At 46.6% G+C, this 60644-nt stretch overlaps 3 protein-coding genes and 2 long non-coding RNA genes across 9 annotated transcripts; 3 read left to right on the top strand and 2 right to left on the bottom strand.

Moving 5' to 3' along the window:
* Window positions 1-6402: 6402 nt before the first annotated feature.
* CFAP53 (cilia and flagella associated protein 53) lies at window positions 6403-18282 on the bottom strand. Of its 2 annotated transcripts, none has more exons than XM_040541389.1 (8): window positions 18156-18282; window positions 16918-17147; window positions 15753-15926; window positions 12491-12794; window positions 10194-10412; window positions 8882-9098; window positions 8323-8425; window positions 6403-6973 (listed from the first exon to the last, which is right to left on the bottom strand). In XM_040541389.1, exons 1-8 carry the CDS (start codon window positions 18249-18251, stop codon window positions 6724-6726), a joined length of 1593 nt encoding a protein of 530 aa, XP_040397323.1. In that variant the 5' UTR covers window positions 18252-18282; the 3' UTR covers window positions 6403-6723. The 2 variants fall into 2 exon arrangements, with proteins under 2 accessions (XP_040397323.1, XP_040397325.1); XM_040541391.1 differs by having other exon boundaries at window positions 8882-9095.
* On the top strand, window positions 18156-21835 carry LOC121061920. The gene is made up of 2 exons (XR_005815332.1): window positions 18156-18550; window positions 20508-21835. It is a non-coding gene; the product is annotated as an uncharacterized LOC121061920 (long non-coding RNA).
* A 6116-nt stretch (window positions 21836-27951) lies between these two features.
* Window positions 27952-36958, top strand: LOC121061718 (tetraspanin-36-like). Of its 2 annotated transcripts, none has more exons than XM_040540990.1 (7): window positions 27952-28168; window positions 32874-33065; window positions 33450-33524; window positions 33696-33791; window positions 33975-34127; window positions 34315-34398; window positions 35376-36958. In XM_040540990.1, exons 1-7 carry the CDS (start codon window positions 28109-28111, stop codon window positions 35460-35462), a joined length of 747 nt encoding a protein of 248 aa, XP_040396924.1. In that variant the 5' UTR covers window positions 27952-28108; the 3' UTR covers window positions 35463-36958. The 2 variants fall into 2 exon arrangements, with proteins under 2 accessions (XP_040396924.1, XP_040396925.1); XM_040540991.1 differs by lacking the exon at window positions 27952-28168 and adding an exon at window positions 30984-31461.
* On the bottom strand, window positions 29222-31179 carry LOC121061719. Its single transcript, XR_005815228.1, has 2 exons — window positions 31139-31179; window positions 29222-31001 (listed from the first exon to the last, which is right to left on the bottom strand). It is a non-coding gene; the product is annotated as an uncharacterized LOC121061719 (long non-coding RNA).
* A 711-nt stretch (window positions 36959-37669) lies between the features above and the next one.
* Window positions 37670-53332, top strand: SKA1 (spindle and kinetochore associated complex subunit 1). 3 transcript variants are annotated; one of them, XR_005815227.1, is made up of 8 exons: window positions 37671-37789; window positions 38062-38166; window positions 38810-38934; window positions 40389-40480; window positions 42023-42160; window positions 45821-45990; window positions 48581-49092; window positions 53320-53332. XR_005815227.1 is itself a non-coding variant. In XM_040540987.1 (7 exons), exons 2-7 carry the CDS (start codon window positions 38079-38081, stop codon window positions 48727-48729), a joined length of 762 nt encoding a protein of 253 aa, XP_040396921.1. In that variant the 5' UTR covers window positions 37671-37789; window positions 38062-38078; the 3' UTR covers window positions 48730-49910. The 3 variants fall into 3 exon arrangements, 2 of the variants coding, with proteins under 2 accessions (XP_040396922.1, XP_040396921.1); XM_040540987.1 differs by lacking the exon at window positions 53320-53332 and having other exon boundaries at window positions 48581-49910; XM_040540988.1 differs by lacking the exons at window positions 42023-42160; window positions 53320-53332 and having other exon boundaries at window positions 37670-37789; window positions 48581-49910.
* The last annotated feature ends 7312 nt before the right edge of the window (window positions 53333-60644 follow it).

Below are 60644 nucleotides of genomic sequence, written 5' to 3'. Positions count from 1 at the left end.
CATCCCCCTTTACTTCCATCCCCTTTTACTTCCATCCCCCCTTTACTTCCATCCCCCTTTACTTCCATCCCCTTTTACTTCCATCCCCCTTTTACTTCCATCCCCCCTTTACTTCCATCCCCCTTTACTTCCATCCCCTTTTACTTCCATCCCCTTTTACTTCCATCCCCCTTTTACTTCCATCCCCCTTTACTTCCATCCCCCTTTACTTCCACCCCCTTTACTTCCATCCCCGTTTACTTCCATCCCCTTTTACTTCCATCCCCTTTTACTTCCATCCCCCTTTTACTTCCATCCCCCTTTACTTCCACCCCCTTTACTTCCACCCCCTTTACTTCCATCCCCCTTTACTTCCATCCCCCTTTTACTTCCATCCCCCTTTACTTCCATCCCCTTTTACTTCCATCCCCCTTTTACTTCCATCCCCCTTTACTTCCATCCCCCTTTACTTCCATCCCCCTTTACTTCCATCCCCCTTTTACTTCATCCCCCTTTTACTTCCATCCCCCTTTACTTCCATCCCCCTTTACTTCCATCCCCCTTTACTTCCATCCCCCTTTACTTCCATCCCCCTTTTACTTCCATCCCCCCTTTACTTCCATCCCCCTTACTTCCATCCCCCCTTACTTCCATCCCCCCTTTACTTCCATCCCCCTTTACTTCCATCCCCCTTTTACTTCCATCCCCTTTTACTTCCATCCCCCCTTTACTTCCATCCCCCTTTTACTTCCATCCCCCTTTTACTTCCATCCCCCCTTTACTTCCATCCCCCCTTTACTTCCATCCCCCCTTTACTTCCATCCCCCTTTTACTTCCATCCCCCTTTACTTCCATCCCCCTTTACTTCCATCCCCCTTTACTTCCATCCCCTTTTACTTCCATCCCCCTTTTACTTCCATCCCCCTTTACTTCCATCCCCCCTTTACTTCCATCCCCCTTTTACTTCCATCCCCCTTTTACTTCCATCCCCCTTTTACTTCCATCCCCCTTTACTTCCATCCCCTTTACTTCCATCCCCTTTACTTCCATCCCCCTTTACTTCCATCCCCCTTTACTTCCATCCCCCTTTACTTCCATCCCCCCTTTACTTCCATCCCCTTTACTTCCATCCCCCTTTACTTCCATCCCCCTTTACTTCCATCCCCCTTTACTTCCATCCCCCTTTACCTTCCATCCCCCTTTACTTCCATCCCCTTTACTTCCATCCCCCTTTACTTCCATCCCCCTTTACTTCCATCCCCTTTACTTCCATCCCTTTACTTCCATCCCCTTTTACTTCCATCCCCCTTTTACTTCCATCCCCCTTTACTTCCATCCCCCTTTACTTCCATCCCCCTTTTACTTCCATCCCCCTTTTACTTCCATCCCCTTTACTTCCATCCCCTTTTACTTCCATCCCCTTTTACTTCCATCCCCCTTTACTTCCATCCCCCTTTAACTTCCATCCCCTTTACTTCCATCCCCCTTTACTTCCATCCCCCTTTACTTCCATCCCCCTTTACTTCCATCCCCTTTACTTCCATCCCCCTTTTACTTCCATCCCCCTTTTACTTCCATCCCCCTTTTACTTCCATCCCCCTTTACTTCCATCCCCCTTTACTTCCATCCCCCTTTTACTTCCATCCCCCCTTTACTTCCATCCCCCCTTTACTTCCATCCCCCTTTACTTCCATCCCCCCTTTACTTCCATCCCCTTTTACTTCCATCCCCCCTTTACTTCCATCCCCCCTTTACTTCCATCCCCCTTTTACTTCCATCCCCCCTTTACTTCCATCCCCCCTTTACTTCCATCCCCCCTTTACTTCCATCCCCCCTTTACTTCCATCCCCTTTTACTTCCATCCCCCCTTTACTTCCATCCCCCCTTTACTTCCATCCCCCTTTTACTTCCATCGCCCCTTTACTTCCATCCCCCCTTTACTCCATCCCCCTTTACTTCCATCCCCCTTTACTTCCATCCCCCTTTACTTCCATCCCCCTTTACTTCCATCCCCCTTTACTTCCATCCCCCTTTACTTCCATCCCCCTTACTTCCATCCCCCTTACTTCCATCCCCCTTTACTTCCATCCCCCTTTACTTCCATCCCCCTTTACTTCCATCCCCCTTTACTTCCATCCCCTTTACTTCCATCCCCCTTTACTTCCATCCCCTTTACTTCCATCCCCTTTACTTCCATCCCCTTTTACTTCCATCCCCCTTTACTTCCATCCCCTTTACTTCCATCCCCCTTTACTTCCATCCCCCTTTACTTCCATCCCCCTTTACTTCCATCCCCCTTTACTTCCATCCCCCTTTACTTCCATCCCCCTTTACTTCCATCCCCCTTTACTTCCATCCCCTTTACTTCCATCCCCTTTTACTTCCATCCCCTTTTACTTCCATCCCCTTTTACTTCCATCCCCCTTTTACTTCCATCCCCCTTTACTTCCATCCCCCCTTTCCTTTCCATCCCCCTTTACTTCCATCCCCCTTTTACTTCCATCCCCCTTTACTTCCATCCCCCCTTTACTTCCATCCCCCTTTACTTCCATCCCCCCTTTACTTCCATCCCCTTTTACTTCCATCCCCCTTTACTTCCATCCCCCCTTTACTTCCATCCCCCTTTACTTCCATCCCCCCTTTACTTCCATCCCCCCTTTACTTCCATCCCCCCTTTACTTCCATCCCCCCTTTACTTCCATCCCCTTTTACTTCCATCCCCCCTTTACTTCCATCCCCCCTTTACTTCCATCCCCCTTTACTTCCATCGCCCCTTTACTTCCATCCCCCCTTTACTTCCATCCCCCTTACTTCCATCCCCCTTTACTTCCATCCCCTTTACTTCCATCCCCCTTTACTTCCATCCCCCTTTACTTCCATCCCCCTTTACTTCCATCCCCCTTTACTTCCATCCCCCTTTACTTCCATCCCCCCTTTACTTCCATCCCCCTTTACTTCCATCCCCCTTTACTTCCATCCCCCCTTTACTTCCATCCCCTTTTACTTCCATCCCCCCTTTACTTCCATCCCCTTTTACTTCCATCCCCTTTTACTTCCATCCCCTTTTACTTCCATCCCCCTTTACTTCCATCCCCCTTTACTTCCATCCCCCTTTACTTCCATCCCCCTTTACTTCCATCCCCCTTTACTTCCATCCCCCTTTACTTCCATCCCCCCTTTACTTCCATCCCCCTTTACTTCCATCCCCCTTTACTTCCATCCCCTTTTACTTCCATCCCCTTTTACTTCCATCCCCTTTTACTTCCATCCCCTTTTACTTCCATCCCCTTTTACTTCCATCCCCTTTTACTTCCATCCCCTTTTACTTCCATCCCCTTTTACTTCCATCCCCTTTTACTTCCATCCCCCTTTACTTCCATCCCCCTTTACTTCCATCCCCCTTTACTTCCATCCCCCTTTACTTCCATCCCCCTTTTACTTCCATCCCCCTTTTACCATTCCCAAGCTTTTTTCCCCCCAGGCTTGCACTCCATGCGAAAGGGGCTGCGCCTCCTTCCCCCCCCCATTTCTGCCCCAAAAGCCCTTCCTACAGGAGCAGAGCGGTGCCCAGGTGGGGCCCCAGGCTCCCCATCACTGCTGGGGACCCCACAGATTTTGGGGGGCGCTGAATGGCTTTATTAGGGTGCCTGGGACAAACCTGTGCCTGGGGTGAGCAACCGTAAGCAACCACAGGGATCCCTCCCCCGGTGGTTTCGGGGGCTGGTCCCTTGGGGAAGAAGCCACCCGCCCGCCCTTGGCTCCGTTTCCTCCGAAACTTCAAACTTGGATTAAAGAGAGAAAATAAGAACACCAAAACAACTACGAAACCCCCGAGGTGCTGAGCTGCTGGAGGTTGTCTCCTCAGGAGACAGAAACTTCTTGCGCTGATCCTAATATTTCAGAAGTGACCCTAAAATTGCATTTGATGGTACCACCTCTCCCATTCACATCAAAGGTGCTCGGAGGTGAAAATGAGCCAGATATCCCTATTTTTCCCCTCAAAACAGAGCCAGCAGCTTCCTTGGAAGCACAGGCAGGTGTTGGAGATGTGTGTCCTCCCCGGGACGGCACAGAGCAGCTCATCCTCCCTCACCCCAGAGCCAGAGTCCGCTTCTTTGCCATTATTAGGGGACGTTAAAGGCAGAGCTGGGGGTGAACACGCGCGATTTCCAGTTAATATTACCCCCCTGTATTCCTGGGAGGTGTGGGAAGGCTTTTACCCTCGTTGCATGCTTTCGAGATGAATTTCTGCCTACGGGCACCTGAAAAACGGGAGCCCTAACTCAGATCTACCCTTTGAAATCCCGGGAAAACTAGAGGAAGCAAGAAGAAAAATCCTTTTCTTTTCATCTCGTCACCCCTACACATGCACGCCGCCTTTCCGAAGGCACCTGCTGGGGTATTTGGCCCCAAAACTCTGCGGCAGGAGAGCACGTAGCGAGGTAAAATAGAACCCCGTGTTTTATAAGTACGGTGCCCGCGCATCACCAGCAGCCCTGGAGCGGGGAGAGGTCACCTGGCACGCGCCGGGTGGCTTCGCCGATCCGCGGCGTCCCCGCGGTTAATCAACGGTTTGGCTCCAGGCTTCCTCAGCTGCTCGGGGGAAATACCACGCGCATGAGTAGCAGTCAGTGCTCGTGAGGCCCTCGAGCCCTGCGAGCCCCAATTTGGGGGCTGGTTTGCCAGCTCCTGTTTGCCCGGTCCACTACAAGGACATCAAAGGAACCGGAGCAGGACGGATATCGGTAGAATTAAGGAAATGCTTCGGTCTTGACGCACGAAATCGTTCTTGCTGCATTGCTCACCTGACTGTTGGGGGGCATCGAGAGGCTGCTTTGAAGGCAGCCCGCTGGCCAGCCAGCTGCTCAGCACGCGGTGCTGGTCCTTACCTGTTCTTCCAGACCCACGTGAAGTCTACGAAGCGCTCAGCCCCAGCGACACGTTCGTTGACCACAAGTTTTCCCTCGGAAGAGTCAAAAGAGTTACAGGCACTCGACCCCATTACCCAGCGGGAATTCAGTTCTGCTGCAGGCAAAGCCGCTCCCGGCCTCATCTTTTATTCCTGTGCAGGCTTCGCGTTCGTGGCAGAGTGGAGTTTTGCCTCCGGGAGCAGGAGCTCTGACACTCTATAAATGCTCGATAGCTCTGACCACCTCTTCGGAGCTCTTATTTTACGGAAAAAAAAAAAAAAAAAAAAAAGGATTTATTAGCGTTCTGGACGGCTCCAATTCACCGAGCTCACAAGTGTGGTATTCTGTGTCTCTCACGCACTGCGTGTGCCCCACGACAGCCTTTAATAACGTACTTTAATTAATCCTGGAATCGCAAATGTGCTATTATGTGCCTTTTTTTTTTTTTTTTTTACCCCCAAACACGGGTCAGGGGAGTAAATAAAATCCACGTTGCTTATGCAGGGCCGTACCAGGAGTCTGTGGCAGTCCAGGAAATTAATCTCTTAATCATCCTGCCAATTTTATCTAGCGGCGAGAGCAGAGACCTGTGGCTGCCTGGGCTCTCTGGACTGATGAACCTACCTCAGCAGGGGAGCTGGGATACCTGTGCTCTAATCCCAGCAAATTATCAGCTCCTCCATTCACATTCCCACACAAGGAGCACCCAGGTGTCCTGGTAGTCGACCAAAAAGGAGCTAAATACTGACAAGAGAAGGTGAGGAGGAGGAAGAAGGTGGAAGAAACACTTAGGGAGGGACGGAAGTTGAAGAAAGGGGTGAAAAAGACAGGAGCTGGAGGAGAGATAGCAGAAGGTGAAAGGGAGGAGAAACATCCGCAGATAAGCGGCAACAAAGGCTCAAACAGAAAAATGTGAGAAAGCAGATAAAACATTTCTGAATCACAGAGCCCACGAGCAAGAAAGGGCACGAGGATATAAACGGATTCTTCCCTCCTCTTAAAAGCAAAGAGGAGAAAATAATGAAATGCAGACCGGAGAGCTGGCTCAGAGGAATGTCATGGGGCTGGCTTACTCCCACCTGGCCTCCTTGCATCACCCACTGCTCCTCCTGCATAAAAAACAACCTGGCCATTAATCCGGGGCTGCTTTGTCTGAAAATATTACTGGTGCTCTGGTCCCCCACTCTGTATGTTCAGACTACGGCACCGGAGGCAATCCAAGACAGTCCAAAGAGGCGGAGTTGCCACCAAAAGGATAACTAATAACCTTTTTTGTTTTTCCTCCAAGGATGACTTCAGACCTGCACAATTAAATCTGTGCAAGAAGAGGTCTCATGGACTAGCTTTGGGACCCTGATATTCCACAAGTCATCCAACAGCTGTCAGAATATACACAAGGCAGTATTAACTCTTTACTCTCTAGCCAGAGGAAAATAGATTCATAGATTTAACAGGGAAATCACCGAGCACCTTTTGTCTAAACACACACACAAAAAAAAAGGTTTTGCAAATATTTGCAGCTTGAAAGGTGTTTTAATAAAAGTTTGCCGAAACTCTTCTACAAAGTTTGTTTTTTTCTGACTTTAAATAACGCCTGCACATCGTTCACGGCATCATAATAATTATACTGCAGAGAACAGAGAGTAGTTTTGTATTAAAACGTCAGACACTCTGATTTAGATCTTGTCAAAGAAAGCAGAGCGGGGAAAAAAAAATTTAAAAATAGATTTCTTGTATTCAGTTAAATATTTTGAGTGTCACAGGGGAGAAGGGTCAAACGCAAATCAGTTACAAACACGCCTGGAAAAGGCTTTTAAAGGCAATCTAGAGTGAGCTAAAATGGCATAGTTAAGCGATCTTCTTGGGGGTTAGACATCAGTTTTCTTCTCAAAGGGTGAATTTTTGCTAGTTTCTCGTAAGGCCTTGACAGAACGTCCTGTACCCTTTCTTGATAGGCTCGCTCTTCTGCTAGACCCAATTCGTATTCTTGCTTCTTCTCTTCTTCCTCAGCATCACGGGCCTGTTGCTGATAGGCAATTTGAGCCCTGAGTCGCCCTTGGTATTCTTTCGCTTCCTTCGCTTTTCTGGAAACGACACGTAAATAGCTCGTTTATGAAGCGTGGGTTAAAAAAAAAAAAAAAAGTGTAACTTTTTTAATCTGTCATCATTCAACCTCACACCAAAGGAAGGTTCAAAACTCTTCTTAGGAGTTGAGAGTGACTTGTGCTACTACAAGCAAACCATACGTTGTTCAGAGCACCAATTCTGCTGCATATTACAGAGCAGACCACAAAATCAGTGCTTACCAAAAAAATACAAGCGCCAAGAACCACCCCCTGCCATCAGCACGCCTCCTCTGCCCCTCGCAGTGGCAGCAAGAGGCCGGAGAATGCGTCGGGTTTCAGTCCTCCCCTAGCTCTGGCTCACTGCTGAGGCAGCCTTACGCCCAGTTTCCACTCCCTCGTTGCGAAGGTAACAACGGTTACTGCCAACAGGCAAGGCAGGGCGCAGGCTCTTGTCCAGCTGTTGCGCTAACGCTGTGGGAAACGGCTGAAGAAATCGTTGTTCCACCCTACCTTGAGATTCACACGTTACTTTCACTGTCCTCCGGAGCAGCACTGGAAGCCTACCTACCTGCTCGGGAGTCACGCAGACTCGCTCGGGCTCTTGAAAAACCGACAGTTTAATCAAAATACGTGCGACACAGCGGAAGCACGCAGCGCTTACCGACCCACCGAATGCCCTCTTTGCTAAGCCAAGCGGATTCGAAGTGAAGTCCAGAACGTTTACTTGCAGAGGGTGAGATGTCTGCCACATCCAGGAGATGGTTGTCAATAAATTTAGCAGGGAACGCAAGCGATACTAGCTCCGGAAGGAGTTACTCGGTCACGTCCCATGAACGGGTGTGGAGAAAGGGCAGAAGTACAAAAGGGAAACGGAATGAGAGAAATAAGGCCCCTCGTCCTGGGTTTCGCATGACACCCAGAGGAACGTTTCGGCTACTGCGATTAAAAATATTCTCACCCCGAGGAACTGCAAGGTAAGGGGGAACCCCGTGCAGCTGGGTTATGGGGTCCGGTGTTTTGGTGGCTGACGCCGCGATTGTTCAAGGGAGGTGCGTGGGTGGCGTTTAGCAATAACTTGAAGACGCTCGTTCTCCTCGGTAAGTAACGACCTAACCTTTCATTAAGCCTTCCTCCTCGCACCTCAGCCACTCCTAACGACAGCTCGGGAATACGAGGGGATGTGTTTGATAAACACAATTAATAACGCAGTTTGGAACCGACAGGCTGCACCATGGCAGAGCCTCTGTGAAGGGAAAAAAGCCTACCCGGTGCTCCTACAAAGCTACTTAAAAATGAGGATTATCCAGCTCGCAAACTTAAAAAGGTTGATCTGCAATGCAATGAACCAACGGCATAAAGAAAAATACCTTGCACATTTTTCTTCCTCTACGTGTTTGAGTTCTGCGATGGCTTCAGCTAGTAACTTCTTCTCTTGAGCAAGTTCTTCCTGCTCCTTTGCGTTTCTCTGCACTGGAAAAACACAAAAATACTTTTAGAAGATAATGGCACTGCTGAGCTCGAGGGGAAAAGGAGACTGCATGCAAGCCAAGCAGCCTAAATAGCAAGCCTGAGCTTTGTTGTTTCTGAGGAGGCACCCAAACAATGGGAAGTGTATTCTCAGCTTATTTGCTTTTGTCTTGATAGCGAAGATTTAACACAACTTCAAGATAATAATATAATTAGTAATAAGAATTGCTTCCTCACGCAATCCTTGCTTTGTTCTGGTGACAGCAACGGGAAACGAGTGTAAGGACTGCCTGTAGGAGGAAAGTTTCAGAAGGAGATTCAGCGACAGCAGCGTTGCTGTCCACTCATCCATACAGCCCGTGCATACTGGGCCAGACGGTCTTCCCAAAAGCAGCGTGCCTTTGCCAAGCCTCACGTTCACGCAGTAAGTTTGGTGCACAGACAGCTATTATTACTTACTCTTCTCCTCAATCTGTAGCTGTCTCGTATCCAAGACCTCTTTCAGTAGCTGCTCTCTAGCCTCCTTTTCTAACCGCATTTGCTCGGCCTTCTTGGCCCAAACCTTCGCCCTCTCTTCCTCGAGGAACTCGTCCGCTTCTTTTTCTCGCTGTTTTTCCTCCTCCAGCTGTTGAGCCAGGTGTGCCCGGTAAGCCTGTTGCTCCTTGAACAGCTCCTGCTGCAAGCGCACAAACATTTGCAGGTTTGAGTAAAAGGGTTCAAAGGTGTATTTCAAAAAAGTCAAGAGAAGTGGTGGTTTGTGGCCAGTGTGGGAAGCAGGGGCCTCGAGCCGCGTTCCAAGCCCTGTCACCAGACGAGCTGCGCAGAACGCGTTTCCCAGGCAATCAACAAAGCCCGGACAAGAGCGTAAGGGAAGAACAAAAACAGAGCGATCCCTCTTAACAGCTCAGCTGCCTGCACCACAGAAATTTTGCAAATATTTTCCACGGCTGACACTCACCTCCATTAGAAGCCACGTAAACGCAATAACGAGTAAACACCGTCTCTTCTAATTTTGTGCCAAGGTCTAACTGGCTGAAGATTACAGAGAAAGTCTATAAAACTTTCCTAACCCACACGATCTTCCAAATACCTTGAGCAGAGTGAAGAACACAGCTCCCTGCTCTGTTATCAAGTTACCTTGAGATCCGTTTTCACCTTGAAGTTGGACAATCTACTTGTTCTAAATTCAAAAATTGACAGGTACATCCACGGTTTCATAGCCTCCCCGAGATATTCCACGGGAAACTTTGCACCTATACATCTAGCTAGTAATAAAACATTTTAAACTGTTTCTTAGTAGTCTAATAAACCAGAACACGTCAAATATTTACTTTCCTCTGCAATTCCAAATATTTAATAAATCAGGTCCGTGAGACAGACAAACAAAAAAGCTTCCCCAATCTCCATTGCATCCATGCAGTGTAAGGACTAAAAACCTCACGTGGTTTATACCGAAGGAAATCAGCGTGGAGGGGCAGGAATCCAGGATTTTCTATAAACCCCCATTTTTCATCTAGACTGGTAGCTTTGCTGATCGCAAGACGGGATTTAAAGTCCTTGCTGCGATTTTGACAGATAATGGGTTTCTTTAGAGAAGCAGAGTGCCGGCACGAAGAGAGGCACCAGGCTACGCGACAGAAGAATCGCCTTGATCACAGAAAAGGTCTTGCGTCTGATCTCATTTATACTGTGCAGCTCCACAAAGAGCAACAATATTAGTCCAGGTGAGGCGCTGTCCCAAAACTTCAAAATTAAAACCTGTAGCCCTTACTTTTCTTTTCATTTTCTCCTCAGGGTCTTCCTCAGGTTTCCAAGGAGATTTTTCTAAGGTTTTCATCTCAAGGGCAAGCTCGCCTTCTTTTTCTTCATTAAGCCGCTTCCTCTTGTCCTCTGCTGCGCGGAGCAACATATCCCTGCATTCCTTCTGCTTCTGTAATTTCTCCACTTGAAGTTTTTCATTTTCTCGTTTAAGCAGCTGCTGTTGTTCTTCCTACAAAAGGAAAAATAGCCCGCTTGCAAAATCGTTCCATAACTTCAAACAAAGCGACGGCTAGGATTAGTTTATTTGGAACACCGAAGAGCAAAGATAAATATTAAAAAACATTATTATTTCTAAAAATAGAGAATTTTGGAGTTAGTGTTATCCATTAAAGTTGTTAAAGTATCAACGTTTTACCATATCGTTCCTTAGAATTCAGGATTTTCTCTTTAATTATCACAGGAATGCCTGACATCCAGACTCCAAATACCTCAGGCAGACAGTCAGACATCCCTTCAGAGAAACCGGTATCTTGGCAGCACGTATAATCTACATCCAACTCTTTAAACATAGCCACAACCACTAACCAGTATCAGAACCCCGTGTTCCTCCCATTTCTGCATATGTTATCTGTTTACGTTCTCATAAAGCACCCACTCTGACTCTTGAAGCGTTTCGAAGCCAAAGCTACACTGCTATCTGCCCGACCAGCCCGATTTACTTTCAGAAGCCGGAAGAACAGCTTTGAAACTCAGGATATATTATTTGAGACACTGAATAAGGAACCCAACGGTGAAGCTGTAGGAAAGTAGCTAAGGATGGGACCCTCTGAAGAAAGCTTTTTGTTGTTTTCCAGAAATTAAACCGCTTCACCACAAATTTCTGTTCTTGATGGAGCTCAAAACAGCTGTCTTCAGGGGAAGCTACGAAGCCTCCTATTCTAATTTCTTTTTCTATTTCCTCTATTTTTATTTTTATTTTTTCTGAAAAGGCCAGTTAAGTAGAAGCGTTTTTATTTTGGGAGGGCTGGCAGCGCCTTAAAAATCGTTACAAGAAAAGAATTTTCTTCTGCATCGTTTTAAACGAGCGAAACATTGCAGTCTAGCTTGGAATAAGGACTCGACTTGGAATAAGACTCGACTTACAGCCAGGATTTTTAGAGCTTCGGAGTCGTTATTGCCATTATTTTTAAAAAATATTGTCATTATTTTTAAAAAGCAGTGGAATATTTGTCTTGCCCATATCAGCTTTCAGTGCCCTGCACGACCATCCAATTGCTACACATAACCAGCTGCAAAATGAAGACGAAGTCTGAACTAAATCACAAAGTCAACGCTGAACAATGCTCCACTGAAGTCAGCTCAACTCTATCAGGTCCAGAATGGGAAGAGACAAGGACACAAGAGGGTAATCACCAGAACAGTTGGACCGAGTGAGCCAAATGCCTCCCACGATGTGGCACCCCTAAATAGGAGGCAGCTCTTAGACGCTGCTTGCAAAGTCCTATCTGTTTAAGACTGGACTTTGAAAATAAAAAAAAAAAATAAAAGACGGAAGGATGGAAAGACAGAATGTAGATTCCAAAATCCAGTCAGCTGGGGAGCAAGCAGTAGGGGTGTTTCACACGCACGTCTCCTCGTGTACGTGTCAGGGCCCCGAGTGCACCACCAGGCTCTGCAACCTCCCCCTGCAGGGGTCTGGCTGCCAGTGCTCACAGCTCTGTTGGATCAGAGTGCTGGGGAGGAGCGGGGAGAAAAGGGGCTGAGAACGGTCCCTCGGGAGCTGCAGGTAGGCTCAGGCTCACTCCTGGTGCCCAATCTGCGATTTGGGCCCTTGGAAGACCCTGCTAACTGGCAGCCAGCCTGCTCCGCTCCCTGTGCTCCTGGCAGGGAGACCAGCACACCTACCCTCAGCTCCCGGCAGCCGCTCCCTCTCGCTGCTCCCTCGCAGCGTACGTACCGTGCGTTACAGCTGGGACGCTAGAATCCATCCCCCAGGAAACTGGAATTCAGAATACGTCTGGCAAAAAAATAAGCTTACCACCATTTCCATTTCCCACAAAGGCTTTTGGAAGCTTTGAATGCTAAAATCCATTACATGCTAAGTTTCAAAGGACGTTTTTCCCTCTGTAAACAGGAACGCATTTGCCACGGCCCTGGAAAAGAGGCTTAGCATAACAGGAGAGTCTCGGATACTAATGGAACCAGCGAAGACACAAACGAGGTATGGATTAATCCACACGTCTAGTAAGCCTAACATTAGAAGGGACCTTCAAAGACCACTGAATTGAGGACGATATGGAAAATTACCAGCAGTCGAGCCTCTTCTTCCTTCAGCCGCTTCGCCTCCTCTTTGTGAGCACTGAGCACTGCTACCTGGGCGCTGAGGACGTCCAGGATTTCCCGATTCTGTTCGGACAATTTCTGCGTATCCGCCGCCTCTCGCCTTTCCTTAGCCAACCTGTCTTCCTTCCAAAGCTCTGCAAACATCTGCTCCTCCTCCTCCTGCTGTCTTTTCAGTTCCTCCTTCAGAGTTAGCTGGGCCAGCCGGTCCGTACACAATTCCTTCTGATGCTTCTTCACCCACCGCACGCGGAGCTCATCGCATTGTTCTCTGAATGGCAAAAGAAAGGTTAAAAAAGGAAAAAGTGGGTCGGGGGGTTCGAAATAATAAGCAAATTTGGAGATCCATGACAGATGGAGGGCTCTAGCTCATGACTACATGGAAGACTGCAGCTCAGGATGCTGATTCCTGCACCTGGTCTGGCACTGATTCCCCCTGAGTCATAAGGAATGACTGAAAACCTGATTTCATGGAGATTTTGACATTAATGACTCGAAAAGCAGGTCCTGTATTGGCATTTGTTTAAAAAAAACCCACACATGCACAATATATATGCGTATACTCACCGTATATTCCTTTATATATACAATGCATGTGCATATATAGAGTCAGAACATGAATTATGTGGGATTTTTTATATACACACGCATATTTTTAACATATAAAACACACTTGTTCAAACACTCAGGTTGCTCTTCATTCAAATAAAGACCTAGACTAGGTTTACTAGTCGCTTAAAAGCTCAAGTCCCAATCTGAAAACAAATTAAGAGCAGAAATTTAGGTTACACTGCTAAACAAGAACCACTAGAATTTTATTAAATATGAAGTTTTGTGGCATATTTCATAGAAGTTGCAGTATTTCTTTTGTGTTCTTTTACGTTTTATTTCTTTTTAATTTTTTTTCTTTTAAAATTTATTTTCTTTTTATTTTTAAACGACCAAACAAAATCGAACCTGAACAAACGTTTTAAACCCGTTTTAAAACCAGGACGTGGACTTTCCCACGCTCAGAACGCGAAACGAGCCGAAAATGGTAGAGGTCTACAAGCAGTAAGGGTCTCTGAGCCCTAAGGGTGTGCGACAGACACACGTCCGTGCCCGTGCCGTAAAGCTGGAAGATAGCTCACGATTTCCTGCTGAATGAAACCATCTTCTGCAGATCATCGCAACGCTATTTCCGAATTCACAGCAGACATCGCAAGAAATCTGCGACTGCATCGGGAGCCGCCGCGTGACAGCGGCAGGTATCTGTGCCACGTGAAATATTATTACTTTACACAACGTTTGTCTGACAATCCCACGTCGCAAAAACATTAAACACCCCTCAGGCAACTATTTCACGGTACTATCGTTCTCAACACGAGGATAGTGATTTAATTTTCATCACTACGGTAACGAAAAAAAATCTGAATGAATTCTATTACCTAGGATATATAAAAGTCTACACGTGTGTAAAAATAAGTAAGATTTTTAAACATAAAAGCAACACTAAGCTTGCCGCCGCTAAAGTAAAACATTTAGCGGTTTGCTTTTTCATCCTCTGCAGCTCTGCTACGGATTTGTCTTTGCAAAGTCTTAATTTTTCCTGACGATTCCTCAGTCCAATAAAGCTGCTGTCTCTACTTAAGCTCACATCTGTTTTCCCTGGCCTGGGTTTTGGATATAAAGAGTAACGCTCCTCTCGATTCTGGGGCCAGATACCAGGGGTTCACACCTACACGGAGGCTCGCGCTCACAAGCTCGGAGGCTCACGGACACGCGGTTGAGGCAACTGCCAAGGTGTAATAATTACACGGGGGCTACCAGGATCTTCCAAAGCTTCGCCAATAACGCTCCCTGGTAAGCCGGCCCAATAAAAATTATTTATGGCTTATAAACTGCAAAATTCTCACTTGGCTTGATATTCAGGAGGCATTTCTGACCTTTTAACCTGGCCTAGAAGAGACAACTGTAATCTGTCAAGCCCCCCTTCACTAGCATCTGATCTCTAAAATAAAACCTCCCACAGTCAGCATTTTTCTTACGTTTTTAACCCTGGGATCGTTCTTCCGACTCCCAGGTAGACGTTAATGGTGATTACAGACTACTGGACTAATTGGTATTCATGAAAAACACGTTTCTCAAATGTTCTGAGAAAAATATACCACAATTAAGATTGGGAACCTTACGCCGTTAGAAAGACCTGCGTTACCTTAACACAACGGGTTCAAAGTTCTCCCAGCAGTGAAAGAACAAAGAATTACTTCTTCTTTTTCACGTTTATAAACTCATCTGAATTTAACCGGGCTCTCGGAGAAGAAGAGAAGTTAAATAAAAGCTTGGCACGGTTCGAATTTTAATATAAAGTCACTCTGTAATTGCTTGATTTCACCAAAATAAATTCCTTTCGAGCGGCTTGTAGAGCGACGTATAAACATCTGCTCGCCCAGATGGCTGCTTTTCTTCCTCACTTTGCTACCCTAAGCTCCTTAACGTTCAAATTGTGCCTGCATGGAGCCACTTCCCAAAGACGGAAAGTGCGTTTATTCCCCGCCCCTCCCAGTTATTTCTTCATCTTATGGCCGCCGTGCCCAGTCGCTGCGGTAACAACGTCCTCTGCGTGAATGCTCCTGATGTTACCGCAAGGAAAAGGAGGTGAGTGAGGTTTTATGCCAGTTTTAAGACGCTGCAGGTTGTTTTTTCTTAAAGATACCACTGAGTGGCAGACAAAAGACTGCTCAAGCCCCCGGTGAAACCCTCCACCCTTTCCCACTGGGTTCAGCGTTCAGTTTTGCAGAGGGAAAGGGCAGGATTACATTAATATCATTTCATCCCTCCCTCAGGAAACCAGATTTCCAAGAGCTGAACGAGTCAGATGTGATGCCAAGGCCTCGGGAGCTGAGGAGCACGTGCAAATCTTAACGGCGTTCAAAGGTCGCTGCCAAACTTGGCGTCCAGGCAAGATTTGGCAGGGGATTTCAGGTTGCGCTACAACTTCAGCTTGCTGGTGTCCTTGAAAAGGGGGCAATAAATAAAAACAGCCATCTTGGGCAATCCCAGCTTCTCAAGGACTTTCCACATATGAGCTTAATAAGCATGATTTAGGCCAAATAAACCTTCCATGATTTGGCGGGGGCGGGGGGGATGCCCACACAGGACAAGGATTTCTGCACTTCGTCATCTTCTTGTTAGGTTGCTGTTTAGTATTTACTTCCCCAAACTCTATTTTACATTGTTCTGGACCTACCTGAATTGCTGCTCCCGTTTTTCAGCCACCAGCTGCTGTCTTTCTTTCTCCCTCTCCTCTCTCAATAATCTTGCTCGCTCCCTCATTTTTGCTTGCTTCTCCAGGAGAGTCTCTTCAGACGATTCCATCTCAGCGAAGTACTTATTTTCCTCCGCCTCCAGAAGCTCGCGAAGCCTGAAATGAAGAAAACACTTCAATAAAAACCAGAACAACTCATCTGTTGAACGATTAAGTAATGAACTGCACTCTTCCCCTCACATTTATGCGTCCCTGTAAAGATGGCAAGGGGATCTTTGGCAGCTCAGCACCAAGCCTGGTGAAATTTAACACTGGGAAGGCAAAGTCCTGCACCTGGGGGGGAAGAACCCTGCGCCTGGGGACACGCTGGGGCTGACCGGTGGCGATGAACGAGCTGAACAGAAGCCAGAACACAGAGACGATGAAGGGAACGGAGTGGTTTTTGTTTGAGGGGAGGCTGAGGGAGCTGGGAGCGGTCAGCCCGGAGAGGAGAAGGCCCCAGGGGGAGCTCATCAAGTGTGTACGAGTCTCCCACAAAAAAGAGGGAGGCTCTTCGGAGTGCCCAGTGACAGGACAAGAGAGAACTGGCACAAAGCGAAACGTGAAATTCCACCTGTCCACAAAGGAACAGGTTTTTCTTGTGAGGGTGGCCACATGCAGAACAGGCTGCCCAGAAATTCTGTGGACACTCCGTGTCCGGAGATAACCAAAACCCGACAGGACACGGTGCTGAGCAGCCTGCGCTAGGTGATCTCAGAAGATCTCAGCGGGTTCCTTCCAGTTCACAGCCGCAAAGCCGCTTACTATAAAAAGAACAACTGAGAAACCGTTCGTTTTTTTTTTTTTTCCTCTAAGATCAGCACAGCTCGATTCTGCTGCGGTTTCGGTTTTTAGCTTTTCCTTGTTGTGAATTGTACTGGTAACAAGAGCCCAAAAGCTCCTCTTTGCTCTGCGTTGCTGCCTGCCTGACAAATAAGCGTGCCCACGCTTTCCATTCCAAGGAATAACGAAGGCCATGCCGTAATGCCAGGGGTAAGGCACAGAGCCGAGCTCTACTGAGTGTTTTTCCCCCCTAATCACTCCTCTAAGCACACAGTTAAGTGGAAAATAGCAGGGCAGACACTGATTTTAGCTCCTTGCTTGCTACCTCTCTCTTCTGTCATCAGTCCCTGCCCGATACTCCTGCATCGCCGCCTCAACCTTTCTCCGCACAGCTCCGTGCAGCCATTTCTGCTCGCTGCGTTGCTGCCACTCGTGGACGCTGCGGCACTGCCTGTAGAGCTTTAGGAGAGCGGCGTATTCCAGGAGCTCCTGTTCTTTCTCTCTGCGGGCCAAGGCAAAATTTGCACTTCTTCGTTCTTTAGGAGGCTTGGCTCTCTGTAACAGAAAGAATGTCTGATGAAATTACAATTATTCTTTTTTTTTAATTGAGTTGGGGACCGAGTCCATACGGGTTTATGGTAACCAGGGGTAACACAGAGCCCAAAACACAGAATCACAGAATCGTCTAGGTTGGAAGAGACCTCCAAGATCACCCAGTCCAAGCTCTGACCTAACACTAACAAGTCCTCCACTGAACCATATCACTAAGCTCTACATCTAAACGCCTTGTAAAGACCTCCAGGGATGGTGACTCAACCACTTCCCTGGGCAGCCCATTCCAATGCCTAACAACCCTTTCAGTAAAGAAGTTCTTCCTAATATCCAACCTAAACCTCCCCTGGCGCAACTTTAGCCCATTCCCCCTCGTCCTATCACTGGGCACGTGGGAGAATAGACCAACCCCCACCTCGCTACGGCCTCCTTTAAGGTACCTGTAGAGAGCAATAAGGTTGCCCCTGAGCCTCCTCTTCTCCAGGCTGAACAATCCCAGCTCCCTCAGCCGCTCCTCGTAAGACTTGCTCTCCAGACCCCTCACCAGCTTCGTTGCCCTTCCCTGGACTCGCTCGAGCACCTCCATGTCCTTCTTTTAGTGAAACGCCCAAAGCTAAACACAGTACTCGAGGTGCGGCCTCACCAGAGCCGAGTACAGGGGGACAATCACTCCCCTAGCCCTGCTGGCCGCAGTTTCTGATACAAGCCAGGATGCTGTTGGCCTTCTTGGCCACCTGAGCACACTGCTGGCTCACATTCAGCCGAAAACCGGCACAAGAGCAGCACGAAAGGCCTGGAGGAGCTACAACTTGCATGTTTATCCACCTCGTACCTCAAATCTCAACCTGTCCACCTCAGCGGGACCACCCTGACGGCCTTACCCGCCCCGACCCGGCCACACGCCCTCAGCCCGGGCTTGGCCTCGCCGCCTGCTGGCCCCGCGGCCAGCCCCACGCCAAGAGGCACCCGCTGGGGGTCCCCGGATCCCGGTGGCGGCTCCCGGCCGCTCACCAGCGCCACGGCGTGCGGGCCGGGCCCCAGCACCTCCCGCCGCCACCCCGGGCCCCTCCGCGCCGTCATGGCGGCCGCCGCCTCTGCCGTTGCCATGGCGAAGCGGAAGTGACCTCACGACGCAAGGGACGCTCAGAGCGGGCGGGAGCCCGGCCGGGCGGAGGGGGGCCGCGCATGCGCAGTGCGCCCGCGCCGCCTGAGAGGGCACAAAATGGCGGCCGGGGGTGGGGGTGTTGTCATGTCGTCACGTCGCGATGTCGCCTGTCGCCACAACGCGTCGCGGGTTGGGGTTGCTCGGCGAGAATGCGGCTCCCTGCGCCCTCCCGCGGCTCCTGAGAGGGGTTGGGGCTGGTGCGCGGCTCCCAGCAGCGCCTCAGGAGCTGCGGTTGCTTCAGGTTCGTTGCCCACAGTGAGTTCGCTTGGAAGCCGAGGGACAGAGACAGTGCCAAGAGCTTCGCTTCCCGGCAGATAATCAGGACTGGGCTGATAACGAGTTGGTAAACATGATCCGAAGGCAGAAGGGTTTAAAGCTTGTTTTTATCCTACTGAAATATGTGTGCTGTGCGTATTTCAGGTCTTAGTAACGTTAATTCTGCACTATCAAACACAGCTGTATGATAGGGAGCATTCACACACCCCATTATATGTCATACCACTGCTGCAGTGCTCAAACAACTGGAATCTTCAGGGTTTATTTTAGTAGAGTTTTACTCTGTCATCCTGTTCTGACTGACTCCTGGAGGTGTTTGGGAAAGAGAAACAACTTCAGCGAACAGCGTCTTTTTTTTCCCTGAGGTGAAAACCCCTATTTACATGCTGAGAGGGCTGAATTTCTTGGTAGACTGTAGTTTTGATAATATCTGTGGGAAAAGTTAATGGGAGATGTTGCCTTAGTCAACATTTACACCAAAACATGAGCTAATTTTATGTATAATACAGTAAAGAAATGTGCAGTGTTTCACCTGTTTAAAATTTGAATTAAACAATGGAGCTGTGGATCCTCCAATCCCGCTATTAATTCTTTCTTTAAGTCCCTCCACCACTTGTAAAAAAGATTTATTCCTAATTTTAGCATTAAGGTATGGATAGATTGTGATTTTATTCGTATTTTACATTAACATTTGATGAGAAATCAGATTGTCCTTAGTTCCCGTGCCAAAGGGGGTCTTGGTCACTGCATTCTCCAGGGTTTCCCCATGGGGAGAACATATATAGGATATATATAGCATATATTCTGTCCTTTATTTGCTGGCTTGGATCCCCGAGGGAGTGTTGTAACTGCCTGTTCCTAGGTTGTGTAAACAGTTTGGGGGTTTTTTTCTGTTCTAGCAGGAGCCACCCCCTTTTGTAATGTGACTGGCATTGTCAGTGCCTTTATCGGGTCAGGGCAGTCACTTTAATAGATTTGTCCTAACAAAATGGTAAAAATCCCTTGTAACTATCTACACAAGCCCTGAAGCAACAGGGGATGTTGTGGGGACTTTTTGGGCGGCCAAGTTCCCATTGGGCAACAATGCAGCCCAAAAAATGTTTTAAATTCTGTAAAGAGTAGATCCTGGGAGACATTCTGGCCCTTTCTATCCCCTGCCAGCTTTTAATCCAGACCCTGTAGGAAAGCACGAACTCCGTCAAAGGCACTGAAGAGGGATTCTCCTTTCTGAAACCTCTCGCTAAGGAGCAGCCCGAGAACTTTACAAGAAAAAAAAAAAAAAAACACATTTTATGCTCAGCGAGGGGCGGGTAGGGCAGCACCACGTGGCAAACTCGGCAAACGGGATTTCCTCGCGTGGATTCCGCAGCGGTTTTAACCGTTGCCTTTTTGTGCCAGGAGGGAAAACCCAGGCGAGGACAGTAGGGCCTTTTTGTTTTTTTTTTTCTCTCTTAGAGGAAGTACAAGAGGTTGATTGATATCGCCTGATGAATAATTGCCTCGTTGTACAAAAGAAACCTTTCACTTCTTTCTCCAAGAGAAAAATTAATGATTTTTAAGTCAAGCAAAGCCCTCCCCGCCCCTCATAAAAGATGAAACCTTTCTTACAGTGGTTTCTTATTCCTTTTGTGTGGTACTGTGGCAGCTGCGTGGGCCAGCACTTGAACACACCAGTTCCCTTCCTTCTACACGATCAAAAGCCCTGCAGATGCTTTGGGCTTCCCAGGCAGGGACTCGAGAAGCCCACAGTTCCTCCCCGGTTCTGAATTCCCCCGGGGTTTCCTCACTGATCACACTCCAGACCGTCTCCAGTTCCACCGGTCATGCTTCCTTTCAATCCCTCCTGCCAGAGCTTCCAGGCAATCTTCAAAATACACACTTAAGAAAATCCTAACTCCCGGCTTTTTTTATTTTTTTTTAAGGTCCATCGGGTACCTTTATTCATTTTCCTGAAGGGATTTGCTGATCGCTCACATTCACATGATCGTCTGAGTCAGAGACAGGAGACGCAACCACGCTGAGCGCGAGCAGCAGAGATCAGAACTTTTACTAGCACGTGTTTTCAGGCATGAGCTCAAAATCGAGCCTTTCCTTCACTCGTGTCCCAAACTACCAAACTTTGAAGTTTTGCTGGTAATAAGTCCTGTAGCCTAAGAGTTCCGCAGATGTTCAATCGTGCGGCTCTAAGTTAGCTCTCATCGTTCTACAGGGTTATCTTTACTAAAACACTTGTTTCTTTCACAGATCTGCCTCCCCTTGGAATCATATGGAAGGAGGATGGAAGCTAGGACAGGTTTAGGTTCTAACACTCCTGACACTGGTGCCATGAGACAAAATTCTTTACCCCTGACCCCCACATCAGAAGGTTGTGGCAAAGATCAGCTGCTGTTCCTCTCCTTTCTGTCTCTCAAGCTTTAAAGAGCAAAGAGTAACCACAGAAAGGGAACGCAGCACGAAAGAGGGGTGAATGATCCCAGCATGAAATGATTAGCACAGACATGTACAGTTTATTTTAGGGCTGCCCCAGGAGGTCATTTACAAATTTCAGTGGATCTGGCCATAAAACTGCAGCCAGTTCTGAAAAACTCCACGTCGGAACAATTTCCCTACTGTAAAAAGGAGAAAATGTGATTTTTTGTTGCTGAAAAAAATACTATTCTTTTTTTAGTACTGGGACAAGACTTGAGCCTTTAACCCAGCCGGAATATTTAAAGAGGAACTGAAAATAAATTTGAATTTTGAGACTTTTTGCTAATTCAATGATCATTCAAAGGTTCCTTCAGTGTAGCTAAAAAGCTCTCTCTACATTTTCCTTCTCGATATTTCTACATTTTCCAGGGATTGAGTTTTTTAAACGGTTTTGAGAAATAAGATCACGCGGTGGTGGAGGTGCTTTTGCGTCATCCTCACATGCCAATCGCAGGAAGCTGCCCCCAGCCGCCCACGTTGCGACGGGCAGTGTGACTTTTGCACCGCCGGTCACCAAAATGTCAGTGGTAATCTGGCGGCTGGCACGAGGAGAAGCGCTGATGAAAGGTTAGATCCAAGTGGAGAATGAGGAAAGGGCAGGTTCCACAGAGATTATTTAAGTTCATGCTTTTCCTGTGAAGTTTGATGGGCTTTGTCCTAGATGACTTCAAAACTGTTGCCAGTGGTGGCAGGGCTGTCTGTTGAGGGCTTTCGGGAGGGAGATTGGACAGAAAAGGGGCAGACAGGATCCATTTGAAGAAAAAGAAAAAAAAGGAAAGGAAGGGAAAGGAAAGGAAAAGAGAAAAAAGAAAGAAAAGAAAAAAGGAAAAGAAAAAAAGGGAAAGAAACAAGAAAAAGGAAGGAAAGAAGAGAAGAAAAAAGGAATAGAAAAGAAAAGGAGAAAAAGGGAAAAGAAGAAGAGAAGAAAAAGGAAAAGAAAAGAGAAAAGAGGAAAAAAGAAAAAAGGAAAAGAAAAGAGAAGAAAAAAGGAAAAGAGAAAAGAGGAAAAAAGGAAAAAAGAAAAGAGAAGAAAAGAAGAAAAAAGGAAAAGAAAAAAGGAAAAGAAAAGAAACGAGAAAAAGAGAAGAAAAGAAGAGAAAAAGAGAAGAGAAGAGAAAAAGAAGAGAAGAAAAGAAACAAGAAAAGAGAAAAAGAAGAGAAGAAAAGAGAAAAAGAGAAGAGAAAAAGAAGAGAAGAAAAGAAACAAGAAAAGAGAAAAAGAAGAGAAGAAAAGAGAAGAGAAAGAAGAAACGAAAAAAGAGAAGAAAAAAGGAAAAGAGAAGAGAAAAAAGAAAAGAAAAAAGGAAAAAAGAAAAAAGAGAAGAAAAAAGGAAAATAGAAGAAAAAAGAGAAGAAAAAAGGAAAATAGAAGAAAAAAGAGAAGAAAAAAGGAAAGGAGAAGAAAAAAGGAAAAGAGAAGAAAAAGGAAAAAGGAAAAGAGAGGAAAAAAGGAAAAGAAAAAAGGAAAAGAGAAGAAAAAAGGAAAAGAGAAGAAAAAAGGAAAAAGGAAAAGAAAAGAAAAAAGGAAAAGGAAAAAGGAAAAGAGAAGAAAAAAGGAAAAGAAAGGCAAAAGAAAAGAAAAAAGAAAAAAGGAAAAGAAAGGAAGAGAAGAAAAAAGGAAAAGGAAAAAGGAAAAGAGAAGAAAAAAGGAAAAGAAAGGCAAAAAGAAAAAAGGAAAAGAAAAGAAAAAATGAAAAGAGAGAAGAGAAGAAAAAAGGAAAAAGGAAAAGAGAAGAAAAAGGAAAAGAAAAGAAAAAAGAAAAAAGGAAAAGAAAGGAAGAGAAGAAAAAAGGAAAAGGAAAAAGGAAAAGAGAAGAAAAAAGGAAAAGAAAGGCAAAAAGAAAAAAGGAAAAGAGAAAGAAGAGAAGAAAAAAGGAAAAGGAAAAAGGAAAAGAGAAGAAAAAAGGAAAAAGGAAAAGAGAAGAAAAAAGGAAAAGAAAAGAAAAAAGGAAAAGAGAAAAGAGAAGAAAAAAGGAAAAAGGAAAAGAAAAGAAAAAAGGAAAAGAGAAAGAAGAGAAGAAAAAAGGAAAAAGGAAAAGAAAAGGAAAAAGGAAAAGAAAAGAAAAAAGGAAAAGAGAAAGAAGAGAAGAAAAAAGGAAAAAGGAAAAGAGAAGAGAAAAGGAAAAGAGAAGGAAAAAGGAAAAGGAAAAGAGAAGGAAAAAGGAAAAAGGAAAAGAGAAGAAAAAAGGAAAGAAAAGAAAAAATGAAAAGAAAAGAAGAAAGAGAAGAGAAGAAAAAAGGAAAAAGGAAAAGAGAAGAAAAAAGGAAAAGAGAAAGAAGAGAAGAAAAAAGGAAAAAGGAAAAGAAAAGAAAAAAGGAAAAGAGAAAGAAGAGAAGAAAAAAGGAAAAAGGAAAAGAAAAGAAAAAAGGAAAAGAGAAAGAAGAGAAGAAAAAAGGAAAAAGGAAAAGAAAAGAAAAAAGGAAAAGAGAAAGAAGAGAAGAAAAAAGGAAAAAGGAAAAGAGAAGAGAAAAGGAAAAGAAAAGAAAAAAAGGAAAAGAGAAAGAAGAGAAGAAAAAAGGAAAAAGGAAAAGAGAAGAAAAAAGGAAAAGAAAGGCAAAAAAGGAAAAAGGAAAAGAGAAGAGAAAAGGAAAAGAAAAGAAAAAAGGAAAAGAAAAGAAGAGAAGAAAAAGGGAAAAAAGGAAGAGAGAGAAAAGGAAAAGGAAAGAAAGAGAAGAAAAAAGGAAAAGAGGAAGAGAAGAGAAGAAGAAAAAGGAGAAAGGAAAAAGGAGAAGAGAAAAGGAAAAAAAGAAAAAGGAAAGAGAAGGAAAAGGAAAAGGAAAGAGAGAAAAGAAAGAAGAAAGAAAAAAAGGAAAAAGGAAAAGAGAAGAAAAAAGGAAAAGAGAAGAAAAAAGGAAAAAGGAAGAGAAGAAAAAAGGAAAAGAGAAGAAAGAAGAAAAAAGGAAAAAGGAAAAGAGAAGAAAACAGGAAAAGAGAAGAAAGAAGAAAAAAAGGGAAAAAGGAAAAGAGAAGAAAAAAGGAAAAGAGAAGAAAGAAGAGAAGAAAAAGGGAAAAAGGAAAAGAGAAGAAAAAAGGAAAAGAGAAGAAAGAAGAGAAGAAAAAAAGGAAAAAGGAAAAGAAAAGAAAAGGAAAAGAGAAGAAAAAAGGAAAAAGGAAAAGAAAAGAAAAAAGGAAAAGAGAAGAAAGAAGAGAAGAAAAAAGGAAAAAGGAAAAGAGAAGAAAAAGGGAAAAAGGAAAAGAGAAGAAAAAAGGAAAAGAGAAGAAAGAGAAGAAAAAGGGAAAAAGTAAAATAATAAAAAAGTAAAAGATAATAAATAAGAGAATAAAAAAGGAAAAAGGAAAAGAGAAGAAAAAAGGAAAAAGGAAAAGAGAAGAAAAAAGGAAAAGAGAAGAAAAAGGGAAAAAGGAAAAGAGAAGAAAAAAGGAAAAGAGAAGAAAAAAGGAAAAGAGAAGAAAAAAGGAAAAAGGAAAAGAGAAGAAAAAAGGAAAAAGGAAGAGAAGAAAAAAGGAAAAGAGAAGAAAGAAGAGAAGAAAAAGGGAAAAAGGAAAAGAGAAGAAAAAGGGAAAAAGGAAAAGAGAAGAAAAAAGGAAAAGAGAAGAAAAAGGGAAAAAGGAAAAGAGAAGAAAAAGGGAAAAAGGAAAAGAGAAGAAAAAAAGGAAAAGAGAAGAAAAAAGGAAAAAGGAAGAGAAGAAAAAAGGAAAAGAGAAGAAAGAAGAAAAAAGGAAAAAGGAAAAGAGAAGAAAACAGGAAAAAGGAAAGGAAGGAAAAAGGAAAGGAAGGAAAAGGAAGGAAAAAGGAAAGGAAGGAAAAGGAAGGAAAAAGGAAAAGAAGGAAAAGGAAGAAAAGAGAAGGAAAAAGAGAAAAGAAAAGAAGAGAAAAGGGTAAGGGCTTGAAAATTACAAGTCAATTACCTTCAGCTCCTGAAAAACAACATCAAAGAGGCCACGGAATAAGTAATCGGAAAATCATTTGTAAGCAACTAGAAGGAAATAGGGAGAGGAGTAACAGGCAACGTAGATTTGTCAAGGACAAACGGTTTCGCTCTAATCTAATTTCCTTCTGCAGTGGGTAACAGGCCCTGTGAGGAAAGAAGCAATAAATATCATCGGATAAAGCTTTTAACGCTGTCTTGTGTGACAGTCTTCGAGGTTTGCTGGGAGACAAGGCTAGCTGCAGGTACCTGTGGCAGGGAGCTTCATCCCCACTGCCCGCTGGGGGTGATCCCTGGCCCCTGGGGCTGTCACCTGCTGTCACCTGGGCTTTGGCACCAGCCTCTCGTGGGCTGGTTTCAGCCACTTCTGTAATAAAATGGATGTTAATGTTAAATCTGGAAGGGTGGCGAGGGCTAGGACTGGGGCAGCAAAGTTTCCAAATGACCGTGACAATTTGGAGGAAAGGTCTGAAAACCAGGGTGTGGTGCAGGACGGACAAGGCACAGTCCCGGAGCAGCAATAATCGGCCCTAGCGGATGGGGAGCAGCTGGCTCAGAAGTGGGTTGGCAGAAATAGATCAGGAGCGGTAGAAGATCACAAGCTGGAAGTGAGTCAACAACGCTGCAGCGCTGCAGGAGAAGCCAATGCCGCGCCAGGAGGTGGCTGAAAGGCGCCTTCCCCCTGCGACCCCGTCAAAAAAAGGGGCTCAGTGGGAGAGAGCCAGATCTGGGAAATCCGTGAGCTATCAAGTTGCTTACTCTAGTGGGAAGATAACCCCGAGGAGCTATTTGCAGGCACGTGGTCTGATGGGCAGAAGAGAATTTTTGCCTTTACATCCTTGACGGCTGGTAGACAGAGCAAAAAGCAGTGAGGTTTGTAAGGAAAATTCAAGTTAAGGAAAAGTTTCTGAGCATCGAAACACTGATGGGCAGCCATCTGGTAGCAAGCACATCGTTTAACAGTTACATATTTTAGCCTGTTTTCAATTTTTAATTGTCAGACATTTTAGTAAAGCTTATTTCTCCTTCATTCAATAATACAACCTTGTTTTCCCAACACGTTTCCTAAACCAATTTTGGACTTAAAACAAACCCAGCCTGAATGCTGGTATTTGAGGAACTGCGAGCAGCTCCGCAAATGCCGTTCACAACGGCAATGCTTACGACATCTCGGCTACCATTTACACCAGCTGTAAGGTAGCAGCTCGAAGGATATCACCAGATCTTGAAATCCTCGGAGCAGAAGAGCCAGGATTTGGCTGGGTACAGATACAGACTGAATGCCAGGGGCTGATTTACTCTGCACAAAGATGCTCTGCCTGACTACGGGGCCTTCATATGCACATCTCCATCTCTTCTGCTCTGGTTCAGGACTCAGCCTTATAAGCTATCTTTCTTTGTACTGTTAATCCTCATTAATTTTCTTTTGTTTCCATCATTTCTGGAGTTGGCTGCGAAATTTCCAGCTTACTGATTTTTTTAAATCCAACATTCAAAAGTAATCTGGTGACTTTAGGACTAATTTGGTGGAGAATGGTCCAGAATCTGTCTGAGATGGTTATCTGAGAAGGCACATCCTTGTTATGACAAATTACTTTCCAGGCCACCTTCAATATAAAATCAGCTGTGTTTGATTTTAATAACATTTTGCTCCGAAAGAAACAGCATACGTGCCATAACATTTTGATTAACACTATTTAATTTCTCATTGTCAAATTAGCTTTAGTTTAATTTTTTATTTTTTAATAAAATAGAAGACTTAACAAACAACAAAAAAGGAAGCGGTATTTTGATATTAAACAAAGGTGCTGGCTGGCTGGCTGGCGAGGTTGTTTCTTTGGTAGTTTTTTATTCCTCTGTCTTTCATTTCAAATGAATTTTGCCCTTTTCCCTCAAAATTTGCCCTTTTGTTCTAATTTGAAATATTTTCCCCAGATTACCGGTCATTACCACAGATCATTACCAAGCTAAATGTTTTCCGGGTGATTTCTTTTCTTTATTAAGACCTCAGCTGGCCACACTACAAGGACAAGAGAGGCGGATGATTTTTTTTGTTTTGTTTTTGAGGAAGAAATAATCCACACTGACAGACTCTGTTAATACTTCATGCTCTAATAGAAATTCTAATGGAAATTATCAGGGCAGAGACAGAGTCTGAGGCTTCCTGAATCAGGGTCTGACTTTTGTCTCTGCTCGGATCTCCACTCGGAAAGGAACTGTGTTTTGCAGATTGGCTTTGCCCCACTTTTTTGGAGCTGTTGTCTCTTCCGCGGATCTTGAGGCAAGGCACGGCACAGCAAGGGATCAGCTCGTGCAGGGCCGGATGGAGCATCTGCTCGCGCACCCAGCTACCTCTCGACAGTCTCAAAGGCGCATGTCACAGTAATAACACCGGCCCTCGCTGCAAGCCAACTCCTCTCCCAAGTAACAGCTTAGAAATGAATTTGGAAGCCAGGACTAAGCTGGAAGCCGTGCCCGCTCTCCGTGTGGCAGCGGTGGGTACGGCGGCACCCGTGGGGTCTGTCAGTGCCACCACAGAGCTGTGTGAGGCAGGCACGGGTCCTTCCTGCCGATGGTTTGTCTGTGTAAACTTGTGGGCTGAGAGCAGACTGTGATGCCCTGCTCAATAACCAGTCCAGCACAACCCCTATAAAATCGATATTCCCGAAGGAAAGTGGTTAATGACTGTTTTGTAGGAAAGAAGAATGACTGTTTTGCCAAGGCCAAGGAGTTTGCCACCAGTGCGTGCTGCAGTCAAGCAGTGGGTCAGCTTCAGGCTGCCACATGTCCTCTACAAAACAAACGCCTGCCTCCCCATCCTACACCTTAAACTTTTCTTTTCGAAACCACGAGGCTTGGATGATGGAAGCAGAAAGTTTTCAGCCCTCTGCAGCCACCAAACTCAAACTCGCCCCCATTTGGCTGCCCAGCCTGGCATTCCAGACACTGTTGGCTGTCCCAAGCCACACCGTGGCTGTGTCCAAACTTTTTGGGGTGCGTGACAGAAGGAAAAGCCCAGCCCCGGGACCACCCCGCCCGTCCTGTCACGGCCGGGCTCCGCCGCCTCAGCGAGCCCGGGGCGGGCTCGGGGCGGGCTCGGGGCGGGCCCGGTCCCAGAGGATCGGTGCTGCTCGGTCCCAGAGACTCCCGGCCGGTCGGCGGCATGGACTGCGGCGTGATCACCTCCAAGAGCGTGTTGCTGCTGCTCAGCCTCGCCTTCTGGGTGAGCAGGGAGGAGGCGGGAGGGCTCCGACCCCAAACTTGTGGGGGCGACCCGGGTTGGGGGCGGCGGGACGGGGCCGGAGCCCTCAGCGCTCACGCCTGGCGGTTCAGGCAGCTGGTTAGCTGCGCCCGGGAGTTTTGTTTTCAAGTTTATGAGGGGAAAAAAAGCGGTGTTGGAGTTGTGTGTTTTCTTCAGGGGGAGCAGTGTTCTCATTCGCACGTTATTTTTTTTAAAAAAGCGCACTTTAAGTTAATTTAGTGATTGCAAACGTGGAGATGTTTGTGGGGGATCATCCAGGGGCTGCTGCCAAGTGTCTGGTGAGGAAAGCTTTCCTTCGGGGAGCAAAATGACTTCATCAGGGGTTATTATAGAAAATCCCAGCGGGGAACCTGGTTACATTCACCCCTTTCCAGTCACCTCCTGTAGGACAGCCCCACCAGCCCACAGGGGAACACGCTCCCTGGCCCCATGGGTCCCGGGACACATCAGGCATCTGCCCGTGACACCCCGTCACCAGCCAGGGGTTTTCAGGCTCAGGCAGCAAGGAAGAATTACAGAGAAGATCAAGAAGTCTCACAAAGAGAGATGCTGTGTGGCAGAGGTAAAAAAAAAAAAAAAAGGGAAATGGAAACACTGAGTTAAACCCCCAAGTTCTCACCCTGGTTTGTAAATACCTCCCACCGCCACGCTGAGCCATATTTGCTGCTGTGGTGTCACGGCGCATGTTCGTCGTGTGGTGGTTTTCTGAAATACCCGCAGAGAAACACAGGGACACCTCGCTGTGTGTACGTGGAAATTCCCCAGGCTTCATCTCGTGTGGCTCACGTACACCTCGGGTTTACCTCATTGCTCGGACTCGGTGTTTTCTCATCAAACAACAGCCTTTTGTCCTTCTACAAGTGTCTCTCTACCTTTCCTTCCGCTCTAGGGGAACTCTTTGATCACGATTGAAGCCATTAGGTCATTTGGCTCTGCAGACCATCTGTAATTACTCTTCTGCCTCGTGCATGTCCACAGCCTCTGAATTTGGGGTGACCCAGGCCAGCCCTTTGCTTGTTTTTTTTCCTAGGAAGAGCAATGCAGCCCCAAAGCCTGTGGCGTTTAGACACTGCAGCAACCATTACGCGTGGTAATTACATTCCTGCAGCAGAATTGCAGAACCTGGAGTTCAGGTTTTTAAGAGGGTGGGGAAGAAGGAGGAACTGACTTCAGTGCCCTTTCAGAATGTATTTATTTGTAACAGTTGGGTCTCTGCGAGGCTCCAGGTCCTTATGAAAACACAAGATCTGCAAAGAGCATTTCGAGTTCTTCTCTTTCATGCTCAGGCGTTGCGTGCTGCAAATCTTGTCGGCCTTGGAGATGATTATGGAAAATGGTTCACCTTCTGCATATTCAGCAGTCGGTGCGGTTGTGGTGCTTTGACAAAAGTTATTGCTTAGAAATGTCCTAAAATTTGGTTAGTAGTCCCGAAGAGGGTGAGATCGGTGGGCTGTGGATGTTTAACCGCCAAAATCCGGCTACGGATTGAAGCTGTTTTAACGAAACGGTTACCAAGTGCGGTGCATCGAGCTGCCTGAGATCCGCTCCGCTCCAATTTTGCCGGCAGCAGAGAGGAGGACACAGATTAGTTATTGCTGGGTGGTTTTAGCAGGACCGGTGGATTTGAGAGAGCAGAGCTCGATCCGCTGGCAGCGCTGGGACTTCCCAAGGAGGAGAAGCAGCAGCACCATCCCCTGGTGGGGCTCGCTCTCCCTGTGAGCCCCGAGGCCCCATTTCCCCAACTAAAGCCCCCCATTTCCCCCACTAACGTCCCTCTGGAGCAGGAGGTGAGGTTGGGATAATTTCAGGTTCCGTCCCACGAGTCTTGTCGTAAGAAAACATGCAGCATTTGCGCTCCCAGAGGCCAGATTTCCCGTGTGGATAGCGGTGGCCCCGACACCGCCAGGGCTGAAGGTCGTCGCTGATAAACACAGGGCGGTTTTTGGTCTTTCGGCAGGAGCTGCTGCCGGGGTCTGACTCAGCAGCATTACTGGTGGAAAAAGCTGCTCGGCTGGGAGCTTGGCTTTTGTTTTACACGTCCAGCGAGCAGGCTGTGGTCGTTCCTCCCCTCCTGGGGGGGCTCGGGGCATCGGGGTCACTGGGGGACCTACTGCCAGGCTTGGATGCTTTGTGGTGAGGCATCTGGGCGTGCCACGAACTCCTGGTGTAAATGAGCTTACTTTAAGTTCCCGTGCTCAAAATCAGGAAGCGGAGTTGATGTGACTTCCAGGAAAACGTGCTTCGCTCTGCGTGTGTGGGAGCCACGCAGACCAAATGCTGTGGGGAAAGGAGAAGTGTTCGGATGCTTACGTACGCGCGGTGTGAGCCCCCTTCACCCTCAGGATCCTGCGTGCTTTTGGGGAACAGCCTCGGTCCGACGGTCCCCGAGGCTGCGACGGATCTCCACGGCCGGGTTATGGAGCAGCTCCGAAATGCAGCTGGGTCTCAGCCAGGCGGCGGCTCCGCGTCTGCGACTCCGGCAGTAAAGCTGCGTTTCGGGACAGATCAGCGGGATCTGCCCTGTTACAAGAAGTTTCCCCAGGCTTTGGGATTAGCTTCGCTGCGTAAATTCTTTGCCACTCGGTTTGCAGCTCGGGAGGCGAAAGCAGCAGGAGCCAGGAGCGGCTTAGTGAGGAAACAGGGTGGTTCTGCAGGCAAATATTGAACTAGAGGGTGTTCTGTACCTAAATCAGCTGCTCCTGACAAAACCGCCTTGGCAGTGGCTGCTGATCCATCCGTGCTCAGCTAAATTACACTTGCAGCAAGCTCTTGCCCTTCACCCTGTGTTTTTTTCCTGCAGGAGAAGAAAAATGCTGGGGATAAGAGCAGCAAAGGTGGTGGTGCTTCCTCCTGGCGGCGGTCCCGTTGTCCTCAGCCGTGAGGCTGCTGCCGCCAGCCCCTCGGATGGGTAAATAGGAGCACAGATATCACCTCCAGCTGCCTTGAAACGAGGGGAGAAACAACCAAAATCCGGGGATTTTCCCTTCCCAAGGATAAAAACATCCTCCCGATGCGCTGTGACTGCTTAGCAGCACGCTGGCCCCGGCGTGGCGTGCTTCTATGACCTCGTCCTGCGCCAGCCTGTTCCGTGGGGACCGGGAGCTGCAGCAAATGGTGGCCGCGTCCCCCCCGGAGCGCTCGTTGCCCGCGTGGCCGCTTGGTGGGCACGCTGGCAGGGCCACCGGCCGTCCCGGGAGGCGCCGAGTCCCTCAGGTGTGGCAGTAACTGATCTGTTGGTCAGGAAAATGAACACTGTAAGTGCGTCTCCCAGCTTGGCGGAGTGTGAAAACCGCGGCAGGGAAAGAGTCTGCGCGAGGTGGGTCGAGGTTGCCGAGCCGAAGGATGCTGGGAGGAGCCTCCAAAAACACCCACAAAACTCCCAATGTTGGTTCGTAAAACATGGATGATGTCCTGGCTTTGTCTCGGTGTGGGGCGTGTGCGAGCCTGAGCTTCCTTTAAGACCGATCTTTACCCCAAATCTTTTATTTTTGCCTCGTTTCACTTCCTTTTTTTCCGCTCGGAAGCGCAAGGTCACCAGTTGTACCACGCCGCTGGCCGGCCGCGTTTCATCTCCGACCAGAAGCCGGGCGATCCTGAGAGCTGCTGTAAAACCCACCAGGGGGTCTGTTGGGACGTCCCAGCCCGTGCTGATGGGATTTGTAAAGCCCTAACTCCGCTCTGCGTTAGGTTTGGGGTGCTGGCAGAGCAAGGATGAGGTGACCGGGGTGGAAGCCTGGTGGCCGGGAGCCGCGATGTGCTGCAGGAGGAAGAGGTGAAGTTGCTCCTGGCGGTGAAGGAGGAGAAAATGGCACCCCACGAGCCACAGGGGTCTCGTCCCTGTGACCCTAAAAGGGAGAAGGCCTGGTCGCTGTATGTCTGCAGGCAGGGAACTGGGAAAAAGGGTTTTCCTCCAGCAGCGGAAGAGCTAAAACAAGTTTGGGGAGCTGCTTTAGCTCTAGCTGAAAACACAGCGCAGACGGGGAATAAAAATCTCCTGAGCATTGGTGATCCTTTTCTCGGTATCTTACTTGGTAGAGGACCTGCCATATCCCAGCCCCAGCGCCGCAGGGTCTCGCAGGATGTGGGATAAAAGACCCCAAGGGTTCGTGTGCTCCTGCTTTCGTCGCTTGGTGCGTCTGATCCCGGTAGTTTTGAGGCACAGGCAGCATCCAGGAATGCGAGGGCGATGTGGGATGGGAGCTGACGACACGGAGGGTGTCCCTGCCCTGCCTGAAGGAGCTAAGCGTGGTAAAAGACTTGCGAGGAGGGATCGATTTAATTAACATGTGCAATAAATGAACTGCTTGTCAACTGCGTGATGAAATCTGGCTGCAGCCTCCTCCAAACAGGCTGCTTTCCCTCGGGTTTGCAGGACGTGAGTACCGGCAGGGCTTCGCTTGTAGCAGGCGTAGTCTCGGGAGCAGGACTGCAAAGGGCTGAAGGACGCTTGTAGCCCCCGAGGGAATTTTTTTAGGCCGGCGTTGAGGCATCGGCGGGGCGTCGCTGAGCCTTTCGGTGCTGTGCCCAGGCCTGTGCCCAGTTCTGCGGCTAAAAGCCTCAAACCAAACGAAGCAACCCAGGGGCGATAAGTTCTGTAGCAGTCATTGCTTCTGAAGCTGACAACGTGGCAAATCGCCGCTAATAATTTTCTTGGGGTGCCTTTCAGGCGGCGGCGGCTGGTCTCAGCTATGTCGGGGGCTACGTCATGAACACCTACAGGAGCTACGACAACTTCCTGCAGGACAAGCACGCTCTGCTGCCAGCCGTGATCATCCTTTGCGTCGCTGCGGTGATGTTCATCATCGGGCTGCTCGGCTGCTGCGCAACCTTCCGGGAGTCTCGGGTTGGCCTGGGGCTGGTGAGTGTTGCGGGAGCGTCCTCCTGGGGGTCAAAAAAGCCAGAAAGGTTCGAGCTGAGTAAGTTCGGACGCCCGCCCCGGCTCGTGCCACCCTTTTCTCAGCAGTTAAGAACAGTGGGGTGCCGCCTGCTGAAGCCCCATGCAGCGATCCAGGTGTCCTATAGCCCTTCTCCCGAGTCTTTGAGACCTTGTGGAACTGCAGCCATCACCCTGTCCGTACACAATAATCTCCTATTCCAAATTATTTTCTGGAAGCTGTTTAGATTGGAGAGGCAACGGCAGGCAAGGATATCTTCACGCTCTAAAGCAACGTGGTGGGTAACGTGCAAATGAATTCAGATGCTGTGGACCTCTTCCTTATTCCAGCCTCTCTTTTAATTTCAGTTCTTGGCCATTATCCTCATTATCTTCATCGCAGAAGTATCCGCTTTTGTCCTGGCATTTGTTTACAGGGAAAAGGTAAGCAAAGAATTTGCAGCTCTTCCGGTATATCCAGTTTTCTCGCTTGACTTTTTATTTTTCACTTTTTTTTCTGGCTTTGAGGGATACAGATCTGCAGTTTCCACTCGATACAATTCCAAGTTCTCATGTTAAATCTGTTTTTTTTTTTTTTCTCCCCTTTCTAAATAGGTAAAAACTGACGTCCAAGGCACAATGCGTTCAGTCTTCGAGAAGTATGACGGGAAAAACTCAGAGTCTGCTGTGGTGGATTACTTGCAAGAAAACGTAAGGAAGCCTTTAAATTCTCCTGAGAGCTATTTAGAAAAGAACAATTTGGTGCTAAGAGAGGAATTGGGGCTGGGGAAGAGGGCAAGTGTGATGATATCCTGGAACTCATCAGATCAGATCTCCAAGCGTTAGATCTAAGGGGTGCGATCACATCCCCTTTATCTGTCTTGTGTTTGGCAGCTTCATTGCTGTGGGGTAAAGAACTACAGCGACTGGACAAGCACGCAGTGGTTTAATTCCACTGGGAATAACAGCGTCCCCCTGAGCTGCTGCAAGCAAAACCTGAAGAACTGCACGGGGAGTCTGGATCAGCCGCAGGAACTCAACACGCAGGTGAGGATAAAGGGCGTAGTCGCTCATTTCCACGTCCCACTGGCCCCCAAACCTTCTCTGCGTTTAAGCAACAGTGTGTTGCTTAAGCAGGTCATCCAACGTCCTGCTGCCTTCTAAGGGTCAGGGAGAAAAACCCTGTCCAGCTGAATTGCCTTTGATTTGTTTTCGTTTTTCTCTTTCATGCCAGGGCTGTTCAGGGGAGCTGGAGTCTGGGCTGCAGAGCGTCATCAGCTATGCTATGCTGGTAATCCTGGGCTTTGCCATCGTAAAGGTAAACGTTTCTCTCTCTTTCCCCGTGGAAAATAATAATTTCCTCTTTGATCTCAGAGCTTTTTCTTCCACCGTGTCCCACTAGCCTAAAATAGACCCAGTTTTATGTTCCTCACTGGTTTTCTGCCAACTCTTCTGCATTTCATTCGCATGACAAAAAGGGGAGAGATCCAAAAAGCAGTAGAGGGGTTGAAATGGCAAGTAAATGAATAATCTGTCTTGGTCCTTCAGTAGCAAGTACAAAAAATTAGGTGTGCTAAAAGGCCTAGATCGGGAATTTGCTATGAAAAAATAGCTTTTCTGTATTTAACCGGGGTTTGTGAATCGCTCGTTGAAGTTTGTTTTAGGTACAAGTCAATGAATAGTCCTAGGCTAGGAGACCTGGCATCAAAATGGGCTAGAAACATGACAAGGAACGAAACCAGCTAGGCTATTTATGGAATAATAACATTGAATTAAATTAAATGTGAAACCAAATCATGTAGTGGATGAAAACTAGATTTGAAAAGCACTGATATAAAACTCCTTACAACATCCTTAAATTGCTCAGGGAGGAATTTTCCATCGTTTCCCTTTCCTCAATGAAGCGATCAGTTGTGCACTCTATTACAGGTCCCATTTTAATTTATCTATGACGAATCTTTTATTTCCATATATTATATGCTTAAAAAAATTTTAGAACTTCTAAGTCCAGAAAAATCTTGTGTTTTCACTGATTTTTTTCTCCTGGATTAAAATACCTAAGAATTAATGTTGATGTATAAATTAATGGGGGAAAAAAAAAAGAGGAAAAAGTTGAACGGAAACTATTATTGAAAAGCGATAGGCAAAAAATCATTTTCCACAGATTTATTTTCAAATTGTTTTTTAATATGAAAGGAATGACCTTGCTATGATGAAAAATTAACATAAATGTTGGATCCAAAGATTGAAATAAAATACAGCAAAACTCAATCTCTTGTTCTCTCTCTTTTTCAGTTCTTTGGCATGCTGAGTGTCTGCGTGCTTACTTGCAAGCGAGAAGACAGCGGATACCAGCCTCTTTACTCAGGGGTGTTCGCTTAATAAAATGCACAGATCACTCTTCTTTTGCTTCCTGATGATAAAATAGATTTGTAAAGATGAACGCTAAAGGACAATTCATGACCCTGTTAACTGTTTTACTTTATTTACATGAAACGGAAAGAACGCTTTGTACTGATTAGGAAAAGTTTTCTTGTGGGCGACTTGAAATGGCAATTCCGATATTCATTACCCTGCAGTAACTTAACCCTGGTCGTACATACCACGGCTTTCTGTAAGGTTATTGTGGATTTGGATTTGTGACTTTTTCTAGGTAGCAACAGATGGCGTAATAGGCTCCAGAAAGAAGCCTACTTCTGCAGTTCTTTCCTGTACCCTCAAAACAAGCAGGAGAAATGTTATTTTTAATCACTAAACTGACTGAGACTGCAGGAGTGGATTCAGTTGCCTGCACAAACATCAGATCGTTCCCATGATGTGCTTAAACAGCGTAAGAAACTTCTGAATGCAAGGTTCAAATATTCTTCATAAGCATGGGGAGACGGAATATGTTTTCTCTGTATCTGATGGTGGTTCATGTTTTTCTCCTTGTAATGGTCATATGTCGAAATTCAGTTTACTGCAGGGGTTGTTAGATAAGACAAACCCTGTGAAGTCTAGAAGAGAAATCTGAGTTGTCTGTTGAAGCAGCTAGCAAATGTGAACAACCCCAGGCCAGGAGGGGATGTGTGTTTGGGACGTCTCTTTTGGTTCATTTTGTCTTTTTGTTTTTAATTTGACATTAAAATTTGCTTATGAAGCAGTTTTCGTTTTCTTTTCTGCTTTTGCTGATGCATTTACGCTTTGTCTACCCAAAGACAGACCGTGTCTGTTTGCGAGAGTGATGCAGATGAATACAGGAGTTGGAGGAAACGTTGGATCAGCGTGGTTATGCAGGAAGGATGACTGGAAGGGCTAGTGCAGAGTTCTCTGTGTCACTGAACACATCTGGCTGCTTTTCACAGCTAAAAATGTTAATATAATACTTTCTTGTACCCTGTTAGTTGACCAAGCAGTGTTGTTAACCTGTTTTTTGTCAATGTCTTGTGACTGATAGGTTTCTTTCTCTTTAAATGTCTGGTGAATATGGTCATTTCTTGGATTGCACCACTTCTTCAAAAACGGTCCTTCTTTAACATGTCTGTGTGCTAATCCATGTGTCGGTGCTTTAGGGGTCTTAGAGCTGTGATGTGGGAGAAAACTCAGCTATTCTTGGTTAGAGAATTGCGGAAAAGGAACAGCATATTAGCATATTTTCTCTTTGGAGCGATAAGCAGTCTATTCTGAGCAGCAAACCTTTGTATCTGTAGCTATTTAGAAAAAAGAAGGAGTTTGGGGTAAGTGTAAGCTGTTTATTTATCTTTTTTTTTTTTCTGAAAGAAATTGATGTTGTGTAGGAGATGTACCAGTCTAAGAATGTATATGTTGAAGGTGATTTAATGTTTATGAGGGCTTTGTCTTCCGTTTAATGCCAAAATAAATCAAATTTCTTTAAGTAATTAATTAGTGCTGGGTTTTTATTTGTTTTTTTTTTGTTTGTTTTGTTTTGTTTTTTTGGTGGAATTCCAGTTGTTGCATGTGACATACAAGACATAACCACAGCAGCTTGGCAGGAGAAGCAGCGTTCCCTCGCTGTGGGGTTATAGCCCACCCTGGGTGTGTTGAGCAAGGCAGAGGGCACCAGGAACATCGTGCTCCGCCTGGCACACTTGGAGGCTTCACCTCCAGCTTCACGGTCTAAGAAACAAACAGCAAAAGGAGGCAACACCGGAATAATTTGGGCCAACCCGCAAGGGAGGAAAGGAAGCGCTGTGAGGGAAGGCTGGCTGCGAGGCCAGATGCAGAGCGGGGCTTTGTGTCAGCAAGTGAGGTGGTTGGGCTGAAATCCTGAAAAAAAACGTAAGAGGCAGGCAGCGAGCAGACGTGTATATCCTAAGAGATAACAGCTTTAAGCTAAAAAAGGGCAGATTTAGATATTAGGAAGAAATCCTGCACTATGAGGGCAGTGAAGCACCAGGACAGGTTGCCTGGAGAAGCTATGGCTGCCCCATCCCTGTTAGGGGAACCTGGTCTGTGGAAGGGCTTTAGGGCTAGGTGGGCTTTACGATCCCTTCCACCACGACCCCTTCTGTGTTTATGAACCCTTTATTTGTCCCAATTTCTATTGTTTAACTTCATTTTTCCCTGGTGGCAACGGGGCTGAGGGGCGTTACAAAATGGCTGCCGCGCATGCGCCGTGGGCGGGCGCGGCGGGTTTGAACGGGGCTGAGGGGCGGCGGCGGTTCCGTCCCCTTAGGGTGCTCGCACCCGGCCGGTCCCTGCTCCGCTGTGTAAGTAACCCAATTTCCTGAGGAATCGCTGCACTAATATTGCTCTGCATTTATTTTTAAAGGTCAGGAGATTGCCTTGTTTAGTGTCAGTTACTTCGTGCTTCCTGCCCCGTTCTCCATTTGGTGGAATAAGAAGCGGTTGCTACACTTACTGCTTTGTTTAAGTTCCTTTAGCTTCTCTGACAGATTAACATCCTTTTCAAAATTCCGTTTGTGCACTTAAAGTTTGCTTAGAGTATTTTTTTAATGCTTTTTTTCCTTTTCTCCATCAGTGTGACAGCAGAGGAAAATGGCTTCTTCAGATCTGGAAGACTTGTGCTTTCACATCAACATGAAGATTTCAACTATTAAAAAGACTCTGCAATTAAGAAGCATAGGTAAAAGAAATTAAGGCTGGGTTTTGTCTCAGTTTTGGTTCATACCTCCTTGCAGAAAATCAGTGAGCTGGGTGCCAAGCAAGTGGGAGGATGCTCCTCTGAGAGACCTGTAGGCTGGTGGTTAATGCGCCATATATTCTGTACACCTGGTGGGAAATCCCCCAGATGGGAGAAGAAAAAAATACCTTGTCAAGTTAGGCCTAATTACAAAAGAAGTTAAGCCTAATTACAAAAATGTGCAGAGGAATAGCTGGAGGCTAATACAGGTGTCCTGTCCAAGCGTTCCAGGAGTGCCTCTCTGTGGTGTAAACATGCTGTGGGTAATAAGCTTATTTAATCTGCCATGGTGAAGCTGATATAAATGTTTTCGGCTCATCTCTTATCCTTTCTTAGACACAGATGTTACAAAGAATCATAGAAATGGTGTTTGGAGGGGTCATCTGGGCTAACTTTGTGTTCGAAGAGCAGAGGGAGATTGTGAAGGAGTTAATGTTGCTGCTTCTCTTGGGAGGAGATGCTGGCTGGGGAGCATAGAGCGAGCAGATAATCACTGCTTGCAGAGGGGAGGGAAATGGAATTTTGTTTTTGTGTTGGAGATGTTTTGGTTTCCTGGCGTAACATTCTCACATTCTCTCTTGGACAGGTCAAGAACCGTCCTTCAAATCTATGCTCTGTAAAATAGGACATGAGATGGTCCTCTTGCATGATCTCCTGAATAAAATGGAAATGGAAGTTCAGCAGCAAGAAAAACTGAAGAATTTGCTCAAAGTAATCATTTTTCCGTTCATAAAATAGTGAAACATTCAAAGAAATCTTTGACAAGTGCCTAGTTGTTATTCTCTAGATCCTAAGTGATATTTTTAGATGCATGAGGTTACTTCTAAATGAAGGGGCGTTTTGTTTGCAACAGTGATGTGATGATCCAAGATTGAGGTGTGCCATGGAAAACTGAGTCTTGATGGTGTCATGCTTTGTGGAGACTTAAGTCACTGGTATCAAACTGTATTTATCTTGCGTACAGCTCTTAAAGCAATCCCAAAAGATTGGGGAGCTTGGTAGGGAATAGGTAATTGAGAGGTTGCTCATCTGTTTTGTAAGGCAAAGTAAGTAAATGCTTCTTTATTTAACTGAACGGCAACAATCAAATACTTTTAAAAACTTGTGAAGCAATGCAAAGTGTTAGCTACTGTTCTTGAAACTCTTCCCTGTCTCCTGTTGGGGTTGAGTGGAGGTTAATGCCTTACAGACTGTTGTGGGTGTTGCAAAGGGAGTGCTTAGTGGAATCCTCAAGAAGAATGAGTTCTTGTGCCACGAACAGAATCGATCAGACACATAATTTTTGCGTGTACATAGTTTGGACATCTTCCTTTGTAATACCTTTCTCTTTTCTTTGCTTAGAGAAACATTTCTTCTGTTGTTTGTGTTCCTTATGATTAATTCAGAAGGCGTGAGAGAATCAGAAAATGCATTGTCAAGCCATTGCTTTTTCTTCTTGATCAAAATCTTTTTCCCAGATGAGAATGGGATTCTATCCACAGTACTCCTGTAGAACCTGCTGATATCAATGTAGCTGGTGTTAGAGGATTAAAGGCAAAAAGAAGTCGTAATTTTCCATCAGATTTAGAAGGAAGAATATTTTATAAAACCAGCAGATGAAGCAGATTTCCTGGTGGTTTATTAAGTCGCAGAACATTAAAAAAGCTATTTTTCAAGCTTTGTGCGTTGAAAGGGTGGTTTAAGTGGTTGAAAGGGTAGTTTTGTTTTTACATCCATGCAATAGATACACAAATGAATTGATTAGAAGATATTTATCTGTTGTTTTAGTGTGCATTTTCAGTGCCTTTGTTTGTTGTGTGTTTTTTTTGAAAGTGTTCTTTGAGGAATATAGATGACTTTCTTGCAGTATCGCTTCCTATAGTCACCACCACCTTTCCCCTACCCAAACCTGCCATGGTACGTTGTTAAATATTACTTCTTCCCACTCAAATTTCTCTGACACTTCGAGGACAAGGACAGGAAGATTCACGTTTTCTTTAGCTTTGTTTTTCTGAGCTTTATTTGCTGCTCTTGGGAAATTAGGCAGTAAAGAAATAAAACAATGGGAAGAGACCAAAAAACACCTCTTAAGAATTACTTTAACATCATCGTAATAGTAAGCTAATTCTAATTGCATGACATTATTGATGTTTCAGATTTCTGATGGTTTCCAACATTAATTTCAGGAGCTCCAGAAGTCTGCTGAGAGAGATCAAAGCGAAGCACAGCACCTCCGCGAAAACATTCCCCTCCACCTGCCTAAACCGACTCAGAGCTGGTACGTGGTGTGTGAGCGTGGAAATGTTGCATCCTACAGCTCCCATCCTTTCAGCAGGAGCTAACTGTGAACTTTTGGGACCCGAGGTTCTTACATGTATTGATTCTGGAGTTTGCTCCCGATTTTTATTTTATTTCTTTTTTATGTTACTGGGCTTGTGCTAGCGCCGTACCAGGACTTCCAGGACTGAAGGGTGGGTTGGTGATCCAAATGCTGGGGCGCTAGGATGAGGTTGACACAACTCTTCCCCATACTGAAGTGTCATTTGTCTAAGCACCCTTTCTCCTTCGTCCCATGTTATCACTTCTCAGTGCTTACTGTGGAGGATCAGGTAAGTGCAAGACGGGATATAACTGGTCAGAATCCATCTGTGCTGCTGTAAAGGGGTCTTCGGTCCTCTTCCCCAAACCTTCTGGAAAAGATTAGGGGTTTGCTTCAGTGGAGAGGATGGCAGGAGGCTGGAAAGCACAGGAGGAGCACAGTTTGTGAACTCTCACCTTCCTTGGTCCTTGCCTTTATCCTTCTCGTCCAAACCCACCACCACCAAAATCCCCACGTTTCCCTTTTCCTTGCAGACATTCCTTGCAGCTAGCTGTGAGGATTAGCCTCGTGCAGGGCCTCACCTTGCTTTTCAGACGCTGACACCTGAATTTGTTGAATTAGCTCCTGGATTTCAGAAGGGATTCGCGCTGTGGCGTGGCACAGAGCAGAACTTCGGTTGTCACAGTTTCGTCTACCAGACATTTTGGGAGTCCAGCAGGTGGCACTCACCATCCTCGACACTGCAGAGCTGTTCGGGAGGGGAAATAAATAGGACACGGGGGGCTGGGGGATGTCACACCGAGTGCCACATCAGACCCAGGCCCTGGGAAGAGCAGATGGCACGCTGCCGTGCTGCTTGCCGACTGTTGGCCCCTTGTCAAACAGATTTCGTCTTGCAGGAAGGTTTGGCCGAAGCAGAGAATCAGTTCTTTGTCACGGGTCAGCTCTGCCACGCTGTAATTATTGCTCTCGTGCTTCTCAGCCCGGTTGTGTCCTTGTCTTGCCTAAAAAAAAAATCACAAGGTGATGGGTACCGTCGAATTTCTTTGCTTCAAAAGATTAACGGGTGAGTCAGCCTCCCCAAGATCTGAACTCGTCTCAAAGAGCTGTGAAGTGTTTTAAAGCTGCCTGGTAGACTGGAGCTCTGTGCTCCGGTTCCTCCGATTAAAAAGCGAGGCCTCCCGTTCTGCGAAACGTAACGGGACGTTGAATTCTTAACTGCTCTGCGCCGCCTTGGGGCTGCTTCCAATTCACCTGCTGGCGGCTTCCCTGGCAGCGAGACGAGGAGCCGTAATGAAGTCAGCTGAAGCACGCTCTTCGAAAAGGGAGCGTGTGCTTTCTTTCTTTCTTTTTCTTGCAGGAGAGACCGTGATTTGTATTCACCCGGCCTCTCAGACGGGTTGGAACGTAGGGCTGTGAATAAGCAGGCTTGAAAACGTAATGGTGTCCCCCTTACTGCTTTGCTGCTATTTCTACGCTTGATGTTCATTCATTTTCCAGTGTCGCTGGGCTGGCTGCGAAAAGCGAGGACCAAACGAAAGCTGCAGAACCTGAACATGCGAAGAAACCTGCCAAGGAGCCGCGATTTATTAAGGAAGCATCCTTAATAACCACGGAAGAATTCGAAAGCGTTCCCGCGTAAGTAAGCGTGGTTTCTTCTGAGACCCTCTCACACCAATTTGGCCAGAAAACCGAGGTTTTGGGGGAAGTGAGCTCTTGCAGGACTCCAGCTGACAGATGTTTTGAAATTTGAAACATTCCAGAGTGAAGCAACGTAGCAATAGCTCCAGGCATGATTTTATGCGGTACTGGCGAACCTCAAAATGAAATGAACAGAGCTCACGAGGTTCTCTTTTACGCGTTTGTCGGGAAGAGTGGAAGTAATCTGGGAAAGCCCAAGCCGTGTACCTCAAAAATCACTTTAATTGGATGAGCAGAAACGTACTAGCTAACCAGCGGGTTCTCTTCTTGTTCTGAGAACTGGCATTTAAAACGAGACGTCGTCATCTCGAATGAAATGCACGGCTACACAAAAAGCAAAAACGATGAGAAACGCGGTTTTTAACTGACCGTGACAACTGGTTTCTGAAAATAGCGATTTTTGACTTACCAGTCTGTTTTGAGAGGGGTGAAGAAATTGAACTTATTAAAGCAAAAGCCACCTCCCACTGAAATCTCCTGAATTTCTGGAATAGAAACTTGTTCTTTTCCCTACCGTCTGCACCTGATTAATAAATATCCTTGTTCAAAGACCCTGATACCTTTCCTTAAATAGGATTTTGGGGACAACTGCAAATATTTCTGGGGGGGGAAAAAAAGCAACAAATCAAGATTCTGTGAATGCCTACGTTTAATTTGTTATCGAGACTCTGGGTTCGATGTGTTCCCTGACAACAGTTGCTTCAATAAGAAATGTTTTAATGGCTTTTCTGATTTTTTTTTTAATGTTTTTTGTTTATGAGTCTATTTTATTTGGGGCTTTCATATCATCTTTGCTGTAGCTTTCAGAACTTTCAGGTAAACCACGTCTACCAAATTTGCTTCAACCGAATCCAGCAACGAAGGAGCCTGAACGCTGAGCTAATAAGAAGGGATTTGGGGTGGGGATTGGTTCTTAAAAGGGCGTTTCTATTCTGCAGGTCATCTCTAATATTTGGTGGATTTGCTCATTAGGTGCATCTCTGATAGAATTTGGGAAAAGCAGGGCTGGAACGCGACAATTTTTGGCCTTCATCTAAGGCAGGAGAAGTAGGCACAGCCAAATGTTGCTTTAACCCCCCCAGTAAAAGCTGTTATCTTCCCTGATGAACTCTTGGAAGTGTTTCGTTATCCTTCAAAGTGGAAGGTTTTGCACTGCTGCTTGTGGGTGAGGAGAACGGGGACAGAGGCTACCTGGGCACCCTTCCGTTCCTCACTGCCTGCGCTCAGCCTGCCTGAGGGACTTCCTAAAGCCCAGCCGCGCGTCTGCAGTGCACGTGTGTCTGAAATCCTCACCAGCTGGGCATCGTGGGCTGCGCAGCGGCCACGGGTCTCGTTCCTCTCCCTCCTCCTGCAGCCGCGTGAGGATTTAACCGAAAAAATCGAGTTCTTTTCACCCTCTTTGTGCTGAACGCGAAGGAGAACCTTACCCTGACATTATTAGGGCGCCAGATGTGCGGTCTTCAGTGGCTTCGTGGGTTTTTTTTTGAGCTCTGCAGCAGGTATTTAACAAAGGTACGTGCTGTGTTCAGGCGCAGGTACGAAGGATCTTGATCAAACAGAATAGTCTCGCGCAGTAGGAAACCTGCAAATTATCTTAGCCTTCAAATCTGTTCCGGAAAGACGCCTCTTTTTTTTTTTTTTGAGGAACAAAAAAGAAATCGCGCAGTGGATGTCTCAGCGTTCAATTGGAGGCAAAGGAACATGCTGGCTTTATTCTTTCTCAAAATTCTCACCACTTAAGGTATTTTTAGCGTGTGCATTTTCATTATAATTCTCCGACGGTAACTTGGGGGAATATACATTTCTTTTAGCCTAAATATTTTTTAGGGAGCTGGCCGTTAGGAGCTTCATCTCTTTTCCAGCTGCATCTACGTGGCAGACCGCTGTTAGGCTGTTCTTTGAAGAACGTAGCCGTGTGCCTTGGGTTTTGTACCTATGGATTCAAGGGAGAAATAGGTTTAGGGAAACAAATTGCGCTTTTCTGGTTCTGCTTCAGGGTGAGCTGAGGTTTTCTGGCATCTTTAAGGGTATTTTACTGATTGTGGGAGCGTAGGGCCTCGACTGTAGGTGTTTTAGACTTAATACCTTGGTCTTCGTAGCCTACAAATACCCCTGTGACTATATAAAAAGGCTAAGGGGTGCATAAAGAGCAATAAATAGCAATTAATGTCTATAGGCCAAGTACTTCTGTGCTAGTAGGCTGTATTACTCCAAGTGTGACCGCATTTCAGAGGCAGTAGGGCTGCTTTTACTCAAGAAGATGCTTGCAGAGTAGAGTATTTTTGTCCAAACAGTTGCATCTCCAACTTTGGGTTAATCAGAAGATCCATGAAGCTGAAAACTGGCTACAAATAACTTCGTGGCAATTCAGTTTGAAACTGGAGGTGACTCCTGGAATATTGACTTTTTAATTGAGTAACTACTTTAAATTCCTCGTATGTTTTCCAAAAACTGAGGTTTGCCGTTCAGATGAAATGAAACGAGGGAAGGATTTCTTTCTTCGTTGATCTCTTCCAACGTCCTACAGCTTTTTAGTCAGATGATGTACCGACCTGAAGAACCCCGTTCGTTCTTAAAATGAATTGTAACACTTTCCTCGAAGTATTTGAATTCCACACGACTGCCTGCTGATACGGGACCAAACGGAGACGGCCAAATCTGGTTTGCTGCCGTGACTGAAGGGTGATCAAAGGCGAAGTCAAGTCGCAAGGTTGCCCCGGCTTTTATTGCAGTGCTTCCTGGCGTTTGGTCTCGTGTTTAGTTCGCTGCTTATCACATGAGTTTCAGATTTCATTTCCATTTAATGGCTTCTCAGTTTGCAGCTCTGCGGCTGATTTCCGTTTCCTTTTCCTTGAATGCATGCCTCTACGTCTCTAAACACTGCATGGCCTTACTCGCAAATATTCCAATGGTTTGATGTTTCCACGTCGCTTTTTTTTTTTTTTATCTGCTGTGCTTCCTGTAGCTCTGGGCTGTCATCAGCAGCCTTTATTATTTTGGTACTGGTTTTGTGAAATGCTCTGAAAGCTCAAAAAAAAGGATGCTGGTACTGCGTAGAGTCCAGTAGGCTACACGAGGAAATACAGAAAACAAAACCGGTATTTCTCCAAAAAACAAAGGAATACCTACAAGATTATAATCCTACATAATCTTTTCTCTTTAATATGAACCAAATTTCACTCCTAGGCAGGAACATTTAATTTCGCTTTTGGCCTTTGCCATGTTTTCTGCCAAGCAGGTCGATTTTTTTTCTGTTTGTAGTTTAAGCGTTAGGCTATAAATGCAACCTTCTTTCCATTTTTGAAATGCTCCTGGAAGTTTAAGGGCAGGATATTTTTTTTTTTTTTACTTCTTGATTTGGCTTTCTAATGTCCTTCTTTCTGCTTTAAGTTTTATTATGGCTTTTTTTTTCCTGCGGTGTTATTAAGCAATCTAATGAACTATCAGGTTTATTCATTAACACGAAGCAGAAGAAACCGCCTCTAACTAGGAGCAGCGCGTTCAGTTCAGGCTGAATAAAGAGGAAAATAAACAGAACTTCACGTTCGTGACTCTCTGGCTACTGACTTTGATTTTTATTTTTTTTTTTATTTGCAGGTATATGAAAGGTCGCTTGACGTACGATCAAATCAACGCCGTCGTTCAAGATATCAACAAGGCCGTGGTGGGCAAGTACAAGATCCTGCATCAGCCTTTGAAATCCATGAATGCATCGGTCAGGAATCTCTACCACCGATTCCTGGAAGAGGAAACTAAGGATACAAAAGGTATTTTTTTTTTTTTTTTGCGTTTATTAGTGCCAAATTCGTCGCAGGTGGATCTGGCGGTGTCGGTAAGTATAAAATAACCGGACAAGAGGTTAAATGGCGAATGACAGCAGATGCTTTTCGTGTTTTAGCACCTCATTTTCAGGAAATAGTCTGTCCAGACACTCTGGTAGTTGGAGTGACCTATATTAAGGGAGTGTTTAAAAACATCATTTGGGAAAGCTTCAGAACATCTGCTATGACTTTTTCTCAAAACAAAGCAACAACAACAAAAGGAAAAATGGAACAAAACCCAACAACCGTAGACTTAGCGGGGTTTTCCCTCCGTCCCCAGCATGTTGTGACAGTCTAAATCGGATTTGGCTCCTTCAGAATCCCTCTCCCCTATGGAGGCACCGACAACACCTTGCCATGGAGGTTCTGGTCCTCCCTTGATGTAAGGGGAGGAGATCAGAGAACAGCCCGTATAAAATCCGTTGACCGCTCCCGCTAAGCTGCAGTTTAGCAAAAAAGGATTTTTCTTTCGACTGAATCGTTTCCCCGTAACTATCGTTGGTTTTATTTTGTGTGTTTTCCCTGAATGCACGTGATTTTCTCGGCACGTTGTCACAAAAACTCAGAGAGCAAAACGATTTAATTCGGAGTCACTCTGAATAGACTCGAGAACCAAACCGCATGCACCATGGGTTCAGTTTCTTAAGCTAGAATGGACGCGAGCTGCTAAAAACTTGTTGTGAGGCAGGCAAATCGAGGTAAGCAGTCACGTTGCAGTGGCTTTGTGGAAGAGACAGGGCTGTCTGATAATCTTAAGAAGTCTTCTCGTCTTTAAAGCACAGACGAGCAAAAACGCCCTGAAATGTCTTTGCCGTGCAGCTTACAGGCTAGCTTTTCCAAATACACGTGGCACAGTAGATCTCTCATCTTAAAATCTACTCTTTGACATTCCTTTCCTGTTGAGAGCAACGCCACGGTGTCTCCCTCTCGATTCTTGCCCTCGGCAGAATGCAAGAACATTCTCCCCTTAAATGTTCACTGTGTGCTCCAAAGAAAGGCTGAGAGAGCTGGGGGTGTTCAGCCTGAAGAAGAGAAGGCTCTGGGGAGACCTCACTGGAGCCTTTCAGGATTAAAGGGGGCTTATAAAAAAGATGGGGAGCAGGCTTTTGCTCGGGTTATAACATGGGAATGGTCTTACGACTCGCCTCTGATTTGGGCTTGGGTAGATCTTTGTGCAGACAAGCCCTGCTTCAGTCTAGCAATGGCTCGTACCCTACGAATCTGGGATTTCTTGAAACACTGCTCATCTTCAAAGGTTCTTGAAGTTTGGGTTCGGTAATGGCATTAAATTCAGTCCACAGAGAAGGAGAAAATGGGCGGAAGCCACAGAAGGGATTCCTCGATGGAAGCGAGTGTTTAAATCTCACGTGAACGTAAGAGCAGAAGCTGCGATGCCGAGGTTTTCCTAATTGTGAAAACTCGAGGCTTTTAATTTCTTCGAGTACCTGTGAGCCAGACTATTTTCCTGTTTGTTTTTGGAAAGTTCAGTTACAGAACTAGGACGTGCAGCATCCGAGAGGGTGCGTTGAGTGGTTTGTTTTGCGATCATCTGGGAAGTCTAAGCAAGGTCTGACAGCTGGCGCTTATCTGACCAGCCCCAAATGATTCAATGTCTTCGTCCGGTGCGTTTTTCAGGGTGAGGTTGCACGTTCAGTGATTTGTTTGCTTAAATTTCTGCCGTGAGCGTGCCCGTGCTTAGGATTCCCGCAGTTCCCCAGCCTGGGCTGCTTGCCAGCTGGTTTCTTCCTCTGGTTTCGAGATGAGCAAAGATGCTGCCTGGTTTGTCAGGGCGCCTTCCCACCCAGCGAGGTGATTCAGTTTAGTTGTTTGGTGCACGGGGGCTCCTGTTTCCAACCAAACCACCACCACCGCCAGCCTTCAGCCAGCTCCGGTTTCTTGGTAAATAAGATCCTGCTGCGCTGAAGGCTGCTGCCCTGAATTCTGGGCAAACAAAGGAAGAATTTGTGTTCTGCCCAGGCTCAGGAGATTGTTATGCTCCCCCAGATGGAACAGAAAATGGAAATTGTAAGTGGCACTCTAGGACCTCAGTCCCAAAGGCCAGCACATCATCCTCGGATGCTTCTTCAGAGTGGGGTCGCGTCCTGCTCAATCGCTCGTTAGATTTAGAGATGAAATCTCTCCATAAAAACAGATTTTCTTGTGTAAACCTACCTTGCACTTGTTTAATAAACAAAAATTTCCCAGCATCTTCGGCTTTCCAGCTAGCATCAGCTTCTTTCTCCTTGGTTAAACTGGAAACAGTCTCTCCTAACTTAGGTGGGGCATCTCTTCCCTCTATTTAAGATGCTTCTGCCTTACTCTGAGGGTAAACGGAGGGAGAATGCTCTCCTCCTTTTTTTTTCCAACCCAGATCACCTGGAGCCATGCAGAACTCTTGCTCCTAAGACTTGGAAGCACGATACTATGGAGGAACACAGTATTTCCCCCTACTTAGTTGTCTTAAAGATAACTGGGTGGTTTTTATCCCTTGAATTAGCATGCTCCTGGTTTCAGATGGCTTTTCTTTGTTTTCCAGGAGAATTTTTTGTCGTGGAGGCCGATATCAAAGAGTTCACCCAGCTGAAAGTGGATAAGCGCTTCCACAGGATCCTCAACATCCTGCGCCACTGCCAGCGAGTGAGAGAAGTCCGCGGCTCGCGCCTCGTCCGCTACGTCATCTGCTAAGGAGCCTTCTGGATTCTGCTTACCCAAGATGCGTGGAGGGCAGAGACATGAAGAGGTTTTGTCGTCCTCGGGGAGATTCTACGTGTGGGCATTCCTGTTAGGCTCTCTTAATTTCTAAAAGGCAGTAGCGAGGACCGAAGAGTGTTTTCCAAGCATCTATTCTACATTTGGAGTAGCAATATCAAAGGGCCTTGAAGTATTTGAGCTTTATTTCTGAAAACTTGGGAGGCACTGATGTCTTTTGGTAAATTACAAACACAAACCAGGTGCAGACGCAAACACAAACCAGGTGAAGTTGGCACACCTGTGGTCGTAGGAAGCCCTAATCACATTTTTAGGTCGGCACTCAAAAGTGAAATTAATGTTCCTTACTACCCCGTAGCTACCCAAAGGAAGCATTGGATTCTTTTTTTAGTGCCGCAGACCAATTTCCAGACTTCCTTTTCTTCATCTTTTTTTTTTTTTCCTTCGTATCCTAGTTGTGCGTTTTGGAGTTCCTTGCATCATTTGAACGGGAAGATCTGAGGTGCTTTAACCGTTTCCAGTTCTGCTGGCCATGTGGTTTTCATACTTCATCACGCAGCCAGATGTTTTTTTTTTTGCTCAGACCAACACACTAGGTCGAAAGAGCAGAGCAGGGATAATTTTTTTTCTGTTGTAGTGAAAATGTTGAATTACACTTTAAAAATACTGGCCAAACCCTGTTATTTTCATTATAGAAGATTGCTTTCAAAGGATCTGTTAGTGTAGTAAATTCCGGAGTAGAATTGTGATAGATTTCAGCTCTGTGAGTGATAAAAATTGCTTTGATAAGAAGACTTGTAGTCTTTTTTTCTTCCATAAGCCTGAATCTGCTGTTATCCCAACAACTAATCGAAAACACCTCCTGTTTTACCCTGTCAGGTGACAATTTAATTCATATTAGATATTTAATTCATTCAGATATTTCATCTTCGGTATAGGAAGACGCGCAAAATGAGAACTTCTGTAATTTCTGTTTCCACAGTTGCCAGTTGGGTCTGTTAGATCTGTTGTTACAAAGCTTAGTTTACATGAAGAGAGATTTGGGTCCGTGGATCATCAGGGTCCCTTTCCTCCCTGCTCTCAGCTTTGTGTACTCTTAACAGGCTTTCAAAATTCCGGACTTGTAACCTTCTTCTTAATAAAAAGAAATTTATTCATTTAAAAGTTGTGCTTCCTTGCCTTTATTTCGTGTTTTTGGTTTTTGAAATTTCCAGGTGACTTGCCCCAGACTGTCAAACGGCCTAAATTCTGTTTTTCTTCTGCTCTCATCCGACTCCTCAGCTCTCCGGGAGATCCTGTTGCACAGGTGCCACACTAGAGGGACGTTGGCCTGGTGGACGTGGGACTATTCCGGTAATTTACAGCATGTTGACTTACCTTCCTGGGTGATTTATGTTGTGATTATATGGCTTTAACTTTAAAAGTGTGGGGAAGAAGTAAAAAGAGCCCCAGGTTAGCCCCAGAAGAACTTTTTGTTAATGGGTGTTGCTTGTGCCAGCTCGCAGTTGGATTGCGTTCACCGCTCCTCCACGGCTGCTTGTTGTCAACGGGGTTTCTTTTATTCTTAGGTTGAGGCTGTGGTCTTACAAATTGCTTCCTGCTAAATATTGAAAACCAGAAACTGATGTTATACAACATCACCATGAATAACCAAAAGCAAGGTCAAGTCCTGATAGTTTTGTCAACTTTTTTTCTGCTCGGGCACCATCGCTAGGGTTTTTTGTACTTGTTTTGGTCTGGGTAAGCTCAGTTGCTACAAGATTACTTTTTTTTTTTTCTCTGCCTTTGTAATTACTTTTAATGTTTTGTTGTGGGGATTTGCAGTTCGTGATTAATTAGATGTTGGTTAACAGCTTTCAGTCTGTTACTGTGGAATTTTTAATTTTCTAAGCTATTTTCCCTCGGGCGGATTCTCACAAACGGGCTCGTTATTTTAAGCCCGTATCCTTAACGTCGTGTTTTCATTCTTACTTTTTACTTCTCACGAGGAAGCTGAGCAGTTGGGATTGCAGACGCTTGTTATACCCTTCTCTTCCTCAAAAAGTTAATGACTTGTGAGCTGGAAAAGAGCAAAGCCGTGGTGTCCCAGGTGCTCAGCAAGTCCCCGTCTCCTTCCTTGAACGGCACGTTGGTGTTTCCAAAATGTTTTCGAGACAAAGCCTTCGTCTCCGTGAGTCACCTCAAAACACGGCTCTCCAGCTGCTGCCGGTGTACGCTCGCTTATTTCTCTTTGGCTGGAGTTCCCCTTATCTTTCATCAGCACACAATTGGCACTGGTGTTACATATCACGACGCGTTCCCGACGATCCTGCCAGATAGCTTCGTGTGATAATGCTCCTCCAGAATTTAGCTATCGTGCCGCTTTCCAGTGCGAACTTGCACTCCTCCGAATGTCAGCTTTTTTCTGATGCTTCATCTCCTGCAAACAAGGAAATAAAGCTGAGGCACCGCAAATTTAATTACCTGATGGGCGAGAAAGGAATCCTGCGTTCTCCTCGCAGCCTTAATCCTGCTCTCTGCGGGGCATGACTCAGTTCCTTCTCTCACACCCTGTAAGGAGCAGGAGGAGTGGATGATGAGTGTGCAAGACCAAAGCCTGCACCTAAAAAGCTGAGACAAACCCAAGCTGGTTTTTAAAATGCTCTCTGTTCCTGTTGTTTTGCTGTTTCGTTCTTCTAAAAACAACAACAACAAAAAGCTTTTTGTTCGCCTTAACTCCTCTTCTGAAGAGGCACCGGTGGAAATAATTATCAGTGGAAATAAAATGCTCAAAGCTCTCAGCCGTACTTTGCGCGGTGCTCGGCTACGTGTTATTTCAGGAGGCAGCAATTTCCATCTGTGAAAGCACATGTTCCCCTTCACGCTGCCCGTGGGGAGGAATAGAAAACAAGCATTTCATGTCACTCACGCTGGAGCTCAGCTTACAGCGAGTTAACGTGGAGCAAAACCCGCCGGTAACTGTGTAAAGGAAGACCGTGAAAGTAACGTCATCGATAGGAAGGACTTGGAGAGAACAGCTTTTGCTTTCTGAGTTAAGAAAGGTCTCGTGTGTGCGCGCACACCTTCAAGTGACTCTCGGAAGGGTTTCTTGCAGCTTTAAGGGCGTGCTGATAGTGCCAGGGTGCTCACCTGGCTTCAGCCGCTTGGTCCACGTCCTTTTGAGGCCAGCGCTGGTAATGTGGGTGTCACCTGGGTGGTGATTATTTCCCGGCACCCAAATATCCGCACCACGAAATAAAACCGACATAGGCAGCCCGAGAGAACAACTGGTGGAGTTGTGAGCCCTGAAAAAAACAACAAAAAAAGCTTATTTTAGTAATTAAAATTAAAACCTTCTCATCTATGTTCCTCCTATCTTGTACGATTTCGGTGGGAGCTCGGTGCTGGGACTTTATTTTGGTCCCTGCTGTATTTACACGATCATTCAGTAATCCAGTTTTGCTTTTATAAGAGTTTTCCTTGAGCACTTGATTCTTACCGGAGCGGACCCATTAAGGGGAGTTAGCTGCAAGCGAAAACAAGAGCTGTGCTAAATCTGGGACTTGTGTGCGATAACCAGGAGAATATAGAAGCAGCTACAGAGCTTAATACCCTGGTAATGAGGCTTACGATTTTCCACAATTAAGTACAAAAACTAAACGGGGCTTTCTCATTAAGCAGCTGACTCTTTTTTAATAAAAAAAAAAAAAGCCTCTAACTTGTCATATTGCATTTTCCTGGGAATTGGGATGCAATTAAAACGGAGAAAGGCTTTGTAAAATGGAACCGCTTTAAGCACGCTGATTTTTATGCCTAGGCAGAGGCACGGAACAAGTTTATTACTACACACGCCGCTTTCAAAGCCGAACAAAGGCTGAATAAAAACCAAGACATTGGAGGAACCATGATCAGAACCAATTAAGCCTGTTTCTACTTTGATGTAGTAGGGTGTAGCCTCTGCTTCCTCGTAGGGAGAATTTCCTCGGATTTGGTTGAAAATTGGTTGTCCCATTTCCCCGATTCTTCAGGGATCTTTATGGATTTGCTGAGTGCAAATAAACCAGACGAAGAGTGGAAACAGAAATGGAGAAAGCCCCCCAGAAGAGGCTGTTTCCCTTAAAACTTTGTTTAGTCTTCCAGCAAGCTGCTTTATGACCAGTAAAAGTCTTGTGCGCTGATCCATGCCGAAGTTTGCCTTTTTTTTTCCATTTTATTTTTCGATTTATCGGGGAATTTGCTCACGAGAGGAGCTCAGCCCCATCCCCATGCATCTGTGTGGCCAGCGGCACCTCACTCCTGGCTGCTGACGCAGCTTCTCTGGCTGCGTGCTGAGCAGCAGCGTTTCGATTATGAGCTAATATTTTATGTTTGCTCTGCTGAGAAGCCTAAATAATTAAATTTCCCCGTGGCCCGAGCAGGCCAGGAGTCGGACAAGCTTCGTGGACGGGGGCTGTGCCGGCTTAAAAGATGTGCTGGCATAAATGGCTGCTACCTGGCTGCTAGCTCCTTAAGAGAAACCGCAGCGCTGATCATCAATAATTCAGCTGTGGCTCAGCAAATCAGCTTAACCTTTGGGAACGCGCCGAGGTTCCTCTTGTGTGCAGCCTTCGTTTTCAAAGCAGGAGGATGATTCATTCGTTCGCAGCAGCTCGCAGACCGTGCTTCTTTCGAGGCGGTTTGTTTGGGGGAAACAGCCGCGAGCAAGGGTGGCAAACTATTCAGATGTGTTTCTATTAGTCCCTATTTTCCTCGTTGTTTTAGCAGGCTATTATTTTTTTTTTTTTTCGTGATACCTGCAGGGAGGAGAAATCCGAGGCAGACTGGGGATGAGCTGGCCCACGGGGATGTGGTGGGAGTGACCTGGTGGTGAGAGGAGCACAGGTTAAAATGGGGATCGGTTACATGGGGCTATTAAAAGGAAGCCAATAAAGTACATATATATATATATAAAATCTGGGTTTACCAAACGGGAACTGTGCTACCCCTGGAAAGCAGTCAGTCAGGTACGAACTACAGCTGGGGATTGGGCTCAGACCCTTTGTGGGGTCCTGGCTACACCTAAGCCAGGCCAAAGCGAAGAGAAACCAGAAGGGCGAGGACAGCCAGAAAAGTTTGCAAGGGAAAAGAAAGGAATTGGGGTTACTGAGTGTAAAAAATGAGGATTCAAGGGGAGACGGCGCTGCTGAAATTGTCTTTTCAGTCCTGTAACTTCAAAATCTGCCAGCTCAGCCCTTCCACAAGTCGGCCGTGTCCATCCAGAGCTCTGGGCATCCCACCCTTCCTGCAGCAGGAGCTGGAGAATATCTGCAGAGGCAGAAGCAGCCCCATTAACCTTTACCGTCTGTCTCTTTTCTGTGTAATCCAGTTGGTGTTTGTCTTGATGGCGATAATTACTCAGAAGTATGTAATTGCGAGACAAATGTTTAATTAAGAGTGCTTTTATCGCTCGTCTCTTATCTGGTCCCATCTGGAAACGGCGTGGTTACGGCAGCAGTCTTGGCAGCCTTGAGGGAGGCTCCGGTGGCCTCATCCTGCACCGTCTCAAAGGTAAGGCAACAAATTCAGCGACGATACCGATGGGACCCTTCCTTCCTGAGTTCTCTGCTGCTTCCACGTGAGATTTAAATTTCTAAATAATATTTTTTCCAGGATCCACGTCCTCTGATGACAGCCCTTGGGGTTCTCCAGAACTGACGGTTCAGCACTGAGCAGGTAGGGAGTTGCGGGTGCCCAAAGTCTCGGTGCTTGTGGCCAAGCTCTTGGAGCCAAGCTCTTGGAGCTCTTGTGCTACAATTTATCTACAATTTATCATGGGTTTTCAGGCAAACCCTGACGCGTGGCATCTCTGCACGCGTGGCCCGTGTGCATCAGGGCACGTAGGGAAGGAGGAGGGGCCCAGAGGGGATTTTTCCTCCAAATTAGGTTTCTAAATGCAGATTTCTGCCATTTCCACGTGTTGGCAGCTGGTTGAAAACTCTCTGCTTCGCCACCCATCCGTCCTCGACAACTTGTAACAGCTGTGTGCAGAGAGGAAATTTAACCAGCATATAAAACAGGATAACCAGGTATAAAAACGAGTGGATTTCTTCTAAAACTCTCACGTTGTGTAGTATCACGTTTAACTCAAATCAGAATGAGATGTAGAGTTTTCTAGCTGCAGCCACCATCAGCTGCTGGAGTGACTTCAGTATTTTTATCCTGCTGGGAAATCACAGTCATCTTAATAAGGGCTTTTTAATTAAATAACGTGCTTATTTGCAAGCTGGAAATATGTTTATTTTTGCCTTTCTCCTTTGCAGCAGTGTTTTCTTTGCTCAGTTGCTTATGGAAGGAGGATGCTCAGGATTGCTGGCTGGGGATGGTCCCAGGGCCCCACAAGTGCAAGTGCTGCAATGCGACGAGTCGCTGCAGTGGCTTCTTGTGGGGTTGGGGCTCCCTTTCTCCGTTCTTCTCCTCTCCGGCAACTGGGGAATCGGGAAATTTCTGGAGGCTGCTCGGTGTCTCTTCCCCCGGTCGGTAATGAGGTGGGTAATTAGGCAGAGCGGCGGCGATTTCGTTGGTTCTTTAAAGCCCCGTGAAGGAGAAAATGGGCCCGCTTTTCCCCAGGCTTGGCTCAGCGGTCGGTGGGGGACAGCCGCTTGTGACACCCGGGCTGGGAAATGCCCCGGCACCACCTCGGGCACGAGCTGCTGGTGTGTCGACGTCTGAGAAAGCCGAAATGAAAATTTCAACAGCTCTGCTGAGAACAGCAAGCCGAGCCCGTGCAGTGGGACCGGCAGGAGCGGGGCTCCTCCATCCCTACCTGGCTCTGCAGCCACTTCTCCGTCCTTCCCGTGAGAGGCTTCGAGACGTTTTGGCAGCTTCATCACCCGCACCGATGTGGCAGGGACGAGGCTTCCTCCTGCCTTGGGACGTGCTGAGCTCCGTTGAGTGCTTCTACGAGGTCCTCGGAGCTTCCCACCCCCAAATCATTCCCTGCACTTCAGATTTGCTCCATCTGGTGTTTTTCGGCCCTCTAGCCGTGTTATTTATTAACCTCGCTCACCTGGAAAATGGAGAGCAGAGGAGAGGTGCCCTGCACAACGCAGCCTGCTTGCTAGAGAGCTCCAGGCAGCTGCAGCAGCAGTCGGAAGGGAAAGCAGAAAAGCCCCATGCTTTTTCAGCTCCTAATAGGGCTTTTCAGCTCCGAGTATCGAAAAAAAAAAAAGCACAGCAAAATGCCCTTGGGTTTGGAAATTGGAAGCACAAAGAGTGGAGGTGCTGGGGCGCACAAAGCCGCTGCGCTCGCCGAGCCGCTCGAGGTTTTTGAAGGCTTTGCTCAGCTCCCTTTTTGATGCTCAGCTTTTCTGCTGTGGTTTGGGCACAAGACAAAAGCTTTACCAAGCTTCTTCGCATTGCAAAAGTACGGCGGGGGAGTCGTTTCTGGGTGAGGAAGCCCAAATTTTCCCTTTGACCCATTCCTCATGTTTTTCAGCCCGGTGCGCTGACCTCACCCTGCACGCAGGAGCAGCAGAACATCACCGCAAACCAACCTAATCACAAATATCCTTTTTTTTTTTCCCTTTTCCCTTTGAGTTGACCTTAAAACGGAGGCAGCATCCCTCTGCAGGACAGGGTACGCACCACTGCGCCGAACCTCCCCCAGTTCCAGGCACTGAGGGGTCTTTCTCGCCTGGTTTGGCCACCAAATTCTCCACGTTCCAACCCAAAAACACGTCCTGGGCTTCCCAGCCCGCGGCCCCTTTCTTCTTCTGGCTCCGTACGGGTGCACGCAGCAGCCGTCAGAAATCTGGTTTGTATTTTCAAGAGACTCCTTCATTCTTCTAACTCCTTGATTATTTCGCCCGGGCTGTTCTCGCTGTGCTTAATATCACTCCACTGGCTCACTTCTGTGAATTAGCTTGATTAATGACAGAGCCCAAATACAAAGCTCCCAGCCTATTCAAGCTTTTTTTATTATTATTATTTTTTAATTTTTTTTTTCCATTAGAATAATACAGTCTTTTATTCTCTCTTACCATGGCCAAGCTTTTGTCTCGGATATTAAGTGGGAGTCGCTGCTTTTCCAGGATATGCACCCCCCCAGAGATGCACACGGACGGCTCGTGCGGTTCCTCAGCTGATGAGATAAAGAAAATTTTGCTGAAAACATCAACTTATGGATTAGTTGGTTGCACGTCTCATAGGATTCTTGTGAAATCCTGCAGCACCTTCCTTCTTCCCCTTTTTCTCCTCCTCCTCTGAGGCAAGGCGCCCTCCCCGTGGGCAGACCCACGGCTCTGCCTGCCAAACCCACTCAGATCGGGGGGTTTTCAGCCTGTGCCATGCCAAAAAAAACGGGCTCTGTCCCACTCAGGGGCTGGTGGGGCCGTGAGATCAGGCTCTGGAGCACCTCTGGGGACCGAGGATGGAGTAGGGCTGGTGCCAAATGAGGTCCTGGAGCAGGTCAATGGGATCCAGAGCTTCCCGGGGTTGATTGCTTACCACCCCGCGGGAATCCGGATCTGAAGCGGGAGGAAACTGGGAAGTGCCACAGGAAAATCCGGGCTCCGGCACGTGTGGCTGGGCGCCGGGTCTTGTGCTCGGGGTCTTCTCTTCCCCTTGTGCCTGCAAACATGTAAATGGGAGGGAAGAAGTAAGAGCAGGAGGTGGGAACAGTGGAAATGTCGGTGTGCAGAGAAGGACTGCTCCCACAGGAGCTCCCCCGTACCGCGAAATGGTGACGAGCCGATTCGCAAGGTGACAGGAGAGAGACTTGATTTGATTTGTTTGTTTTGTTTTTTTTTATTTTATTTTATTTTGCTTCGGCAGTTTTAGGTCAATCTAATAAAGCAGACGGAAAGAAAAAAAAAAAGGAAAGAAACCTTAAAGGAAGTTAATGGCAAACTGGTGGCAGTTTGGGAACTCAGCAGCTTTGCTCTTGAATGTTTTTGCTCCTGGTTTGATGGATGGAGCAGGGAGAGCACGGATGTGATGTCCTCCACCGGGTTACCCAGCTCTGGGCTCAGCGCAGCTCCCGAGTGTCCCCAACCCTTCTCCCTCCATTTATTTTTCCATTCTTCACAGCGCACCGGAGGGGCTGGGGGGGCGATGCTTTATTTGTGCCTAATAAATCTCGTGCTCTGGTGTTACCTCCGATGAAGCTTCGTGCTCAGCTTTGTTCCATGAAGCTGAGCCGAGGCTGCAGCTCTTTTTACGAGAGACGAACTCGACCCCCTGGCTTACCTTTGGGGTTTTAAAGCATTTGCAAAGGCAGAAAGAAAAGAGAGGATGTGCTCGATGTCGAGGCCGGAGTACGGCACGATGTGATGGGTGCCTGCGGCTGCTTCAGGGCACGCGGCGTGGAGCTTTTCTGCACTCCGACTGTCCCACCAGCCTGGACTTCCCCGCCAGGCTGCTTCGTAGGCACCAACATTGAAGCATCGATTTGATTTACGGCCCTTGAGAGAGAGATCAGAGCGTGCACGGCGGAGCGAACAGCGCGCGGGGACTTCGAGCGGTTTCATTTCCCCGGCTTGACACCGGCAGTATTTTCCTGTCCTGCTGCTTTTAATTTCCACTTTATTTTTGTGCATTAATGCTACTCCGGGGCAACCGATCGCGCGTTACTCTGCCTCACCCCACCCCGGCTCTGGGAATTAATCTTTTCCTGATAGCATCAGTGCACACATGGAGTAATTTCAGCGGAGGCAGTGGAGCGGCCACAGCTAACGCAGCCGGGCTGCGCTCGAGCTGGGACTCACACCGCTCTTTGTATCGGCACCCAAGCGTGGCCAGGGCTCAGCTTTTGTCTGCAATAAACCACCACCGAACCCGGGCAAGTCGAATTTATGCCTTTTTGCTACGCGTCGTCACCTGATACGTGGGAAATCCTTGCAGTCAGCTCCCTGGGACCAAAATCTGTCGGGCCCACCAGCAAAATGCTAGCCACGAAGTGATCCCAGCGGCCCGTGGGCAGGCACCGAGCTGCAGCAGGTGAATCTGAGCAGCTTTCACTGCTGTTTCTCCTCCTTTTGGTGTTGTTTGGTCGGTTTTATTTTTTTTATTTTTTCCAAGCAAACGAGCGTGTGAAAGTCTGTTTAAAAAAAAAAACCACTCACATGTGCGTAAAACGGCGTGGTTTTTTTTTCCTCCCCCCGCCAGCCAAAGCAGCGACTCTGGAAATATAAACTGACCTTTACAGAGGCAAACTTGGTTTGGATAGGAAACACGGACATGGGGGAATAGTTCTGGCCTGACCACTACTCGGCCTCTCCTTTTTTGGTATTTTCGTCTGCCTTTTTTCCGTACGAAAGGTTAGGAAGTCAAAGAGATATTTAAATATTTCATATTGCCTGTTTCTTTTTTCAGCCTCTGTTTGGAGAAATGTTCCCTTAGGGCAGTTTTGGGTTCAGGAGGTGGCGAAGGCAGGGGCAGCACCCGGGTTTCGGGGTAATTCGGTGGCTGCTCCACCGGGTTTGGGGTTCATCCGCCCCGTTTGGCCAGACAGAGCAGCACCTTGGGTAGGCAGGCAGGAGGGAGGTGGTCTGGCGGGTGTGTTTGCTACCCTGTGCTCATTCCTCTCAACTTTTTGGAAAAAACTGCTGCCGATGATGGTGTCCAGCCTAAAAGATGCTGTTCGCCCACCCCAAGTTCCCCACTGCCCTGGCCCCTGTGCGCCCGCGGCTCCCCTTGCTCAGCCGCGGCAGTCGCGGGCTTTCCCAGTAGACCGGGGTTTGTTTACTCTGCGCCAATTTGCTTTATTTTTAGCCGAAAATACGAAAAGTACGTGGGTTATGGCAACATAATTTGCGGCCTGCTGATTAATAATACAGCTGACAGAAGGAAATTGGGCTGCGAGCTAGAAGTGCTGAGGAAAGCTAAAATTTGGTGAACAGCGGGTACGTGTAGGGCAGGCAGCCTGCAGCATGGATACAAGAGGAGGCTGCCGAGGCAAGAAGCACTGTTTGCTTCCTTGTTGCTTCACACACGAAACCCGATTCTGTTAAATTCACGCACCCCTCCAGTGCTGGGACTCGATGGGAAGACTGTGATCCGATTAGACGTGGTGCAAGCAGCAGGAGGCAGGACTAGGTGACCTCTGGAAGGCCCATCCCACACGGATTATTCTGTGGTTCACCTTAAGCACGGGAAAGCAATTGTAAGATGGGAAATTCTTTTTCCACAGGGCGGTTCCTAACAATATTTCACGTCTACATAGAGAGGAGGCGGCTCTGCAACCTACAAAATGTTGATAAAGACAAGCGTGCTTTTTTTTTTAGCCAGTCGAGGGGCAGCCCCCAAGCCCAGCAGCTAGGTTTAGCACCTCTGGAAACGAGACAGCTTTATGCTGGTACTTCACTTTATGGGATTCAGTCTGAATAAAGAGTCTTTATTCTCTGCCTGTTGTGCGTGGGCCTGTAAAAGCGTTGATGATCCACCCCAGGGTGCATTACTGCAGGTCACTCGTAGCCAGGGCGACCGCTGATGTTCTGCATCTCACTCCAAGGGCTGATAAAATATTGGGGATGTCTAGAAAACAAGGTGTCGTAAGTGTCAGGAAAGATGTATGTACTGTGCGCGGCAGAAAATGACAGCGCTGGGCTGACTGCTATCGCTTCCCTGATGTCACCGAGTTCAGATTTGGCAGAGGATTTATGAAACTTATTCCTGCTGTAGACACCCGCCCCCCATTTATTTCAGCAGCTAATGATTTAAGTTCCTAAATGTGTTGGAGTACCTGGGCCTGAAGTCCTGTAACTGGAGAAAGAATAATAAGTGTGCAAAGCAAACATTTTGTAGTGGGTGTAGCGGTCACGTGATACAGGTGAGGTGAGATCTCGACCTGGGCAGGCTGTCCACAGCAGAAACCTTCCAGTCCAGTCTGGATGTCACCTCCTCACGGTGTGTGTTTTGACTTCTTTGTAAAGGGG

Source organism: Cygnus olor, chromosome Z (genome assembly GCF_009769625.2).
Source record: "Cygnus olor isolate bCygOlo1 chromosome Z, bCygOlo1.pri.v2, whole genome shotgun sequence".
NCBI classification, from domain to species: Eukaryota; Metazoa; Chordata; class Aves; order Anseriformes; family Anatidae; genus Cygnus; species Cygnus olor.
Note: the sequence above shows the minus strand (reverse complement) of the source record. Positions and strands in the feature narration are given on the sequence as shown.

Coding starts and splice junctions, on each gene's coding strand:
- LOC121061718 (XM_040540990.1), top strand. CDS start 28,109: ATGGACTGCGGCGTGATCACCTCCAAGAGCGTGTTGCTGCTGCTCAGC. Junction 28,169..32,873: donor TGCTCAGCCTCGCCTTCTGG/GTGAGCAGGGAG, acceptor GGTGCCTTTCAG/GCGGCGGCGGCTGGTCTCAG. Junction 34,399..35,375: donor TGGGCTTTGCCATCGTAAAG/GTAAACGTTTCT, acceptor TCTCTTTTTCAG/TTCTTTGGCATGCTGAGTGT.
- CFAP53 (XM_040541389.1), bottom strand. CDS start 18,251: ATGGCAACGGCAGAGGCGGCGGCCGCCATGACGGCGCGGAGGGGCCCG. Junction 17,148..18,155: donor GCCCGCACGCCGTGGCGCTG/GTGAGCGGCCGG, acceptor TTTCTGTTACAG/AGAGCCAAGCCTCCTAAAGA. Junction 10,413..12,490: donor AAGAAGAGGCTCGACTGCTG/GTAATTTTCCAT, acceptor TTCCTTTTGTAG/GAAGAACAACAGCAGCTGCT.
- SKA1 (XM_040540987.1), top strand. CDS start 38,079: ATGGCTTCTTCAGATCTGGAAGACTTGTGCTTTCACATCAACATGAAG. Junction 38,935..40,388: donor AACTGAAGAATTTGCTCAAA/GTAATCATTTTT, acceptor CATTAATTTCAG/GAGCTCCAGAAGTCTGCTGA. Junction 40,481..42,022: donor CCTAAACCGACTCAGAGCTG/GTACGTGGTGTG, acceptor TTCATTTTCCAG/TGTCGCTGGGCTGGCTGCGA.